Genomic DNA, 72089 nt, shown 5'->3' on the forward strand with positions numbered 1-72089 from the left:
TCTGAAGAATTTTAACAGTTTTCTTGTATCTACGAACGCCAGAATGCATAAAATTGACCTAAACGTCTCCTTTTCCTATTCTGAGTCGATTCTGCATGCTTTAAGTGTGTTTGGTGGCTCAGAACCATCAAAAAACGTTGAAATATAGTTCAAATTCAATAAAAATCGACAAAAATACAGTTTCTAGCTAAAATTTGATGGTTTCGTTGCACTTTCCGAGCCCGTAGGGTATCTGATTGGCTTAAAAGTACAAGAAAACACTTCAAAAGTGACGTTCCTGAAGAATTTTAACAGTTTTCTTGCATCTACGAACGCCAGAATGCATAAAATTGACCTAAACGTCTCCTTTTCCTATTCTGAGTCGATTCTGCATGCTTTAAGTGTGTTTGGTGGCTCAGAACCATCAAAAAACGTTGAAATATAGTTCAAATTCAATAAAAATCGACAAAAATACAGTTTCTAGCTAAAATTTGATGGTTTCGTTGCACTTTCCGAGCCCGTAGGGTATCTGATTGGCTTAAAAGTACAAGAAAACACTTCAAAAGTGACGTTTCTGAAGAATTTTAACAGTTTTCTTGTATCTACGAACGCCAGAATGCATAAAATTGACCTAAACGTCTCCTTTTCCTATTCTGAGTCGATTCTGCATGCTTTAAGTGTGTTTGGTGGCTCAGAACCATCAAAAAACGTTGAAATATAGTTCAAATTCAATAAAAATCGACAAAAATACAGTTTCTAGCTAAAATTTGATGGTTTCGTTGCACTTTCCGAGCCCGTAGGGTATCTGATTGGCTTAAAAGTACAAGAAAACACTTCAAAAGTAACGTTTCTGAAGAATTTTAACAGTTTTCTTGCATCTACGAACGCCAGAATGCATAAAATTGACCTAAACGTCTCCTTTTCCTATTCTGAGTCGATTCTGCATGCTTTAAGTGTGTTTGGTGGCTCAGAACCATCAAAAAACGTTGAAATATAGTTCAAATTCAATAAAAATCGACAAAAATACAGTTTCTAGCTAAAATTTGATGGTTTCGTTGCACTTTCCGAGCCCGTAGGGTATCTGATTGGCTTAAAAGTACAAGAAAACACTTCAAAAGTGACGTTTCTGAAGAATTTTAACAGTTTTCTTGTATCTACGAACGCCAGAATGCATAAAATTGACCTAAACGTCTCCTTTTCCTATTCTGAGTCGATTCTGCATGCTTTAAGTGTGTTTGGTGGCTCAGAACCATCAAAAAACTTTGAAATATAGTTCAAATTCAATAAAAATCGACAAAAATACAGTTTCTAGCTAAAATTTGATGGTTTTGTTGCACTTTCCGAGCCCGTAGGGTATCTGATTGGCTTAAAAGTACAAGAAAACACTTCAAAAGTGACGTTTCTGAAGAATTTTAACAGTTTTCTTGTATCTACGAACGCCAGAATGCATAAAATTGACCTAAACGTCTCCTTTTCCTATTCTGAGTCGATTCTGCATGCTTTAAGTGTGTTTGGTGGCTCAGAACCATCAAAAAACGTTGAAATATAGTTCAAATTCAATAAAAATCGACAAAAATACAGTTTCTAGCTAAAATTTGATGGTTTCGTTGCACTTTCCGAGCCCGTAGGGAATCTGATTGGCTTAAAAGTACAAGAAAACACTTCAAAAGTGACGTTTCTGAAGAATTTTAACAGTTTTCTTGTATCTACGAACGCCAGAATGCATAAAATTGACCTAAACGTCTCCTTTTCCTATTCTGAGTCGATTCTGCATGCTTTAAGTGTGTTTGGTGGCTCAGAACCATCAAAAAACGTTGAAATATAGTTCAAATTCAATAAAAATCGACAAAAATACAGTTTCTAGCTAAAATTTGATGGTTTCGTTGCACTTTCCGAGCCCGTTGGGTATCTGATTGGCTTAAAAGTACAAGAAAACACTTCAAAAGTGACGTTTCTGAAGAATTTTAACAGTTTTCTTGTATCTACGAACGCCAGAATGCATAAAATTGACCTAAACGTCTCCTTTTCCTATTCTGAGTCGATTCTGCATGCTTTAAGTGTGTTTGGTGGCTCAGAACCATCAAAAAACGTTGAAATATAGTTCAGATTCAATAAAAATCGACAAAAATACAGTTTCTAGCTAAAATTTGATGGTTTCGTTGCACTTTCCGAGCCCGTAGGGTATCTGATTGGCTTAAAAGTACAAGAAAACACTTCAAAAGTGACGTTTCTGAAGAATTTTAACAGTTTTCTTGTATCTACGAACGCCAGAATGCATAAAATTGACCTAAACGTCTCCTTTTCCTATTCTGAGTCGATTCTGCATGCTTTAAGTGTGTTTGGTGGCTCAGAACCATCAAAAAACGTTGAAATATAGTTCAAATTCAATAAAAATCGACAAAAATACAGTTTCTAGCTAAAATTTGATGGTTTCGTTGCACTTTCCGAGCCCGTAGGGTATCTGATTGGCTTAAAAGTACAAGAAAACACTTCAAAAGTGACGTTTCTGAAGAATTTTAACAGTTTTCTTGTATCTACGAACGCCAGAATGCATAAAATTGACCTAAACATCTCCTTTTCCTATTCTGAGTCGATTCTGCATGCTTTAAGTGTGTTTGGTGGCTCAGAACCATCAAAAAACGTTGAAATATAGTTCAAATTCAATAAAAATCGACAAAAATACAGTTTCTAGCTAAAATTTGATGGTTTCGTTGCACTTTCCGAGCCCGTAGGGTATCTGATTGGCTTAAAAGTATAAGAAAACACTTCAAAAGTGACGTTTCTGAAGAATTTTAACAGTTTTCTTGTATCTACGAACGCCAGAATGCATAAAATTGACCTAAACGTCTCCTTTTCCTATTCTGAGTCGATTCTGCATGCTTTAAGTGTGTTTGGTGGCTCAGAACCATCAAAAAACGTTGAAATATAGTTCAAATTCAATAAAAATCGACAAAAATACAGTTTCTAGCTAAAATTTGATGGTTTCGTTGCACTTTCCGAGCCCGTAGGGTATCTGATTGGCTTAAAAGTACAAGAAAACACTTCAAAAGTGACGTTTCTGAAGAATTTTAACAGTTTTCTGGTATCTACGAACGCCAGAATGCATAAAATTGACCTAAACGTCTCCTTTTCCTATTCTGAGTCGATTCTGCATGCTTTAAGTGTGTTTGGTGGCTCAGAACCATCAAAAAACGTTGAAATATAGTTCAAATTCAATAAAAATCGACAAAAATACAGTTTCTAGCTAAAATTTGATGGTTTCGTTACACTTTCCGAGCCCGTTGGGTATCTGATTGGCTTAAAAGTACAAGAAAACACTTCAAAAGTGACGTTTCTGAAGAATTTTAACAGTTTTCTTGTATCTACGAACGCCAGAATGCATAAAATTGACCTAAACGTCTCCTTTTCCTATTCTGAGTCGATTCTGCATGCTTTTAGTGTGTTTGGTGGCTCAGAACCATCAAAAAACGTTGAAATATAGTTCAAATTCAATAAAAATCGACAAAAATACAGTTTCTAGCTAAAATTTGATGGTTTCGTTGCACTTTCCGAGCCCGTAGGGTATCTGATTGGCTTAAAAGTACAAGAATACACTTCAAAAGTGACGTTTCTGAAAAATTTTAACAGTTTTCTTGTATCTACGAACGCCAGAATGCATAAAATTGACCTAAACGTCTCCTTTTCCTATTCTGAGTCGATTCTGCATGCTTTAAGTGTGTTTGGTGGCTCAGAACCATCAAAAAACGTTGAAATATAGTTCAAATTCAATAAAAATCGACAAAAATACAGTTTCTAGCTAAAATTTGATGGTTTCGTTGCACTTTCCGAGCCCGTAGGGTATCTGATTGGCTTAAAAGTACAAGAAAACACTTCAAAAGTGACGTTTCTGAAGAATTTTAACAGTTTTCTTGTATCTACGAACGCCAGAATGCATAAAATTGACCTAAACATCTCCTTTTCCTATTCTGAGTCGATTCTGCATGCTTTAAGTGTGTTTGGTGGCTCAGAACCATCAAAAAACGTTGAAATATAGTTCAAATTCAATAAAAATCGACAAAAATACAGTTTCTAGCTAAAATTTGATGGTTTCGTTGCACTTTCCGAGCCCGTAGGCTATCTGATTGGCTTAAAAGTACAAGAAAACACTTCAAAAGTGACGTTTCTGAAGAATTTTAACAGTTTTCTTGTATCTACGAACGCCAGAATGCATAAAATTGACCTAAACGTCTCCTTTTCCTATTCTGAGTCGATTCTGCATGCTTTAAGTGTGTTTGGTGGCTCAGAACCATCAAAAAACGTTGAAATATAGTTCAAATTCAATAAAAATCGACAAAAATACAGTTTCTAGCTAAAATTTGATGGTTTCGTTGCACTTTCCGAGCCCGTAGGGTATCTGATTGGCTTAAAAGTACAAGAAAACACTTCAAAAGTGACGTTTCTGAAGAATTTTAACAGTTTTCTTGTATCTACGAACGCCAGAATGCATAAAATTGACCTAAACGTCTCCTTTTCCTATTCTGAGTCGATTCTGCATGCTTTAAGTGTGTTTGGTGGCTCAGAACCATCAAAAAACGTTGAAATATAGTTCAAATTCAATAAAAATCGACAAAAATACAGTTTCTAGCTAAAATTTGATGGTTTCGTTGCACTTTCCGAGCCCGTAGGGTATCTGATTGGCTTAAAAGTACAAGAAAACACTTCAAAAGTGACGTTTCTGAAGAATTTTAACAGTTTTCTTGTATCTACGAACGCCAGAATGCATAAAATTGACCTAAACGTCTCCTTTTCCTATTCTGAGTCGATTCTGCATGCTTTAAGTGTTTGGTGGCTCAGAACCATCAAAAAACGTTGAAATATAGTTCAAATTCAATAAAAATCGACAAAAATACAGTTTCTAGCTAAAATTTGATGGTTTCGTTACACTTTCCGAGCCCGTTGGGTATCTGATTGGCTTAAAAGTACAAGAAAACACTTCAAAAGTGACGTTTCTGAAGAATTTTAACAGTTTTCTTGTATCTACGAACGCCAGAATGCATAAAATTGACCTAAACGTCTCCTTTTCCTATTCTGAGTCGATTCTGCATGCTTTTAGTGTGTTTGGTGGCTCAGAACCATCAAAAAACGTTGAAATATAGTTCAAATTCAATAAAAATCGACAAAAATACAGTTTCTAGCTAAAATTTGATGGTTTCGTTGCACTTTCCGAGCCCGTAGGGTATCTGATTGGCTTAAAAGTACAAGAATACACTTCAAAAGTGACGTTTCTGAAAAATTTTAACAGTTTTCTTGTATCTACGAACGCCAGAATGCATAAAATTGACCTAAACGTCTCCTTTTCCTATTCTGAGTCGATTCTGCATGCTTTAAGTGTGTTTGGTGGCTCAGAACCATCAAAAAACGTTGAAATATAGTTCAAATTCAATAAAAATCGACAAAAATACAGTTTCTAGCTAAAATTTGATGGTTTCGTTGCACTTTCCGAGCCCGTAGGGTATCTGATTGGCTTAAAAGTACAAGAAAACACTTCAAAAGTGACGTTTCTGAAGAATTTTAACAGTTTTCTTGTATCTACGAACGCCAGAATGCATAAAATTGACCTAAACATCTCCTTTTCCTATTCTGAGTCGATTCTGCATGCTTTAAGTGTGTTTGGTGGCTCAGAACCATCAAAAAACGTTGAAATATAGTTCAAATTCAATAAAAATCGACAAAAATACAGTTTCTAGCTAAAATTTGATGGTTTCGTTGCACTTTCCGAGCCCGTAGGCTATCTGATTGGCTTAAAAGTACAAGAAAACACTTCAAAAGTGACGTTTCTGAAGAATTTTAACAGTTTTCTTGTATCTACGAACGCCAGAATGCATAAAATTGACCTAAACGTCTCCTTTTCCTATTCTGAGTCGATTCTGCATGCTTTAAGTGTGTTTGGTGGCTCAGAACCATCAAAAAACGTTGAAATATAGTTCAAATTCAATAAAAATCGACAAAAATACAGTTTCTAGCTAAAATTTGATGGTTTCGTTGCACTTTCCGAGCCCGTAGGGTATCTGATTGGCTTAAAAGTACAAGAAAACACTTCAAAAGTGACGTTTCTGAAGAATTTTAACAGTTTTCTTGTATCTACGAACGCCAGAATGCATAAAATTGACCTAAACGTCTCCTTTTCCTATTCTGAGTCGATTCTGCATGCTTTAAGTGTGTTTGGTGGCTCAGAACCATCAAAAAACGTTGAAATATAGTTCAAATTCAATAAAAATCGACAAAAATACAGTTTCTAGCTAAAATTTGATGGTTTCGTTGCACTTTCCGAGCCCGTAGGGTATCTGATTGGCTTAAAAGTACAAGAAAACACTTCAAAAGTGACGTTTCTGAAGAATTTTAACAGTTTTCTTGTATCTACGAACGCCAGAATGCATAAAATTGACCTAAACGTCTCCTTTTCCTATTCTGAGTCGATTCTGCATGCTTTAAGTGTTTGGTGGCTCAGAACCATCAAAAAACGTTGAAATATAGTTCAAATTCAATAAAAATCGACAAAAATACAGTTTCTAGCTAAAATTTGATGGTTTCGTTGCACTTTCCGAGCCCGTAGGGTATCTGATTGGCTTAAAAGTACAAGAAAACACTTCAAAAGTGACGTTTCTGAAGAATTTTAACAGTTTTCTTGTATCTACGAACGCCAGAATGCATAAAATTGACCTAAACGTCTCCTTTTCCTATTCTGAGTCGATTCTGCATGCTTTAAGTGTGTTTGGTGGCTCAGAACCATCAAAAAACGTTGAAATATAGTTCAAATTCAATAAAAATCGACAAAAATACAGTTTCTAGCTAAAATTTGATGGTTTCGTTGCACTTTCCGAGCCCGTAGGGTATCTGATTGGCTTAAAAGTACAAGAAAACACTTCAAAAGTGACGTTTCTGAAGAATTTTAACAGTTTTCTTGTATCTACGAACGCCAGAATGCATAAAATTGACCTAAACGTCTCCTTTTCCTATTCTGAGTCGATTCTGCATGCTTTAAGTGTGTTTGGTGGCTCAGAACCATCAAAAAACGTTGAAATATAGTTCAAATTCAATAAAAATCGACAAAAATACAGTTTCTAGCTAAAATTTGATGGTTTCGTTGCACTTTCCGAGCCCGTTGGGTATCTGATTGGCTTAAAAGTACAAGAAAACACTTCAAAAGTGACGTTTCTGAAGAATTTTAACAGTTTTCTTGTATCTACGAAAGCCAGAATGCATAAAATTGACCTAAACGTCTCCTTTTCCTATTCTGAGTCGATTCTGCATGCTTTAAGTGTGTTTGGTGGCTCAGAACCATCAAAAAACGTTGAAATATAGTTCAAATTCAATAAAAATCGACAAAAATACAGTTTCTAGCTAAAATTTGATGGTTTCGTTGCACTTTCCGAGCCCGTAGGGTATCTGATTGGCTTAAAAGTACAAGAAAACACTTCAAAAGTGACGTTTCTGAAGAATTTTAACAGTTTTCTTGTATCTACGAACGCCAGAATGCATAAAATTGACCTAAACGTCTCCTTTTCCTATTCTGAGTCGATTCTGCATGCTTTAAGTGTGTTTGGTGGCTCAGAACCATCAAAAAACGTTGAAATATAGTTCAAATTCAATAAAAATCGACAAAAATACAGTTTCTAGCTAAAATTTGATGGTTTCGTTGCATTTTCCGAGCCCGTAGGGTATCTGATTGGCTTAAAAGTACAAGAAAACACTTCAAAAGTGACGTTTCTGAAGAATTTTAACAGTTTTCTTGTATCTACGAACGCCAGAATGCATAAAATTGACCTAAACGTCTCCTTTTCCTATTCTGAGTCGATTCTGCATGCTTTAAGTGTGTTTGGTGGCTCAGAACCATCAAAAAACGTTGAAATATAGTTCAAATTCAATAAAAATCGACAAAAATACAGTTTCTAGCTAAAATTTGATGGTTTCGTTGCACTTTCCGAGCCCGTAGGGTATCTGATTGGCTTAAAAGTACAAGAAAACACTTCAAAAGTGACGTTTCTGAAGAATTTTAACAGTTTTCTTGTATCTACGAACGCCAGAATGCATAAAATTGTCCTAAACGTCTCCTTTTCCTATTCTGAGTCGATTCTGCATGCTTTAAGTGTGTTTGGTGGCTCAGAACCATCAAAAAACGTTGAAATATAGTTCAAATTCAATAAAAATCGACAAAAATACAGTTTCTAGCTAAAATTTGATGGTTTCGTTGCACTTTCCGAGCCCGTTGGGTATCTGATTGGCTTAAAAGTACAAGAAAACACTTCAAAAGTGACGTTTCTGAAGAATTTTAACAGTTTTCTTGTATCTACGAAAGCCAGAATGCATAAAATTGACCTAAACGTCTCCTTTTCCTATTCTGAGTCGATTCTGCATGCTTTAAGTGTGTTTGGTGGCTCAGAACCATCAAAAAACGTTGAAATATAGTTCAAATTCAATAAAAATCGACAAAAATACAGTTTCTAGCTAAAATTTGATGGTTTCGTTGCACTTTCCGAGCGCCTTAGGGTATCTGATTGGCTTAAAAGTACAAGAAAACACTTCAAAAGTGACGTTTCTGAAGAATTTTAACAGTTTTCTTGTATCTACGAACGCCAGAATGCATAAAATTGACCTAAACGTCTCCTTTTCCTATTCTGAGTCGATTCTGCAGGCTTTAAGTGTGTTTGGTGGCTCAGAACCATCAAAAAACGTTGAAATATAGTTCAAATTCAATAAAAATCGACAAAAATACAGTTTCTAGCTAAAATTTGATGGTTTCGTTGCATTTTCCGAGCCCGTAGGGTATCTGATTGGCTTAAAAGTACAAGAAAACACTTCAAAAGTGACGTTTCTGAAGAATTTTAACAGTTTTCTTGTATCTACGAACGCCAGAATGCATAAAATTGACCTAAACGTCTCCTTTTCCTATTCTGAGTCGATTCTGCATGCTTTAAGTGTGTTTGGTGGCTCAGAACCATCAAAAAATGTTGAAATATAGTTCAAATTCAATAAAAATCGACAAAAATACAGTTTCTAGCTAAAATTTGATGGTTTCGTTGCACTTTCCGAGCCCGTAGGGTATCTGATTGGCTTAAAAGTACAAGAAAACACTTCAAAAGTGACGTTTCTGAAGAATTTTAACAGTTTTCTTGTATCTACGAACGCCAGAATGCATAAAATTGACCTAAACGTCTCCTTTTCCTATTCTGAGTCGATTCTGCATGCTTTAAGTGTGTTTGGTGGCTCAGAACCATCAAAAAACCTTGAAATATAGTTCAAATTCAATAAAAATCGACAAAAATACAGTTTCTAGCTAAAATTTGATGGTTTCGTTGCACTTTCCGAGCCCGTAGGGTATCTGATTGGCTTAAAAGTACAAGAAAACACATCAAAAGTGACGTTTCTGAAGAATTTTAACAGTTTTCTTGTATCTACGAACGCCAGAATGCATAAAATTGACCTAAACGTCTCCTTTTCCTATTCTGAGTCGATTCTGCATGCTTTAAGTGTGTTTGGTGGCTCAGAACCATCAAAAAACCTTGAAATATAGTTCAAATTCAATAAAAATCGACAAAAATACAGTTTCTAGCTAAAATTTGATGGTTTCGTTGCACTTTCCGAGCCCGTATGGGTATCTGATTGGCTTAAAAGTACAAGAAAACACTTCAAAAGTGACGTTTCTGAAGAATTTTAACAGTTTTCTTGTATCTACGAACGCCAGAATGCATAAAATTGACCTAAACGTCTCCTTTTCCTATTCTGAGTCGATTCTGCATGCTTTAAGTGTGTTTGGTGGCTCAGAACCATCAAAAAACGATGAAATATAGTTCAAATTCAATAAAAATCGACAAAAATACAGTTTCTAGCTAAAATTTGATGGTTTCGTTGCATTTTCCGAGCCCGTAGGGTATCTGATTGGCTTAAAAGTACAAGAAAACACTTCAAAAGTGACGTTTCTGAAGAATTTTAACAGTTTTCTTGTATCTACGAACGCCAGAATGCATAAAATTGACCTAAACGTCTCCTTTTCCTATTCTGAGTCGATTCTGCATGCTTTAAGTGTGTTTGGTGGCTCAGAACCATCAAAAAACCTTGAAATATAGTTCAAATTCAATAAAAATCGACAAAAATACAGTTTCTAGCTAAAATTTGATGGTTTCGTTGCACTTTCCGAGCCCGTAGGGTATCTGATTGGCTTAAAAGTACAAGAAAACACTTCAAAAGTGACGTTTCTGAAGAATTTTAACAGTTTTCTTGTATCTACGAACGCCAGAATGCATAAATTTGACCTAAACGTCTCCTTTTCCTATTCTGAGTCGATTCTGCATGCTTTAAGTGTGTTTGGTGGCTCAGAACCATCAAAAAACGTTGAAATATAGTTCAAATTCAATAAAAATCGACAAAAATACAGTTTCTAGCTAAAATTTGATGGTTTCGTTGCATTTTCCGAGCCCGTAGGGTATCTGATTGGCTTAAAAGTACAAGAAAACACTTCAAAAGTGACGTTTCTGAAGAATTTTAACAGTTTTCTTGTATCTACGAACGCCAGAATGCATAAAATTGACCTAAACGTCTCCTTTTCCTATTCTGAGTCGATTCTGCATGCTTTAAGTGTGTTTGGTGGCTCAGAACCATCAAAAAACATTGAAATATAGTTCAAATTCAATAAAAATCGACAAAAATACAGTTTCTAGCTAAAATTTGATGGTTTCGTTGCACTTTCCGAGTCCGTAGGGTATCTGATTGGCTTAAAAGTACAAGAAAACACTTCAAAAGTGACGTTTCTGAAGAATTTTAACAGTTTTCTTGTATCTACGAACGCCAGAATGCATAAAATTGACCTAAACGTCTCCTTTTCCTATTCTGAGTCGATTCTGCATGCTTTAAGTGTGTTTGGTGGCTCAGAACCATCAAAAAACGTTGAAATATAGTTCAAATTCAATAAAAATCGACAAAAATACAGTTTCTAGCTAAAATTTGATGGTTTCGTTGCACTTTCCGAGCCCGTAGGGTATCTGATTGGCTTAAAAGTACAAGAAAACACTTCAAAAGTGACGTTTCTGAAGAATTTTAACAGTTTTCTTGTATCTACGAACGCCAGAATGCATAAAATTGACCTAAACGTCTCCTTTTCCTATTCTGAGTCGATTCTGCATGCTTTAAGTGTGTTTGGTGGCTCAGAACCATCAAAAAAATTTGAAATATAGTTCAAATTCAATAAAAATCGACAAAAATACAGTTTCTAGCTAAAATTTGATGGTTTCGTTGCACTTTCCGAGCCCGTAGGGTATCTGATTGGCTTAAAAGTACAAGAAAACACTTCAAAAGTGACGTTTCTGAAGAATTTTAACAGTTTTCTTGTATCTACGAACGCCAGAATGCATAAAATTGACCTAAACGTCTCCTTTTCCTATTCTGAGTCGATTCTGCATGCTTTAAGTGTGTTTGGTGGCTCAGAACCATCAAAAAACGTTGAAATATAGTTCAAATTCAATAAAAATCGACAAAAATACAGTTTCTAGCTAAAATTTGATGGTTTCGTTGCACTCTCCGAGCCCGTAGGGTATCTGATTGGCTTAAAAGTACAAGAAAACACTTCAAAGGTGACGTTTCTGAAGAATTTTAACAGTTTTCTTGTATCTACGAACGCCAGAATGCATAAAATTGACCTAAACGTCTCCTTTTCCTATTCTGAGTCGATTCTGCATGCTTTAAGTGTGTTTGGTGGCTCAGAACCATCAAAAAACGTTGAAATATAGTTCAAATTCAATAAAAATCGACAAAAATACAGTTTCTAGCTAAAATTTGATGGTTTCGTTGCACTTTCCGAGCCCGTAGGGTATCTGATTGGCTTAAAAGTACAAGAAAACACTTCAAAAGTGACGTTTCTGAAGAATTTTAACAGTTTTCTTGTATCTACGAACGCCAGAATGCATAAAATTGACCTAAACGTCTCCTTTTCCTATTCTGAGTCGATTCTGCATGCTTTAAGTGTGTTTGGTGGCTCAGAACCATCAAAAAACGTTGAAATATAGTTCAAATTCAATAAAAATCGACAAAAATACAGTTTCTAGCTAAAATTTGATGGTTTCGTTGCACTTTCCGAGCCCGTAGGATATCTGATTGGCTTAAAAGTACAAGAAAACACTTCAAAAGTGACGTTTCTGAAGAATTTTAACAGTTTTCTTGTATCTACGAACGCCAGAATGCATAAAATTGACCTAAACGTCTCCTTTTCCTATTCTGAGTCGATTCTGCATGCTTTAAGTGTGTTTGGTGGCTCAGAACCATCAAAAAACGTTGAAATATAGTTCAAATTCAATAAAAATCGACAAAAATACAGTTTCTAGCTAAAATTTGATGGTTTCGTTGCACTTTCCGAGCCCGTAGGGTATCTGATTGGCTTAAAAGTACAAGAAAACACTTCAAAAGTGACGTTTCTGAAGAATTTTAACAGTTTTCTTGTATCTACGAACGCCAGAATGCATAAAATTGACCTAAACGTCTCCTTTTCCTATTCTGAGTCGATTCTGCATGCTTTAAGTGTGTTTGGTGGCTCAGAACCATCAAAAAACGTTGAAATATAGTTCAAATTCAATAAAAATCGACAAAAATACAGTTTCTAGCTAAAATTTGATGGTTTCGTTGCACTTTCCGAGCCCGTAGGGTATCTGATTGGCTTAAAAGTACAAGAAAACACTTCAAAAGTGACGTTTCTGAAGAATTTTAACAGTTTTCTTGTATCTACGAACGCCAGAATGCATAAAATTGACCTAAACGTCTCCATTTCCTATTCTGAGTCGATTCTGCATGCTTTAAGTGTTTTTGGTGGCTCAGAACCATCAAAAAACGTTGAAATATAGTTCAAATTCAATAAAAATCGACAAAAATACAGTTTCTAGCTAAAATTTGATGGTTTCGTTGCACTTTCCGAGCCCGTTGGGTATCTGATTGGCTTAAAAGTACAAGAAAACACTTCAAAAGTGACGTTTCTGAAGAATTTTAACAGTTTTCTTGTATCTACGAACGCCAGAATGCATAAAATTGACCTAAACGTCTCCTTTTCCTATTCTGAGTCGACTCTGCATGCTTTAAGTGTGTTTGGTGGCTCAGAACCATCAAAAAACTTTGAAATATAGTTCAAATTCAATAAAAATCGACAAAAATACAGTTTCTAGCTAAAATTTGATGGTTTCGTTGCACTTTCCGAGCCCGTTGGGTATCTGATTGGCTTAAAAATACAAGAAAACACTTCAAAAGTGACGTTTCTGAAGAATTTTAACAGTTTTCTTGTATCTACGAACGCCAGAATGCATAAAATTGACCTAAACGTCTCCTTTTCCTATTCTGAGTCGATTCTGCATGCTTTAAGTGTGTTTGGTGGCTCAGAACCATCAAAAAACGTTGAAATATAGTTCAAATTCAATAAAAATCGACAAAAATTCAGTTTCTAGCTAAAATTTGATGGTTTCGTTGCACTTTCCGAGCCCGTAGGGTATCTGATTGGCTTAAAAGTACAAGAAAACACTTCAAAAGTGACGTTTCTGAAGAATTTTAACAGTTTTCTTGTATCTACGAACGCCAGAATGCATAAAATTGACCTAAACGTCTCCTTTTCCTATTCTGAGTCGATTCTGCATGCTTTAAGTGTGTTTGGTGGCTCAGAACCATCAAAAAACGTTGAAATATAGTTCAAATTCAATAAAAATCGACAAAAATACAGTTTCTAGCTAAAATTTGATGGTTTCGTTGCACTTTCCGAGCCCGTAGGGTATCTGATTGGCTTAAAAGTACAAGAAAACACTTCAAAAGTGACGTTTCTGAAGAATTTTAACAGTTTTCTTGTATCTACGAACGCCAGAATGCATAAAATTGACCTAAACGTCTCCTTTTCCTATTCTGAGTCGATTCTGCATGCTTTAAGTGTGTTTGGTGGCTCAGAACCATCAAAAAACGTTGAAATATAGTTCAAATTCAATAAAAATCGACAAAAATACAGTTTCTAGCTAAAATTTGATGGTTTCGTTGCACTTTCCGAGCCCGTAGGGTATCTGATTGGCTTAAAAGTACAAGAAAACACTTCAAAAGTGACGTTTCTGAAGAATTTTAACAGTTTTCTTGTATCTACGAACGCCAGAATCCATAAAATTGACCTAAACGTCTCCTTTTCCTATTCTGAGTCGATTCTGCATGCTTTAAGTGTGTTTGGTGGCTCAGAACCATCAAAAAACGTTGAAATATAGTTCAAATTCAATAAAAATCGACAAAAATACAGTTTCTAGCTAAAATTTGATGGTTTCGTTGCACTTTCCGAGCCCGTAGGGTATCTGATTGGCTTAAAAGTACAAGAAAACACTTCAAAAGTGACGTTTCTGAAGAATTTTAACAGTTTTCTTGTATCTACGAACGCCAGAATGCATAAAATTGACCTAAACGTCTCCTTTTCCTATTCTGAGTCGACTCTGCATGCTTTAAGTGTGTTTGGTGGCTCAGAACCATCAAAAAACTTTGAAATATAGTTCAAATTCAATAAAAATCGACAAAAATACAGTTTCTAGCTAAAATTTGATGGTTTCGTTGCACTTTCCGAGCCCGTTGGGTATCTGATTGGCTTAAAAGTACAAGAAAACACTTCAAAAGTGACGTTTCTGAAGAATTTTAACAGTTTTCTTGTATCTACGAACGCCAGAATGCATAAAATTGACCTAAACGTCTCCTTTTCCTATTCTGAGTCGATTCTGCATGCTTTAAGTGTGTTTGGTGGCTCAGAACCATCAAAAAACGTTGAAATATAGTTCAAATTCAATAAAAATCGACAAAAATACAGTTTCTAGCTAAAATTTGATGGTTTCGTTGCACTTTCCGAGCCCATAGGATATCTGATTGGCTTAAAAGTACAAGAAAACACTTCAAAAGTGACGTTTCTGAAGAATTTTAACAGTTTTCTTGTATCTACGAACGCCAGAATGCATAAAATTGACCTAAACGTCTCCTTTTCCTATTCTGAGTCGATTCTGCATGCTTTAAGTGTGTTTGGTGGCTCAGAACCATCAAAAAACGTTGAAATATAGTTCAAATTCAATAAAAATCGACAAAAATACAGTTTCTAGCTAAAATTTGATGGTTTCGTTGCACTTTCCGAGCCCGTAGGGTATCTGATTGGCTTAAAAGTACAAGAAAACACTTCAAAAGTGACGTTTCTGAAGAATTTTAACAGTTTTCTTGTATCTACGAACGCCAGAATGCATAAAATTGACCTAAACGTCTCCTTTTCCTATTCTGAGTCGATTCTGCATGCTTTAAGTGTGTTTGGTGGCTCAGAACCATCAAAAAACGTTGAAATATAGTTCAAATTCAATAAAAATCGACAAAAATACAGTTTCTAGCTAAAATTTGATGGTTTCGTTGCACTTTCCGAGCCCGTAGGGTATCTGATTGGCTTAAAAGTACAAGAAAACACTTCAAAAGTGACGTTTCTGAAGAATTTTAACAGTTTTCTTGTATCTACGAACGCCAGAATGCATAAAATTGACCTAAACGTCTCCATTTCCTATTCTGAGTCGATTCTGCATGCTTTAAGTGTTTTTGGTGGCTCAGAACCATCAAAAAACGTTGAAATATAGTTCAAATTCAATAAAAATCGACAAAAATACAGTTTCTAGCTAAAATTTGATGGTTTCGTTGCACTTTCCGAGCCCGTTGGGTATCTGATTGGCTTAAAAGTACAAGAAAACACTTCAAAAGTGACGTTTCTGAAGAATTTTAACAGTTTTCTTGTATCTACGAACGCCAGAATGCATAAAATTGACCTAAACGTCTCCTTTTCCTATTCTGAGTCGACTCTGCATGCTTTAAGTGTGTTTGGTGGCTCAGAACCATCAAAAAACTTTGAAATATAGTTCAAATTCAATAAAAATCGACAAAAATACAGTTTCTAGCTAAAATTTGATGGTTTCGTTGCACTTTCCGAGCCCGTTGGGTATCTGATTGGCTTAAAAATACAAGAAACACTTCAAAAGTGACGTTTCTGAAGAATTTTAACAGTTTTCTTGTATCTACGAACGCCAGAATGCATAAAATTGACCTAAACGTCTCCTTTTCCTATTCTGAGTCGATTCTGCATGCTTTAAGTGTGTTTGGTGGCTCAGAACCATCAAAAAACGTTGAAATATAGTTCAAATTCAATAAAAATCGACAAAAATTCAGTTTCTAGCTAAAATTTGATGGTTTCGTTGCACTTTCCGAGCCCGTAGGGTATCTGATTGGCTTAAAAGTACAAGAAAACACTTCAAAAGTGACGTTTCTGAAGAATTTTAACAGTTTTCTTGTATCTACGAACGCCAGAATGCATAAAATTGACCTAAACGTCTCCTTTTCCTATTCTGAGTCGATTCTGCATGCTTTAAGTGTGTTTGGTGGCTCAGAACCATCAAAAAACGTTGAAATATAGTTCAAATTCAATAAAAATCGACAAAAATACAGTTTCTAGCTAAAATTTGATGGTTTCGTTGCACTTTCCGAGCCCGTAGGGTATCTGATTGGCTTAAAAGTACAAGAAAACACTTCAAAAGTGACGTTTCTGAAGAATTTTAACAGTTTTCTTGTATCTACGAACGCCAGAATGCATAAAATTGACCTAAACGTCTCCTTTTCCTATTCTGAGTCGATTCTGCATGCTTTAAGTGTGTTTGGTGGCTCAGAACCATCAAAAAACGTTGAAATATAGTTCAAATTCAATAAAAATCGACAAAAATACAGTTTCTAGCTAAAATTTGATGGTTTCGTTGCACTTTCCGAGCCCGTAGGGTATCTGATTGGCTTAAAAGTACAAGAAAACACTTCAAAAGTGACGTTTCTGAAGAATTTTAACAGTTTTCTTGTATCTACGAACGCCAGAATCCATAAAATTGACCTAAACGTCTCCTTTTCCTATTCTGAGTCGATTCTGCATGCTTTAAGTGTGTTTGGTGGCTCAGAACCATCAAAAAACGTTGAAATATAGTTCAAATTCAATAAAAATCGACAAAAATACAGTTTCTAGCTAAAATTTGATGGTTTCGTTGCACTTTCCGAGCCCGTAGGGTATCTGATTGGCTTAAAAGTACAAGAAAACACTTCAAAAGTGACGTTTCTGAAGAATTTTAACAGTTTTCTTGTATCTACGAACGCCAGAATGCATAAAATTGACCTAAACGTCTCCTTTTCCTATTCTGAGTCGACTCTGCATGCTTTAAGTGTGTTTGGTGGCTCAGAACCATCAAAAAACTTTGAAATATAGTTCAAATTCAATAAAAATCGACAAAAATACAGTTTCTAGCTAAAATTTGATGGTTTCGTTGCACTTTCCGAGCCCGTTGGGTATCTGATTGGCTTAAAAGTACAAGAAAACACTTCAAAAGTGACGTTTCTGAAGAATTTTAACAGTTTTCTTGTATCTACGAACGCCAGAATGCATAAAATTGACCTAAACGTCTCCTTTTCCTATTCTGAGTCGATTCTGCATGCTTTAAGTGTGTTTGGTGGCTCAGAACCATCAAAAAACGTTGAAATATAGTTCAAATTCAATAAAAATCGACAAAAATTCAGTTTCTAGCTAAAATTTGATGGTTTCGTTGCACTTTCCGAGCCCGTAGGGTATCTGATTGGCTTAAAAGTACAAGAAAACACTTCAAAAGTGACGTTTCTGAAGAATTTTAACAGTTTTCTTGTATCTACGAACGCCAGAATGCATAAAATTGACCTAAACGTCTCCTTTTCCTATTCTGAGTCGATTCTGCATGCTTTAAGTGTGTTTGGTGGCTCAGAACCATCAAAAAACGTTGAAATATAGTTCAAATTCAATAAAAATCGACAAAAATACAGTTTCTAGCTAAAATTTGATGGTTTCGTTGCACTTTCCGAGCCCGTAGGGTATCTGATTGGCTTAAAAGTACAAGAAAACACTTCAAAAGTGACGTTTCTGAAGAATTTTAACAGTTTTCTTGTATCTACGAACGCCAGAATGCATAAAATTGACCTAAACGTCTCCTTTTCCTATTCTGAGTCGATTCTGCATGCTTTAAGTGTGTTTGGTGGCTCAGAACCATCAAAAAACGTTGAAATATAGTTCAAATTCAATAAAAATCGACAAAAATACAGTTTCTAGCTAAAATTTGATGGTTTCGTTGCACTTTCCGAGCCCGTAGGGTATCTGATTGGCTTAAAAGTACAAGAAAACACTTCAAAAGTGACGTTTCTGAAGAATTTTAACAGTTTTCTTGTATCTACGAACGCCAGAATCCATAAAATTGACCTAAACGTCTCCTTTTCCTATTCTGAGTCGATTCTGCATGCTTTAAGTGTGTTTGGTGGCTCAGAACCATCAAAAAACGTTGAAATATAGTTCAAATTCAATAAAAATCGACAAAAATACAGTTTCTAGCTAAAATTTGATGGTTTCGTTGCACTTTCCGAGCCCGTAGGGTATCTGATTGGCTTAAAAGTACAAGAAAACACTTCAAAAGTGACGTTTCTGAAGAATTTTAACAGTTTTCTTGTATCTACGAACGCCAGAATGCATAAGATTGACCTAAACGTCTCCTTTTCCTATTCTGAGTCGATTCTGCATGCTTTAAGTGTGTTTGGTGGCTCAGAACCATCAAAAAACGTTGAAATATAGTTCAAATTCAATAAAAATCGACAAAAATACAGTTTCTAGCTAAAATTTGATGGTTTCGTTGCACTTTCCGAGCCCGTAGGGTATCTGATTGGCTTAAAAGTACAAGAAAACACTTCAAAAGTGACGTTTCTGAAGAATTTTAACAGTTTTCTTGTATCTACGAACGCCAGAATGCATAAAATTGACCTAAACGTCTCCTTTTCCTATTCTGAGTCGATTCTGCATGCTTTAAGTGTGTCTGGTGGCTCAGAACCATCAAAAAACGTTGAAATATAGTTCAAATTCAATAAAAATCGACAAAAATACAGTTTCTAGCTAAAATTTGATGGTTTCGTTGCACTTTCCGAGCCCGTAGGGTATCTGATTGGCTTAAAAGTACAAGAAAACACTTCAAAAGTGACGTTTCTGAAGAATTTTAACAGTTTTCTTGTATCTACGAACGCCAGAATGCATAAAATTGACCTAAACGTCTCCTTTTCCTATTCTGAGTCGATTCTGCATGCTTTAAGTGTGTTTGGTGGCTCAGAACCATCAAGAAACGTTGAAATATAGTTCAAATTCAATAAAAATCGACAAAAATACAGTTTCTAACTAAAATTTGATGGTTTCGTTGCACTTTCCGAGCCCGTAGGGTATCTGATTGGCTTAAAAGTACAAGAAAACACTTCAAAAGTGACGTTTCTGAAGAATTTTAACAGTTTTCTTGTATCTACGAACGCCAGAATGCATAAAATTGACCTAAACGTCTCCTTTTCCTATTCTGAGTCGATTCTGCATGCTTTAAGTGTTTGGTGGCTCAGAACCATCAAAAAACGTTGAAATATAGTTCAAATTCAATAAAAATCTACAAAAATACAGTTTCTAGCTAAAATTTGATGGTTTCGTTGCACTTTCCGAGACCGTAGGGTATCTGATTGGCTTAAAATTACAAGAAAACACTTCAAAAGTGACGTTTCTGAAGAATTTTAACAGTTTTCTTGTATCTACGAACGCCAGAATGCATAAAATTGACCTAAACGTCTCCTTTTCCTATTCTGAGTCGATTCTGCATGCTTTAAGTGTGTTTGGTGGCTCAGAACCATCAAAAAACGTTGAAATATAGTTCAAATTCAATAAAAATCCACAAAAATACAGTTTCTAGCTAAAATTTGATGGTTTCGTTGCACTTTCCGAGCCCGTTGGGTATCTGATTGGCTTAAAAGTACAAGAAAACACTTCAAAAGTGACGTTTCTGACGAATTTTAACAGTTTTCTTGTATCTACGAACGCCAGAATGCATAAAATTGACCTAAACGTCTCCTTTTCCTATTCTGAGTCGATTCTGCATGCTTTAAGTGTGTTTGGTGGCTCAGAACCATCAAAAAACGTTGAAATATAGTTCAAATTCAATAAAAATCGACAAAAATACAGTTTCTAACTAAAATTTGATGGTTTCGTTGCACTTTCCGAGCCCGTAGGGTATCTGATTGGCCTAAAAGTACAAGAAAACACTTCAAAAGCGACGTTTCTGAAGAATTTTAACAGTTTTCTTGTATCTACGAACGCCAGAATCCATAAAATTGACCTAAACGTCTCCTTTTCCTATTCTGAGTCGATTCTGCATGCTTTAAGTGTGTTTGGTGGCTCAGAACCATCAAAAAACGTTGAAATATAGTTCAAATTCAATAAAAATCGACAAAAATACAGTTTCTAGCTAAAATTTGATGGTTTCGTTGCACTTTCCGAGCCCGTAGGGTATCTGATTGGCTTAAAAGTACAAGAAAACACTTCAAAAGTGACGTTTCTGAAGAATTTTAACAGTTTTCTTGTATCTACGAACGCCAGAATGCATAAAATTGACCTAAACGTCTCCTTTTCCTATTCTGAGTCGATTCTGCATGCTTTAAGTGTGTTTGGTGGCTCAGAACCATCAAAAAACGTTGAAATATAGTTCAAATTCAATAAAAATCGACAAAAATACAGTTTCTAGCTAAAATTTGATGGTTTCGTTGCACTTTCCGAGCCCGTAGGGTATCTGATTGGCTTAAAAGTACAAGAAAACACTTCAAAAGTGACGTTTCTTAAGAATTTTAACAGTTTTCTTGTATCTACGAACGCCAGAATGCATAAAATTGACCTAAACGTCTCCTTTTCCTATTCTGAGTCGATTCTGCATGCTTTAGGTGTGTCTGGTGGCTCAGAACCATCAAAAAACGTTGAAATATAGTTCAAATTCAATAAAAATCGACAAAAATACAGTTTCTAGCTAAAATTTGATGGTTTCGTTGCACTTTCCGAGCCCGTAGGGTATCTGATTGGCTTAAGTACAAGAAAACACTTCAAAAGTGACGTTTCTGAAGAATTTTAACAGTTTTCTTGTATCTACGAACACCAGAATGCATAAAATTGACCTAAACGTCTCCTTTTCCTATTCTGAGTCGATTCTGCATGCTTTAAGTGTGTTTGGTGGCTCAGAACCACCAAAAAACGTTGAAATATAGTTCAAATTCAATAAAAATCGACAAAAATACAGTTTCTAGCTAAAATTTGATGGTTTCGTTGCACTTTCCGAGCCCGTTGGGTATCTGATTGGCTTAAAAGTACAAGAAAACACTTCAAAAGTGACGTTTCTGACGAATTTTAACAGTTTTCTTGTATCTACGAACGCCAGAATGCATAAAATTGACCTAAACGTCTCCTTTTCCTATTCTGAGTCGATTCTGCATGCTTTAAGTGTGTTTGGTGGCTCAGAACCATCAAAAAACGTTGAAATATAGTTCAAATTCAATAAAAATCGACAAAAATATAGTTTCTAACTAAAATTTGATGGTTTCGTTGCACTTTCCGAGCCCGTAGGGTATCTGATTGGGTTAAAAGTACAAGAAAACACTTCAAAAGTGACGTTTCTGACGAATTTTAACAGTTTTCTTGTATCTACGAACGCCAGAATGCATAAAATTGACCTAAACGTCTCCTTTTCCTATTCTGAGTCGATTCTGCATGCTTTAAGTGTGTTTGGTGGCTCAGAACCATCAAAAAACGTTGAAATATAGTTCAAATTCAATAAAAATCGACAAAAATACAGTTTCTAGCTAAAATTTGATGGTTTCGTTGCACTTTCCGAGCCCGTAGGGTATCTGATTGGCTTAAAAGTACAAGAAAACACTTCAAAAGTGACGTTTCTGAAGAATTTTAACAGTTTTCTTGTATCTACGAACGCCAGAATGCATAAAATTTACCTAAACGTCTCCTTTTCCTATTCTGAGTCGATTCTGCATGCTTTAAGTGTGTTTGGTGGCTCAGAACCATCAAAAAACGTTGAAATATAGTTCAAATTCAATAAAAATCGACAAAAATACAGTTTCTAGCTAAAATTTGATGGTTTCGTTGCACTTTCCGAGACCGTAGGGTATCTGATTGGCTTAAAAGTACAAGAAAACACTTCAAAAGTGACGTTTCTGAAGAATTTTAACAGTTTTCTTGTATCTACGAACGCCAGAATGCATAAAATTGACCTAAACGTCTCCTTTTCCTATTCTGAGTCGATTCTGCATGCTTTAAGTGTGTCTGGTGGCTCAGAACCATCAAAAAACGTTGAAATATAGTTCAAATTCAATAAAAATCGACAAAAATACAGTTTCTAGCTAAAATTTGATGGTTTCGTTGCACTTTCCGAGCCCGTAGGGTATCTGATTGGCTTAAAAGTACAAGAAAACACTTCAAAAGTGACGTTTCTGAAGAATTTTAACAGTTTTCTTGTATCTACGAACGCCAGAATGCATAAAATTGACCTAAACGTCTCCTTTTCCTATTCTGAGTCGATTCTGCATGCTTTAAGTGTGTTTGGTGGCTCAGAACCATCAAAAAACGTTGAAATATAGTTCAAATTCAATAAAAATCGACAAAAATACAGTTTCTAGCTAAAATTTGATGGTTTCGTTGCACTTTCCGAGCCCGTAGGGTATCTGATTGGCTTAAAAGTACAAGAAAACACTTCAAAAGTGACGTTTCTGACGAATTTTAACAGTTTTCTTGTATCTACGAACGCCAGAATGCATAAAATTGACCTAAACGTCTCCTTTTCCTATTCTGAGTCGATTCTGCATGCTTTAAGTGTGTTTGGTGGCTCAGAACCATCAAAAAACGTTGAAATATAGTTCAAATTCAATAAAAATCGACAAAAATACAGTTTCTAGCTAAAATTTGATGGTTTCGTTGCACTTTCCGAGCCCGTAGGGTATCTGATTGGCTTAAAAGTACAAGAAAACACTTCAAAAGTGACGTTTCTGAAGAATTTTAACAGTTTTCTTGTATCTACGAACGCCAGAATGCATAAAATTGACCTAAACTTCTCCTTTTCCTATTCTGAGTCGATTCTGCATGCTTTAAGTGTGTTTGGTGGCTCAGAACCATCAAAAAACGTTGAAATATAGTTCAAATTCAATAAAAATCGACAAAAATACAGTTTCTAGCTAAAATTTGATGGTTTCGTTGCACTTTCCGAGCCCGTAGGGTATCTGATTGGCTTAAAAGTACAAGAAAACACTTCAAAAGTGACGTTTCTGAAGAATTTTAACAGTTTTCTTGTATCTACGAACGCCAGAATGCATAAAATTGACCTAAACGTCTCCTTTTCCTATTCTGAGTCGATTCTGCATGCTTTAAGTGTGTTTGGTGGCTCAGAACCATCAAAAAACGTTGAAATATAGTTCAAATTCAATAAAAATCGACAAAAATACAGTTTCTAGCTAAAATTTGATGGTTTCGTTGCACTTTCCGAGCCCGTAGGGCATCTGATTGGCTTAAAAGTACAAGAAAACACTTCAAAAGTGACGTTTCTGAAGAATTTTAACAGTTTTCTTGTATCTACGAACGCCAGAATGCATAAAATTGACCTAAACGTCTCCTTTTCCTATTCTGAGTCGATTCTGCATGCTTTAAGTGTGTTTGGTGGCTCAGAACCATCAAAAAACGTTGAAATATAGTTCAAATTCAATAAAAATCGACAAAAATACAGTTTCTAGCTAAAATTTGATGGTTTAGTTGCACTTTCCGAGCCCGTAGGGTATCTGATTGGCTTAAAAGTACAAGAAAACACTTCAAAAGTGAAGTTTCTGAAGAATTTTAACAGTTTTCTTGTATCTACGAACGCCAGAATGCATAAAATTGACCTAAACGTCTCCTTTTCCTATTCTGAGTCGATTCTGCATGCTTTAAGTGTGTTTGGTGGCTCAGAACCATCAAAAAACGTTGAAATATAGTTCAAATTCAATAAAAATCGACAAAAATACAGTTTCTAGCTAAAATTTGATGGTTTCGTTGCACTTTCCGAGCCCGTAGGGTATCTGATTGGCTTAAAAGTACAAGAAAACACTTCAAAAGTGACGTTTCTGAAGAATTTTAACAGTTTTCTTGTATCTACGAACGCCAGAATGCATAAAATTGACCTAAACGTCTCCTTTTCCTATTCTGAGTCGATTCTGCATGCTTTAAGTGTGTTTGGTGGCTCAGAACCATCAAAAAACGTTGAAATATAGTTCAAATTCAATAAAAATCGACAAAAATACAGTTTCTAGCTAAAATTTGATGGTTTCGTTGCACTTTCCGAGCCCGTAGGGTATCTGATTGGCTTAAAAGTACAAGAAAACACTTCAAAAGTGACGTTTCTGAAGAATTTTAACAGTTTTCTTGTATCTACGAACGCCAGAATGCATAAAATTGACCTAAACGTCTCCTTTTCCTATTCTGAGTCGATTCTGCATGCTTTAAGTGTGTTTGGTGGCTCAGAACCATCAAAAAACGTTGAAATATAGTTCAAATTCAATAAAAATCGACAAAAATACAGTTTCTAGCTAAAATTTGATGGTTTCGTTGCACTTTCCGAGCCCGTAGGGTATCTGACTGGCTTAAAAGTACAAGAAAACACTTCAAAAGTGACGTTTCTGAAGAATTTTAACAGTTTTCTTGTATCTACGAACGCCAGAATGCATAAAATTGACCTAAACTTCTCCTTTTCCTATTCTGAGTCGATTCTGCATGCTTTAAGTGTGTTTGGTGGCTCAGAACCATCAAAAAACGTTGAAATATAGTTCAAATTCAATAAAAATCGACAAAAATACAGTTTCTAGCTAAAATTTGATGGTTTCGTTGCACTTTCCGAGCCCGTAGGGTATCTGATTGGCTTAAAAGTACAAGAAAACACTTCAAAAGTGACGTTTCTGAAGAATTTTAACAGTTTTCTTGTATCTACGAAGGCCAGAATGCATAAAATTGACCTAAACGTCTCCTTTTCCTATTCTGAGTCGATTCTGCATGCTTTAAGTGTGTTTGGTGGCTCAGAACCATCAAAAAACGTTGAAATATAGTTCAAATTCAATAAAAATCGACAAAAATACAGTTTCTAGCTAAAATTTGATGGTTTCGTTGCACTTTCCGAGCCCGTAGGGTATCTGATTGGCTTAAAAGTACAAGAAAACACTTCAAAAGTGACGTTTCTGAAGAATTTTAACAGTTTTCTTGTATCTACGAACGCCAGAATGCATAAAATTGACCTAAACATCTCCTTTTCCTATTCTGAGTCGATTCTGCATGCTTTAAGTGTGTTTGGTGGCTCAGAACCATCAAAAAACGTTGAAATATAGTTCAAATTCAATAAAAATCGACAAAAATACAGTTTCTAGCTAAAATTTGATGGTTTCGTTGCACTTTCCGAGCCCGTAGGGTATCTGATTGGCTTAAAAGTACAAGAAAACACTTCAAAAGTGACGTTTCTGAAGAATTTTAACAGTTTTCTTGTATCTACGAACGCCAGAATGCATAAAATTGACCTAAACGTCTCCTTTTCCTATTCTGAGTCGATTCTGCATGCTTTAAGTGTGTTTGGTGGCTCAGAACCATCAAAAAACGTTGAAATATAGTTCAAATTCAATAAAAATCGACAAAAATACAGTTTCTAGCTAAAATTTGATGGTTTCGTTGCACTTTCCGAGCCCGTAGGGTATCTGATTGGCTTAAAAGTACAAGAAAACACTTCAAAAGTGACGTTTCTGAAGAATTTTAACAGTTTTCTTGTATCTACGAACGCCAGAATGCATAAAGTTGACCTAAACGTCTCCTTTTCCTATTCTGAGTCGATTCTGCATGCTTTAAGTGTGTTTGGTGGCTCAGAACCATCAAAAAACGTTGAAATATAGTTCAAATTCAATAAAAATCGACAAAAATACAGTTTCTAGCTAAAATTTGATGGTTTCGTTGCACTTTCCGAGCCCGTAGGGTATCTGATTGGCTTAAAAGTACAAGAAAACACTTCAAAAGTGACGTTTCTGAAGAATTTTAACAGTTTTCTTGTATCTACGAACGCCAGAATGCATAAAATTGACCTAAACGTCTCCTTTTCCTATTCTGAGTCGATTCTGCATGCTTTAAGTGTGTTTGGTGGCTCAGAACCATCAAAAAACGTTGAAATATAGTTCAAATTCAATAAAAATCGACAAAAATACAGTTTCTAGCTAAAATTTGATGGTTTCGTTGCACTTTCCGAGCCCGTAGGGTATCTGATTGGCTTAAAAGTACAAGAAAACACTTCAAAAGTGACGTTTCTGAAGAATTTTAACAGTTTTCTTGTATCTACGAACGCCAGAATGCATAAAATTGACCTAAACGTCTCCTTTTCCTATTCTGAGTCGATTCTGCATGCTTTAAGTGTGTTTGGTGGCTCAGAACCATCAAAAAACGTTGAAATATAGTTCAAATTCAATAAAAATCGACAAAAATACAGTTTCTAGCTAAAATTTGATGGTTTCGTTGCACTTTCCGAGCCCGTAGGGTATCTGATTGGCTTAAAAGTACAAGAAAACACTTCAAAAGTGACGTTTCTGAAGAATTTTAACAGTTTTCTTGTATCTACGAACGCCAGAATGCATAAAATTGATCTAAACGTCTCCTTTTCCTATTCTGAGTCGATTCTGCATGCTTTAAGTGTGTTTGGTGGCTCAGAACCATCAAAAAACGTTGAAATATAGTTCAAATTCAATAAAAATCGACAAAAATACAGTTTCTAGCTAAAATTTGATGGTTTCGTTGCACTTTCCGAGCCCGTAGGGTATCTGATTGGCTTAAAAGTACAAGAAAACACTTCAAAAGTGACGTTTCTGAAGAATTTTAACAGTTTTCTTGTATCTACGAACGCCAGAATGCATAAAATTGACCTAAACGTCTCCTTTTCCTATTCTGAGTAGATTATGCATGCTTTAAGTGTGTTTGGTGGCTCAGAACCATCAAAAAACGTTGAAATATAGTTCAAATTCAATAAAAATCGACAAAAATACAGTTTCTAGCTAAAATTTGATGGTTTCGTTGCACTTTCCGAGCCCGTAGGGTATCTGATTGGCTTAAAAGTACAAGAAAACACTTCAAAAGTGACGTTTCTGAAGAATTTTAACAGTTTTCTTGTATCTACGAACGCCAGAATGCATAAAATTGACCTAAACGTCTCCTTTTCCTATTCTGAGTCGATTCTGCATGCTTTAAGTGTGTTTGGTGGCTCAGAACCATCAAAAAACGTTGAAATATAGTTCAAATTCAATAAAAATCGACAAAAATACAGTTTCTAGCTAAAATTTGATGGTTTCGTTGCACTTTCCGAGCCCGTAGGGTATCTGATTGGCTTAAAAGTACAAGAAAACACTTCAAAAGTGACGTTTCTGAAGAATTTTAACAGTTTTCTTGTATCTACGAACGCCAGAATGCATAAAATTGACCTAAACGTCTCCTTTTCCTATTCTGAGTCGATTCTGCATGCTTTAAGTGTGTTTGGTGGCTCAGAACCATCAAAAAACGTTGAAATATAGTTCAAATTCAATAAAAATCGACAAAAATACAGTTTCTAGCTAAAATTTGATGGTTTCGTTGCACTTTCCGAGCCCGTTGGGTATCTGATTGGCTTAAAAGTACAAGAAAACACTTCAAAAGTGACGTTTCTGAAGAATTTTAACAGTTTTCTTGTATCTACGAACGCCAGAATGCATAAAATTGACCTAAACGTCTCCTTTTCCTATTCTGAGTCGATTCTGCATGCTTAAAGTGTGTTTGGTGGCTCAGAACCATCAAAAAACGTTGAAATATAGTTCAAATTCAATAAAAATCGACAAAAATACAGTTTCTAGCTAAAATTTGATGGTTTCGTTGCACTTTCCGAGCCCGTAGGGTATCTGATTGGCTTAAAAGTACAAGAAAACACTTCAAAAGTGACGTTTCTGAAGAATTTTAACAGTTTTCTTGTATCTACGAACGCCAGAATGCATAAAATTGACCTAAACGTCTCCTTTTCCTATTCTGAGTCGATTCTGCATGCTTTAAGTGTGTTTGGTGGCTCAGAACCATCAAAAAACGTTGAAATATAGTTCAAATTCAATAAAAATCGACAAAAATACAGTTTCTAGCTAAAATTTGATGGTTTCGTTGCACTTTCCGAGCCCGTAGGGTATCTGATTGGCTTAAAAGTACAAGAAAACACTTCAAAAGTGACGTTTCTGAAGAATTTTAACAGTTTTCTTGTATCTACGAACGCCAGAATGCATAAAATTGACCTAAACGTCTCCTTTTCCTATTCTGAGTCGATTCTGCATGCTTTAAGTGTGTTTGGTGGCTCAGAACCATCAAAAAACGTTGAAATATAGTTCAAATTCAATAAAAATCGACAAAAATACAGTTTCTAGCTAAAATTTGATGGTTTCGTTGCACTTTCCGAGCCCGTAGGGTATCTGATTGGCTTAAAAGTACAAGAAAACACTTCAAAAGTGACGTTTCTGAAGAATTTTAACAGTTTTCTTGTATCTACGAACGCCAGAATGCATAAAATTGATCTAAACGTCTCCTTTTCCTATTCTGAGTCGATTCTGCATGCTTTAAGTGTGTTTGGTGGCTCAGAACCATCAAAAAACGTTGAAATATAGTTCAAATTCAATAAAAATCGACAAAAATACAGTTTCTAGCTAAAATTTGATGGTTTCGTTGCACTTTCCGAGCCCGTAGGGTATCTGATTGGCTTAAAAGTACAAGAAAACACTTCAAAAGTGACGTTTCTGAAGAATTTTAACAGTTTTCTTGTATCTACGAACGCCAGAATGCATAAAATTGACCTAAACGTCTCCTTTTCCTATTCTGAGTAGATTATGCATGCTTTAAGTGTGTTTGGTGGCTCAGAACCATCAAAAAACGTTGAAATATAGTTCAAATTCAATAAAAATCGACAAAAATACAGTTTCTAGCTAAAATTTGATGGTTTCGTTGCACTTTCCGAGCCCGTAGGGTATCTGATTGGCTTAAAAGTACAAGAAAACACTTCAAAAGTGACGTTTCTGAAGAATTTTAACAGTTTTCTTGTATCTACGAACGCCAGAATGCATAAAATTGACCTAAACGTCTCCTTTTCCTATTCTGAGTCGATTCTGCATGCTTTAAGTGTGTTTGGTGGCTCAGAACCATCAAAAAACGTTGAAATATAGTTCAAATTCAATAAAAATCGACAAAAATACAGTTTCTAGCTAAAATTTGATGGTTTCGTTGCACTTTCCGAGCCCGTAGGGTATCTGATTGGCTTAAAAGTACAAGAAAACACTTCAAAAGTGACGTTTCTGAAGAATTTTAACAGTTTTCTTGTATCTACGAACGCCAGAATGCATAAAATTGACCTAAACGTCTCCTTTTCCTATTCTGAGTCGATTCTGCATGCTTTAAGTGTGTTTGGTGGCTCAGAACCATCAAAAAACGTTGAAATATAGTTCAAATTCAATAAAAATCGACAAAAATACAGTTTCTAGCTAAAATTTGATGGTTTCGTTGCACTTTCCGAGCCCGTTGGGTATCTGATTGGCTTAAAAGTACAAGAAAACACTTCAAAAGTGACGTTTCTGAAGAATTTTAACAGTTTTCTTGTATCTACGAACGCCAGAATGCATAAAATTGACCTAAACGTCTCCTTTTCCTATTCTGAGTCGATTCTGCATGCTTAAAGTGTGTTTGGTGGCTCAGAACCATCAAAAAACGTTGAAATATAGTTCAAATTCAATAAAAATCGACAAAAATACAGTTTCTAGCTAAAATTTGATGGTTTCGTTGCACTTTCCGAGCCCGTAGGGTATCTGATTGGCTTAAAAGTACAAGAAAACACTTCAAAAGTGACGTTTCTGAAGAATTTTAACAGTTTTCTTGTATCTACGAACGCCAGAATGCATAAAATTGACCTAAACGTCTCCTTTTCCTATTCTGAGTCGATTCTGCATGCTTTAAGTGTGTTTGGTGGCTCAGAACCATCAAAAAACGTTGAAATATAGTTCAAATTCAATAAAAATCGACAAAAATACAGTTTCTAGCTAAAATTTGATGGTTTCGTTGCACTTTCCGAGCCCGTAGGGTATCTGATTGGCTTAAAAGTACAAGAAAACACTTCAAAAGTGACGTTTCTGAAGAATTTTAACAGTTTTCTTGTATCTACGAACGCCAGAATGCATAAAATTGACCTAAACGTCTCCTTTTCCTATTCTGAGTCGATTCTGCATGCTTTAAGTGTGTTTGGTGGCTCAGAACCATCAAAAAACGTTGAAATATAGTTCAAATTCAATAAAAATCGACAAAAATACAGTTTCTAGCTAAAATTTGATGGTTTCGTTGCACTTTCCGAGCCCGTAGGGTATCTGATTGGCTTAAAAGTACAAGAAAACACTTCAAAAGTGACGTTTCTGAAGAATTTTAACAGTTTTCTTGTATCTACGAACGCCAGAATGCATAAAATTGACCTAAACGTCTCCTTTTCCTATTCTGAGTCGATTCTGCATGCTTTAAGTGTGTTTGGTGGCTCAGAACCATCAAAAAACGTTGAAATATAGTTCAAATTCAATAAAAATCGACAAAAATACAGTTTCTAGCTAAAATTTGATGGTTTCGTTGCACTTTCCGAGCCCGTTGGGTATCTGATTGGCTTAAAAGTACAAGAAAACACTTCAAAAGTGACGTTTCTGAAGAATTTTAACAGTTTTCTTGTATCTACGAACGCCAGAATGCATAAAATTGACCTAAACGTCTCCTTTTCCTATTCTGAGTCGATTCTGCATGCTTTAAGTGTGTTTGGTGGCTCAGAACCATCAAAAAACGTTGAAATATAGTTCAAATTCAATAAAAATCGACAAAAATACAGTTTCTAGCTAAAATTTGATGGTTTCGTTGCACTTTCCGAGCCCGTAGGGTATCTGATTGGCTTAAAAGTACAAGAAAACACTTCAAAAGTGACGTTTCTGAAGAATTTTAACAGTTTTCTTGTATCTACGAACGCCAGAATGCATAAAATTGACCTAAACGTCTCCTTTTCCTATTCTGAGTCGATTCTGCATGCTTTAAGTGTGTTTGGTGGCTCAGAACCATCAAAAAACGTTGAAATATAGTTCAAATTCAATAAAAATCGACAAAAATACAGTTTCTAGCTAAAATTTGATGGTTTCGTTGCACTTTCCGAGCCCGTAGGGTATCTGATTGGATTAAAAGTACAAGAAAACACTTCAAAAGTGACGTTTCTGAAGAATTTTAACAGTTTTCTTGTATCTACGAACGCCAGAATGCATAAAATTGACCTAAACGTCTCCTTTTCCTATTCTGAGTCGATTCTGCATGCTTTAAGTGTGTTTGGTAGCTCAGAACCATCAAAAAACGTTGAAATATAGTTCAAATTCAATAAAAATCGACAAAAATACAGTTTCTAGCTAAAATTTGATGGTTTCGTTGCACTTTCCGAGCCCGTAGGGTATCTGATTGGCTTAAAAGTACAAGAAAACACTTCAAAAGTGACGTTTCTGAAGAATTTTAACAGTTTTCTTGTATCTACGAACGCCAGAATGCATAAAATTGACCTAAACGTCTCCTTTTCTTATTCTGAGTCGATTCTGCATGCTTTAAGTGTGTTTGGTGGCTCAGAACCATCAAAAAACGTTGAAATATAGTTCAAATTCAATAAAAATCGACAAAAATACAGTTTCTAGCTAAAATTTGATGGTTTCGTTGCACTTTCCGAGCCCGTAGGGTATCTGATTGGCTTAAAAGTACAAGAAAACACTTCAAAAGTGACGTTTCTGAAGAATTTAAACAGTTTTCTTGTATCTACGAACGCCAGAATGCATAAAATTGACCTAAACGTCTCCTTTTCCTATTCTGAGTCGATTCTGCATGCTTTAAGTGTGTTTGGTGGCTCAGAACCATCAAAAAACGTTGAAATATAGTTCAAATTCAATAAAAATCGACAAAAATACAGTTTCTAGCTAAAATTTGATGGTTTCGTTGCACTTTCCGAGCCCGTTGGGTATCTGATTGGCTTAAAAGTACAAGAAAACACTTCAAAAGTGACGTTTCTGAAGAATTTTAACAGTTTTCTTGTATCTACGAACACCAGAATGCATAAAATTGACCTAAACGTCTCCTTTTCCTATTCTGAGTCGATTCTGCATGCTTTAAGTGTGTTTGGTGGCTCAGAACCATCAAAAAACGTTGAAATATAGTTCAAATTCAATAAAAATCGACAAAAATACAGTTTCTAGCTAAAATTTGATGGTTTCGTTGCACTTTCCGAGCCCGTAGGGTATCTGATTGGCTTAAAAGGACAAGAAAACACTTCAAAAGTGACGTTTCTGAAGAATTTTAACAGTTTTCTTGTATCTACGAACGCCAGAATGCATAAAATTGACCTAAACGTCTCCTTTTCCTATTCTGAGTCGATTCTGCATGCTTTAAGTGTGTTTGGTGGCTCAGAACCATCAAAAAACGTTGAAATATAGTTCAAATTCAATAAAAATCGACAAAAATACAGTTTCTAGCTAAAATTTGATGGTTTCGTTGCACTTTCCGAGCCCATAGGGTATCTGATTGGCTTAAAAGTACAAGAAAACACTTCAAAAGTGACGTTTCTGAAGAATTTTAACAGTTTTCTTGTATCTACGAACGCCAGAATGCATAAAATTGACCTAAACGTCTCCTTTTCCTATTCTGAGTCGATTCTGCATGCTTTAAGTGTGTTTGGTGGCTCAGAACCATCAAAAAACGTTGAAATATAATTCAAATTCAATAAAAATCGACAAAAATACAGTTTCTAGCTAAAATTTGATGGTTTAGTTGCACTTTCCGAGCCCGTAGGGTATCTGATTGGCTTAAAAGTACAAGAAAACACTTCAAAAGTGACGTTTCTGAAGAATTTTAACAGTTTTCTTGTATCTACGAACGCCAGAATGCATAAAATTGACCTAAACGTCTCCTTTTCCTATTCTGAGTCGATTCTGCATGCTTTAAGTGTGTTTGGTGGCTCAGAACCGTCAAAAAACGTTGAAATATAGTTCAAATTCAATAAAAAACGACAAAAATACAGTTTCTAGCTAAAATTTGATGGTTTCGTTGCACTTTCCGAGCCCGTAGGGTATCTGATTGGCTTAAAAGTACAAGAAAACACTTCAAAAGTGACGTTTCTGAAGAATTTTAACAGTTTTCTTGTATCTACGAACGCCAGAATGCATAAAATTGACCTAAACGTCTCCTTTTCCTATTCTGAGTCGATTCTGCATGCTTTAAGTGTGTTTGGTGGTTCAGAACCATCAAAAAACGTTGAAATATAGTTCAAATTCAATAAAAATCGACAAAAATACAGTTTCTAGCTAAAATTTGATGGTTTCGTTGCACTTTCCGAGCCCGTAGGGTATCTGATTGGCTTAAAAGTACAAGAAAACACTTCAAAAGTGACGTTTCTGAAGAATTTTAACAGTTTTCTTGTATCTACGAACGCCAGAATGCATAAAATTGACCTAAACGTCTCCTTTTCCTATTCTGAGTCGATTCTGCATGCTTTAAGTGTGTTTGGTGGCTCAGAACCATCAAAAAACGTTGAAATATAGTTCAAATTCAATAAAAATCGACAAAAATACTGTTTCTAGCTAAAATTTGATGGTTTCGTTGCACTTTCCGAGCCCGTAGGGTATCTGATTGGCTTAAAAGTACAAGAAAACACTTCAAAAGTGACGTTTCTGAAGAATTTTAACAGTTTTCTTGTATCTACGAACGCCAGAATGCATAAAATTGACCTAAACGTCTCCTTTTCCTATTCTGAGTCGATTCTGCATGCTTTAAGTGTGTTTGGTGGCTCAGAACCATCAAAAAACGTTGAAATATAGTTCAAATTCAATAAAAATCGACAAAAATACAGTTTCTAGCTAAAATTTGATGGTTTCGTTGCACTTTCCGAGCCCGTTGGGTATCTGATTGGCTTAAAAGTACAAGAAAACACTTCAAAAGTGACGTTTCTGAAGAATTTTAACAGTTTTCTTGTATCTACGAACGCCAGAATGCATAAAATTGACCTAAACGTCTCCTTTTCCTATTCTGAGTCGATTCTGCATGCTTTAAGTGTGTTTGGTGGCTCAGAACCCTCAAAAAACGTTGAAATATAGTTCAAATTCAATAAAAATCGACAAAAATACAGTTTCTAGCTAAAATTTGATGGTTTCGTTGCACTTTCCGAGCCCGTTGGGTATCTGATTGGCTTAAAAGTACAAGAAAACACTTCAAAAGTGACGTTTCTGAAGAATTTTAACAGTTTTCTTGTATCTACGAACGCCAGAATGCATAAAATTGACCTAAACGTCTCCTTTTCCTATTCTGAGTCGATTCTGCATGCTTTAAGTGTGTTTGGTGGCTCAGAACCATCAAAAAACGTTGAAATATAGTTCAAATTCAATAAAAATCGACAAAAATACAGCTTCTAGCTAAAATTTGATGGTTTCGTTGCACTTTCCGAGCCCGTAGGGTATCTGATTGGCTTAAAAGGACAAGAAAACACTTCAAAAGTGACGTTTCTGAAGAATTTTAACAGTTTTCTTGTATCTACGAACGCCAGAATGCATAAAATTGACCTAAACGTCTCCTTTTCCTATTCTGAGTCGATTCTGCATGCTTTAAGTGTGTTTGGTGGCTCAGAACCATCAAAAAACGTTGAAATATAGTTCAAATTCAATAAAAATCGACAAAAATACAGTTTCTAGCTAAAATTTGATGGTTTCGTTGCACTTTCCGAGCCCGTAGGGTATCTGATTGGCTTAAAAGTACAAGAAAACACTTCAAAAGTGACGTTTCTGAAGAATTTTAACAGTTTTCTTGTATCTACGAACGCCAGAATGCATAAAATTGACCTAAACGTCTCCTTTTCCTATTCTGAGTCGATTCTGCATGCTTTAAGTGTGTTTGGTGGTTCAGAACCATCAAAAAACGTTGAAATATAGTTCAAATTCAATAAAAATCGACAAAAATACAGTTTCTAGCTAAAATTTGATGGTTTCGTTGCATTTTCCGAGCCCGTAGGGTATCTGATTGGCTTAAAAGTACAAGAAAACACTTCAAAAGTGACGTTTCTGAAGAATTTTAACAGTTTTCTTGTATCTACGAACGCCAGAATGCATAAAATTGACCTAAACGTCTCCTTTTCCTATTCTGAGTCGATTCTGCATGCTTTAAGTGTGTTTGGTGGCTCAGAACCATCAAAAAACGTTGAAATATAGTTCAAATTCAATAAAAATCGACAAAAATACAGTTTCTAGCTAAAATTTGATGGTTTCGTTGCACTTTCCGAGCCCGTTGGGTATCTGATTGGCTTAAAAGTACAAGAAAACACTTCAAAAGTGACGTTTCTGAAGAATTTTAACAGTTTTCTTGTATCTACGAACGCCAGAATGCATAAAATTGACCTAAACGTCTCCTTTTCCTATTCTGAGTCGATTCTGCATGCTTTAAGTGTGTTTGGTGGCTCAGAACCATCAAAAAACGTTGAAATATAGTTCAAATTCAATAAAAATCGACAAAAATACAGCTTCTAGCTAAAATTTGATGGTTTCGTTGCACTTTCCGAGCCCGTAGGGTATCTGATTGGCTTAAAAGTACAAGAAAACACTTCAAAAGTGACGTTTCTGAAGAATTTTAACAGTTTTCTTGTATCTACGAACGCCAGAATGCATAAAATTGACCTAAACGTCTCCTTTTCCTATTCTGAGTCGATTCTGCATGCTTTAAGTGTGTTTGGTGGCTCAGAACCATCAAAAAACGTTGAAATATAGTTCAAATTCAATAAAAATCGACAAAAATACAGTTTCTAGCTAAAATTTGATGGTTTCGTTGCACTTTCCGAGCCCGTAGGGTATCTGATTGGCTTAAAAGTACAAGAAAACACTTCAAAAGTGACGTTTCTGAAGAATTTTAACAGTTTTCTTGTATCTACGAACGCCAGAATGCATAAAATTGACCTAAACGTCTCCTTTTCCTATTCTGAGTCGATTCTGCATGCTTTAAGTGTGTTTGGTGGCTCAGAACCATCAAAAAACGTTGAAATATAGTTCAAATTCAATAAAAATCGACAAAAATACAGTTTCTAGCTAAAATTTGATGGTTTCGTTGCACTTTCCGAGCCCGTAGGGTATCTGATTGGCTTAAAAGTACAAGAAAACACTTCAAAAGTGACGTTTCTGAAGAATTTTAACAGTTTTCTTGTATCTACGAACGCCAGAATGCATAAAATTGACCTAAACGTCTCCTTTTCCTATTCTGAGTCGATTCTGCATGCTTTAAGTGTGTTTGGTGGCTCAGAACCATCAAAAAACGTTGAAATATAGTTCAAATTCAATAAAAATCGACAAAAATACAGTTTCTAGCTAAAATTTGATGGTTTCGTTGCACTTTCCGAGCCCGTAGGGTATCTGATTGGCTTAAAAGTACAAGAAAACACTTCAAAAGTGACGTTTCTGAAGAATTTTAACAGTTTTCTTGTATCTACGAACGCCAGAATGCATAAAATTGACCTAAACGTCTCCTTTTCCTATTCTGAGTCGATTCTGCATGCTTTAAGTGTGTTTGGTGGCTCAGAACCATCAAAAAACGTTGAAATATAGTTCAAATTCAATAAAAATCGACAAAAATACAGTTTCTAGCTAAAATTTGATGGTTTCGTTGCACTTTCCGAGCCCGTAGGGTATCTGATTGGCTTAAAAGTACAAGAAAACACTTCAAAAGTGACGTTTCTGAAGAATTTTAACAGTTTTCTTGTATCTACGAACGCCAGAATGCATAAAATTGACCTAAACGTCTCCTTTTCCTATTCTGAGTCGATTCTGCATGCTTTAAGTGTGTTTGGTGGCTCAGAACCATCAAAAAACGTTGAAATATAGTTCAAATTCAATAAAAATCGACAAAAATACAGTTTCTAGCTAAAATTTGATGGTTTCGTTGCACTTTCCGAGCCCGTTGGGTATCTGATTGGCTTAAAAGTACAAGAAAACACTTCAAAAGTGACGTTTCTGAAGAATTTTAACAGTTTTCTTGTATCTACGAACGCCAGAATGCATAAAATTGACCTAAACGTCTTCTTTTCCTATTCTGAGTCGATTCTGCATGCTTTAAGTGTGTTTGGTGGCTCAGAACCATCAAAAAACGTTGAAATATAGTTCAAATTCAATAAAAATCGACAAAAATACAGTTTCTAGCTAAAATTTGATGGTTTCGTTGCACTTTCCGAGCCCGTAGGGTATCTGATTGGCTTAAAAGTACAAGAAAACACTTCAAAAGTGACGTTTCTGAAGAATTTTAAGTTTTCTTGTATCTACGAACGCCAGAATGCATAAAATTGACCTAAACGTCTCCTTTTCCTATTCTGAGTCGATTCTGCATGCTTTAAGTGTGTTTGGTGGCTCAGAACCATCAAAAAACGTTAAAGTATAGTTCAAATTCAATAAAAATCGACAAAAATACAGTTTCTAGCTAAAATTTGATGGTTTCGTTGCACTTTCCGAGCCCGTAGGGTATCTGATTGGCTTAAAAGTACAAGAAAACACTTCAAAAGTGACGTTTCTGAAGAATTTTAACAGTTTTCTTGTATCTACGAACGCCAGAATGCATAAAATTGACCTAAACGTCTCCTTTTCCTATTCTGAGTCGATTCTGCATGCTTTAAGTGTGTTTGGTGGCTCAGAACCATCAAAAAACGTTGAAATATAGTTCAAATTCAATAAAAATCGACAAAAAACAGTTTCTAGCTAAAATTTGATGGTTTCGTTGCACTTTCCGAGCCCGTAGGGTATCTGATTGGCTTAAAAGTACAAGAAAACACTTCAAAAGTGACGTTTCTGAAGAATTTTAACAGTTTTCTTGTATCTACGAACGCCAGAATGCATAAAATTGACCTAAACGTCTCCTTTTCCTATTCTGAGTCGATTCTGCATGCTTTAAGTGTGTTTGGTGGCTCAGAACCATCAAAAAACGTTGAAATATAGTTCAAATTCAATAAAAATCGACAAAAATACAGTTTCTAGCTAAAATTTGATGGTTTCGTTGCACTTTCCGAGCCCGTAGGGTATCTGATTGGCTTAAAAGTACAAGAAAACACTTCAAAAGTGACGTTTCTGAAGAATTTTAACAGTTTTCTTGTATCTACGAACGCCAGAATGCATAAAATTGACCTAAACGTCTCCTTTTCCTATTCTGAGTCGATTCTGCATGCTTTAAGTGTGTTTGGTGGCTCAGAACCATCAAAAAACGTTGAAATATAGTTCAAATTCAATAAAAATCGACAAAAAACAGTTTCTAGCTAAAATTTGATGGTTTCGTTGCACTTTCCGAGCCCGTAGGGTATCTGATTGGCTTAAAAGTACAAGAAAACACTTCAAAAGTGACGTTTCTGAAGAATTTTAACAGTTTTCTTGTATCTACGAACGCCAGAATGCATAAAATTGACCTAAACGTCTCCTTTTCCTATTCTGAGTCGATTCTGCATGCTTTAAGTGTGTTTGGTGGCTCAGAACCATCAAAAAACGTTGAAATATAGTTCAAATTCAATAAAAATCGACAAAAATACAGTTTCTAGCTAAAATTTGATGGTTTCGTTGCACTTTCCGAGCCCGTAGGGTATCTGATTGGCTTAAAAGTACAAGAAAACACTTCAAAAGTGACGTTTCTGAAGAATTTTAACAGTTTTCTTGTATCTACGAACGCCAGAATGCATAAAATTGACCTAAACGTCTCCTTTTCCTATTCTGAGTCGATTCTGCATGCTTTAAGTGTGTTTGGTGGCTCAGAACCATCAAAAAACGTTGAAATATAGTTCAAATTCAATAAAAATCGACAAAAATACAGTTTCTAGCTAAAATTTGATGGTTTCGTTGCACTTTCCGAGCCCGTTGGGTATCTGATTGGCTTAAAAGTACAAGAAAACACTTCAAAAGTGACGTTTCTGAAGAATTTTAACAGTTTTCTTGTATCTACGAACGCCAGAATGCATAAAATTGACCTAAACGTCTTCTTTTCCTATTCTGAGTCGATTCTGCATGCTTTAAGTGTGTTTGGTGGCTCAGAACCATCAAAAAACGTTGAAATATAGTTCAAATTCAATAAAAATCGACAAAAATACAGTTTCTAGCTAAAATTTGATGGTTTCGTTGCACTTTCCGAGCCCGTAGGGTATCTGATTGGCTTAAAAGTACAAGAAAACACTTCAAAAGTGACGTTTCTGAAGAATTTTAAGTTTTCTTGTATCTACGAACGCCAGAATGCATAAAATTGACCTAAACGTCTCCTTTTCCTATTCTGAGTCGATTCTGCATGCTTTAAGTGTGTTTGGTGGCTCAGAACCATCAAAAAACGTTGAAATATAGTTCAAATTCAATAAAAATCGACAAAGATACAGTTTCTAGCTAAAATTTGATGGTTTCGTTGCACTTTCCGAGCCCGTAGGGTATCTGATTGGCTTAAAAGTACAAGAAAACACTTCAAAAGTGACGTTTCTGAAGAATTTTAACAGTTTTCTTGTATCTACGAACGCCAGAATGCATAAAATTGACCTAAACGTCTCCTTTTCCTATTCTGAGTCGATTCTGCATGCTTTAAGTGTGTTTGGTGGCTCAGAACCATCAAAAAACGTTGAAATATAGTTCAAATTCAATAAAAATCGACAAAAATACAGTTTCTAGCTAAAATTTGATGGTTTCGTTGCACTTTCCGAGCCCGTTGGGTATCTGATTGGCTTAAAAGTACAAGAAAACACTTCAAAAGTGACGTTTCTGAAGAATTTTAACAGTTTTCTTGTATCTACGAACGCCAGAATGCATAAAATTGACCTAAACGTCTCCTTTTCCTATTCTGAGTCGATTCTGCATGCTTTAAGTGTGTTTGGTGGCTCAGAACCATCAAAAAACGTTGAAATATAGTTCAAATTCAATAAAAATCGACAAAAATACAGTTTCTAGCTAAAATTTGATGGTTTCGTTGCACTTTCCGAGCCCGTAGGGTATCTGATTGGCTTAAAAGTACAAGAAAACACTTCAAAAGTGACGTTTCTGAAGAATTTTAACAGTTTTCTTGTATCTACGAACGCCAGAATGCATAAAATTGACCTAAACGTCTCCTTTTCCTATTCTGAGTCGATTCTGCATGCTTTAAGTGTGTTTGGTGGCTCAGAACCATCAAAAAACGTTGAAATATAGTTCAAATTCAATAAAAATCGACAAAAATACAGTTTCTAGCTAAAATTTGATGGTTTCGTTGCACTTTCCGAGCCCGTAGGGTATCTGATTGGCTTAAAAGTACAAGAAAACACTTCAAAAGTGACGTTTCTGAAGAATTTTAACAGTTTTCTTGTATCTACGAACGCCAGAATGCATAAAATTGACCTAAACGTTTCCTTTTCCTATTCTGAGTCGATTCTGCATGCTTTAAGTGTGTTTGGTGGCTCAGAACCATCAAAAAACGTTGAAATATAGTTCAAATTCAATAAAAATCGACAAAAATACAGTTTCTAGATAAAATTTGATGGTTTCGTTGCACTTTCCGAGCCCGTAGGGTATCTGATTGGCTTAAAAGTACAAGAAAACACTTCAAAAGTGACGTTTCTGAAGAATTTTAACAGTTTTCTTGTATCTACGAACGCCAGAATGCATAAAATTGACCTAAACGTCTCCTTTTCCTATTCTGAGTCGATTCTGCATGCTTTAAGTGTGTTTGGTGGCTCAGAACCATCAAAAAACGTTGAAATATAGTTCAAATTCAATAAAAATCGACAAAAATACAGTTTCTAGCTAAAATTTGATGGTTTCGTTGCACTTTCCGAGCCCGTTGGGTATCTGATTGGCTTAAAAGTACAAGAAAACATTTCAAAAGTGACGTTTCTGAAGAATTTTAACAGTTTTCTTGTATCTACGAACGCCAGAATGCATAAAATTGACCTAAACGTCTCCTTTTCCTATTCTGAGTCGATTCTGCATGCTTTAAGTGTGTTTGGTGGCTCAGAACCATCAAAAAACGTTGAAATATAGTTCAAATTCAATAAAAATCGACAAAAATACCGTTTCTAGCTAAAATTTGATGGTTTCGTTGCACTTTCCAAGCCCGTAGGGTATCTGATTGGCTTAAAAGTACAAGAAAACACTTCAAAAGTGACGTTTCTGAAGAATTTTAACAGTTTTCTTGTATCTACGAACGCCAGAATGCATAAAATTGACCTAAACGTCTCCTTTTCCTATTCTGAATCGATTCTGCATGCTTTAAGTGTGTTTGGTGGCTCAGAACCATCAAAAAACGTTGAAATATAGTTCAAATTCAATAAAAATCGACAAAAATACAGTTTCTAGCTAAAATTTGATGGTTTCGTTGCACTTTCCGAGCCCGTAGGGTATCTGATTGGCTTAAAAGTACAAGAAAACACTTCAAAAGTGACGTTTCTGAAGAATTTTAACAGTTTTCTTGTATCTACGAACGCCAGAATGCATAAAATTGACCTAAACGTCTCCTTTTCCTATTCTGAGTCGATTCTGCATGCTTTAAGTGTGTTTGGTGGCTCAGAACCATCAAAAAACGTTGAAATATAGTTCAAATTCAATAAAAATCGACAAAAATACAGTTTCTAGCTAAAATTTGATGGTTTCGTTGCACTTTCCGAGCCCGTAGGGTATCTGATTGGCTTAAAAGTACAAGAAAACACTTCAAAAGTGACGTTTCTGAAGAATTTTAACAGTTTTCTTGTATCTACGAACGCCAGAATGCATAAAATTGACCTAAACGTCTCCTTTTCCTATTCTGAATCGATTCTGCATGCTTTAAGTGTGTTTGGTGGCTCAGAACCATCAAAAAACGTTGAAATATAGTTCAAATTCAATAAAAATCGACAAAAATACAGTTTCTAGCTAAAATTTGATGGTTTCGTTGCACTTTCCGAGCCCGTAGGGTATCTGATTGGCTTAAAAGTACAAGAAAACACTTCAAAAGTGACGTTTCTGAAGAATTTTAACAGTTTTCTTGTATCTACGAACGCCAGAATGCATAAAATTGACCTAAACGTCTCCTTTTCCTATTCTGAGTCGATTCTGCATGCTTTAAGTGTGTTTGGTGGCTCAGAGCCATCAAAAAACGTTGAAATATAGTTCAAATTCAATAAAAATCGACAAAAATACAGTTTCTAGCTAAAATTTGATGGTTTCGTTGCACTTTCCGAGCCCGTAGGGTATCTGATTGGCTTAAAAGTACAAGAAAACACTTCAAAAGTGACGTTTCTGAAGAATTTTAACAGTTTTCTTGTATCTACGAACGCCAGAATGCATAAAATTGACCTAAACGTCTCCTTTTCCTATTCTGAGTCGATTCTGCATGCTTTAAGTGTGTTTGGTGGCTCAGAACCATCAAAAAACGTTGAAATATAGTTCAAATTCAATAAAAATCGACAAAAATACAGTTTCTAGCTAAAATTTGATGGTTTCGTTGCACTTTCCGAGCCCGTAGGGTATCTGATTGGCTTAAAAGTACAAGAAAACACTTCAAAAGTGACGTTTCTGAAGAATTTTAACAGTTTTCTTGTATCTACGAACGCCAGAATGCATAAAATTGACCTAAACGTCTCCTTTTCCTATTCTGAGTCGATTCTGCATGCTTTAAGTGTGTTTGGTGGCTCAGAACCATCAAAAAACGTTGAAATATAGTTCAAATTCAATAAAAATCGACAAAAATACAGTTTCTAGCTAAAATTTGATGGTTTCGTTGCACTTTCCGAGCCCGTAGGGTATCTGATTGGCTTAAAAGTACAAGAAAACACTTCAAAAGTGACGTTTCTGAAGAATTTTAACAGTTTTTTTGTATCTACGAACGCCAGAATGCATAAAATTGACCTAAACGTCTCCTTTTCCTATTCTGAGTCGATTCTGCATGCTTTAAGTGTGTTTGGTGGCTCAGAACCATCAAAAAACGTCGAAATATAGTTCAAATTCAATAAAAATCGACAAAAATACAGTTTCTAGCTAAAATTTGATGGTTTCGTTGCACTTTCCGAGCCCGTAGGGTATCTGATTGGCTTAAAAGTACAAGAAAACACTTCAAAAGTGACGTTTCTGAAGAATTTTAACAGTTTTCTTGTATCTACGAACGCCAGAATGCATAAAATTGACCTAAACGTCTCCTTTTCCTATTCTGAGTCGATTCTGCATGCTTTAAGTGTGTTTGGTGGCTCAGAACCATCAAAAAACGTTGAAATATAGTTCAAATTCAATAAAAATCGACAAAAATACAGTTTCTAGCTAAAATTTGATGGTTTCGTTGCACTTTCCGAGCCCGGAGGGTATCTGATTGGCTTAAAAGTACAAGAAAACACTTCAAAAGTGACGTTTATGAAGAATTTTAACAGTTTTCTTGTATCTACGAACGCCAGAATGCATAAAATTGACCTAAACGTCTCCTTTTCCTATTCTGAGTCGATTCTGCATGCTTTAAGTGTGTTTGGTGGCTCAGAACCATCAAAAAACGTTGAAAGATAGTTCAAATTCAATAAAAATCGACAAAAATACAGTTTCTAGCTAAAATTTGATGGTTTCGTTGCACTTTCCGAGCCCGTAGGGTATCTGATTGGCTTAAAAGTACAAGAAAACACTTCAAAAGTGACGTTTCTGAAGAATTTTAACAGTTTTCTTGTATCTACAAACGCCAGAATGCATAAAATTGACCTAAACGTCTCCTTTTCCTATTCTGAGTCGATTCTGCATGCTTTAAGTGTGTTTGGTGGCTCAGAACCATCAAAAAACGTTGAAATATAGTTCAAATTCAATAAAAATCGACAAAAATACAGTTTCTAGCTAAAATTTGATGGTTTCGTTGCACTTTCCGAGCCCGTAGGGTATCTGATTGGCTTAAAAGTACAAGAAAACACTTCAAAAGTGACGTTTCTGAAGAATTTTAACAGTTTTCTTATATCTACGAACGCCAGAATGCATAAAATTGACCTAAACGTCTCCTTTTCCTATTCTGAGTCGATTCTGCATGCTTTAAGTGTGTTTGGTGGCTCAGAACCATCAAAAAACGTTGAAATATAGTTCAAATTCAATAAAAATCGACAAAAATACAGTTTCTAGCTAAAATTTGATGGTTTCGTTGCACTTTCCGAGCCCGTTGTGTATCTGATTGGCTTAAAAGTACAAGAAAACACTTCAAAAGTGACGTTTCTGAAGAATTTTAACAGTTTTCTTGTATCTACGAACGCCAGTATGCATAAAATTGACCTAAACGTCTCCTTTTCCTATTCTGAGTCGATTCTGCATGCTTTAAGTGTGTTTGGTGGCTCAGAACCATCAAAAAACGTTGAAATATAGTTCAAATTCAATAAAAATCGACAAAAATACAGTTTCTAGCTAAAATTTGATGGTTTCGTTGCACTTTCCGAGCCCGTAGGGTATCTGATTGGCTTAAAAGTACAAGAAAACACTTCAAAAGTGACGTTTCTGAAGAATTTTAACAGTTTTCTTGTATCTACGAACGCCAGAATGCATAAAATTGACCTAAACGTCTCCTTTTCCTATTCTGAGTCGATTCTGCATGCTTTAAGTGTGTTTGGTGGCTCAGAACCATCAAAAAACGTTGAAATATAGTTCAAATTCAATAAAAATCGACAAAAATACAGTTTCTAGCTAAAATTTGATGGTTTCGTTGCACTTTCCGAGCCCGTAGGGTATCTGATTGGCTTAAAAGTACAAGAAAACACTTCAAAAGTGACGTTTCTGAAGAATTTTAACAGTTTTCTTGTATCTACGAACGCCAGAATGCATAAAATTGACCTAAACGTCTCCTTTTCCTATTCTGAATCGATTCTGCATGCTTTAAGTGTGTTTGGTGGCTCAGAACCATCAAAAAACGTTGAAATATAGTTCAAATTCAATAAAAATCGACAAAAATACAGTTTCTAGCTAAAATTTGATGGTTTCGTTGCACTTTCCGAGCCCGTAGGGTATCTGATTGGCTTAAAAGTACAAGAAAACACTTCAAAAGTGACGTTTCTGAAGAATTTTAACAGTTTTCTTGTATCTACGAACGCCAGAATGCATAAAATTGACCTAAACGTCTCCTTTTCCTATTCTGAGTCGATTCTGCATGCTTTAAGTGTGTTTGGTGGCTCAGAACCATCAAAAAACGTTGAAATATAGTTCAAATTCAATAAAAATCGACAAAAATACAGTTTCTAGCTAAAATTTGATGGTTTCGTTGCACTTTCCGAGCCCGTAGGGTATCTGATTGGCTTAAAAGTACAAGAAAACACTACAAAAGTGACGTTTCTGAAGAATTTTAACAGTTTTCTTGTATCTACGAACGCCAGAATGCATAAAATTGACCTAAACGTCTCCTTTTCCTATTCTGAGTCGATTCTGCATGCTTTAAGTGTGTTTGGTGGCTCAGAACCATCAAAAAACGTTGAAATATAGTTCAAATTCAATAAAAATCGACAAAAATACAGTTTCTAGCTAAAATTTGATGGTTTCGTTGCACTTTCCGAGCCCGTAGGGTATCTGATTGGCTTAAAAGTACAAGAAAACACTTCAAAAGTGACGTTTCTGAAGAATTTTAACAGTTTTCTTGTATCTACGAACGCCAGAATGCATAAAATTGACCTAAACGTCTCCTTTTCCTATTCTGAGTCGATTCTGCATGCTTTAAGTGTGTTTGGTGGCTCAGAACCATCAAAAAACGTTGAAATATAGCTCAAATTCAATAAAAATCGACAAAAATACAGTTTCTAGCTAAAATTTGATGGTTTCGTTGCACTTTCCGAGCCCGTAGGGTATCTGATTGGCTTAAAAGTACAAGAAAACACTTCAAAAGTGACGTTTCTGAAGAATTTTAACAGTTTTCTTGTATCTACGAACGCCAGAATGCATAAAATTGACCTAAACGTCTCCTTTTCCTATTCTGAGTCGATTCTGCATGCTTTAAGTGTGTTTGGTGGCTCAGAACCATCAAAAAACGTTGAAATATAGTTCAAATTCAATAAAAATCGACAAAAATACAGTTTCTAGCTAAAATTTGATGGTTTCGTTGCACTTTCCGAGCCCGGAGGGTATCTGATTGGCTTAAAAGTACAAGAAAACACTTCAAAAGTGACGTTTATGAAGAATTTTAACAGTTTTCTTGTATCTACGAACGCCAGAATGCATAAAATTGACCTAAACGTCTCCTTTTCCTATTCTGAGTCGATTCTGCATGCTTTAAGTGTGTTTGGTGGCTCAGAACCATCAAAAAACGTTGAAAGATAGTTCAAATTCAATAAAAATCGACAAAAATACAGTTTCTAGCTAAAATTTGATGGTTTCGTTGCACTTTCCGAGCCCGTAGGGTATCTGATTGGCTTAAAAGTACAAGAAAACACTTCAAAAGTGACGTTTCTGAAGAATTTTAACAGTTTTCTTGTATCTACAAACGCCAGAATGCATAAAATTGACCTAAACGTCTCCTTTTCCTATTCTGAGTCGATTCTGCATGCTTTAAGTGTGTTTGGTGGCTCAGAACCATCAAAAAACGTTGAAATATAGTTCAAATTCAATAAAAATCGACAAAAATACAGTTTCTAGCTAAAATTTGATGGTTTCGTTGCACTTTCCGAGCCCGTAGGGTATCTGATTGGCTTAAAAGTACAAGAAAACACTTCAAAAGTGACGTTTCTGAAGAATTTTAACAGTTTTCTTATATCTACGAACGCCAGAATGCATAAAATTGACCTAAACGTCTCCTTTTCCTATTCTGAGTCGATTCTGCATGCTTTAAGTGTGTTTGGTGGCTCAGAACCATCAAAAAACGTTGAAATATAGTTCAAATTCAATAAAAATCGACAAAAATACAGTTTCTAGCTAAAATTTGATGGTTTCGTTGCACTTTCCGAGCCCGTAGGGTATCTGATTGGCTTAAAAGTACAAGAAAACACTTCAAAAGTGACGTTTCTGAAGAATTTTAACAGTTTTCTTGTATCTACGAACGCCAGAATGCATAAAATTGACCTAAACGTCTCCTTTTCCTATTCTGAGTCGATTCTGCATGCTTTAAGTGTGTTTGGTGGCTCAGAACCATCAAAAAACGTTGAAATATAGTTCAAATTCAATAAAAATCGACAAAAATACAGTTTCTAGCTAAAATTTGATGGTTTCGTTGCACTTTCCGAGCCCGCAGGGTATCTGATTGGCTTAAAAGTACAAGAAAACACTTCAAAAGTGACGTTTCTGAAGAATTTTAACAGTTTTCTTGTATCTACCAACGCCAGAATGCATAAAATTGACCTAAACGTCTCCTTTTCCTATTCTGAGTCGATTCTGCATGCTTTAAGTGTGTTTGGTGGCTCAGAACCATCAAAAAACGTTGAAATATAGTTCAAATTCAATAAAAATCGACAAAAATACAGTTTCTAGCTAAAATTTGATGGTTTCGTTGCACTTTCCGAGCCCGTAGGGTATCTGATTGGCTTAACAGTACAAGAAAACACTTCAAAAGTGACGTTTCTGAAGAATTTTAACAGTTTTCTTGTATCTACGAACGCCAGAATGCATAAAATTGACCTAAACATCTCCTTTTCCTATTCTGAGTCGATTCTGCATGCTTTAAGTGTGTTTGGTGGCTCAGAACCATCAAAAAACGTTGAAATATAGTTCAAATTCAATAAAAATCGACAAAAATACAGTTTCTAGCTAAAATTTGATGGTTTCGTTGCACTTTCCGAGCCCGTAGGGTATCTGATTGGCTTAAAAGTACAAGAAAACACTTCAAAAGTGACGTTTCTGAAGAATTTTAACAGTTTTCTTGTATCTACGAACGCCAGAATGCATAAAATTGACCTAAACGTCTCCTTTTCCTATTCTGAGTCGATTCTGCATGCTTTAAGTGTGTTTGGTGGCTCAGAACCATCAAAAAACTTTGAAATATAGTTCAAATTCAATAAAAATCGACAAAAATACAGTTTCTAGCTAAAATTTGATGGTTTCGTTGCACTTTCCGAGCCCGTAGGGTATCTGATTGGCTTAAAAGTACAAGAAAACACTTCAAAAGTGACGTTTCTGAAGAATTTTAACAGTTTTCTTGTATCTACGAACGCCAGAATGCATAAAATTGACCTAAACGTCTCCTTTTCCTATTCTGAGTCGATTCTGCATGCTTTAAGTGTGTTTGGTGGCTCAGAACCATCGAAAAACGTTGAAATATAGTTCAAATTCAATAAAAATCGACAAAAATACAGTTTCTAGCTAAAATTTGATGGTTTCGTTGCACTTTCCGAGCCCGTAGGGTATCTGATTGGCTTAAAAGTCCAAGAAAACACTTCAAAAGTGACGTTTCTGAAGAATTTTAACAGTTTTCTTGTATCTACGAACGCCAGAATGCATAAAATTGACCTAAACGTCTCCTTTTCCTATTCTGAGTCGATTCTGCATGCTTTAAGTGTGTTTGGTGGCTCAGAACCATCAAAAAACGTTGAAATATAGTTCAAATTCAATAAAAATCGACAAAAATACAGTTTCTAGCTAAAATTTGATGGTTTCGTTGCACTTTCCGAGCCCGCAGGGTATCTGATTGGCTTAAAAGTACAAGAAAACACTTCAAAAGTGACGTTTCTGAAGAATTTTAACAGTTTTCTTGTATCTACGAACGCCAGAATGCATAAAATTGACCTAAAATTCTCCTTTTCCTATTCTGAGTCGATTCTGCATGCTTTAAGTGTGTTTGGTGGCTCAGAACCATCAAAAAACGTTGAAATATAGTTCAAATTCAATAAAAATCGACAAAAATACAGTTTCTAGCTAAAATTTGATGGTTTCGTTGCACTTTCCGAGCCCGTAGGGTATCTGATTGGCTTAACAGTACAAGAAAACACTTCAAAAGTGACGTTTCTGAAGAATTTTAACAGTTTTCTTGTATCTACGAACGCCAGAATGCATAAAATTGACCTAAACATCTCCTTTTCCTATTCTGAGTCGATTCTGCATGCTTTAAGTGTGTTTGGTGGCTCAGAACCATCAAAAAACGTTGAAATATAGTTCAAATTCAATAAAAATCGACAAAAATACAGTTTCTAGCTAAAATTTGATGGTTTCGTTGCACTTTCCGAGCCCGTAGGGTATCTGATTGGCTTAAAAGTACAAGAAAACACTTCAAAAGTGACGTTTCTGAAGAATTTTAACAGTTTTCTTGTATCTACGAACGCCAGAATGCATAAAATTGACCTAAACGTCTCCTTTTCCTATTCTGAGTCGATTCTGCATGCTTTAAGTGTGTTTGGTGGCTCAGAACCATCAAAAAACTTTGAAATATAGTTCAAATTCAATAAAAATCGACAAAAATACAGTTTCTAGCTAAAATTTGATGGTTTCGTTGCACTTTCCGAGCCCGTAGGGTATCTGATTGGCTTAAAAGTACAAGAAAACACTTCAAAAGTGACGTTTCTGAAGAATTTTAACAGTTTTCTTGTATCTACGAACGCCAGAATGCATAAAATTGACCTAAACGTCTCCTTTTCCTATTCTGAGTCGATTCTGCATGCTTTAAGTGTGTTTGGTGGCTCAGAACCATCAAAAAACGTTGAAATATAGTTCAAATTCAATAAAAATCGACAAAAATACAGTTTCTAGCTAAAATTTGATGGTTTCGTTGCACTTTCCGAGCCCGTAGGGTATCTGATTGGCTTAAAAGTACAAGAAAACACTTCAAAAGTGACGTTTCTGAAGAATTTTAACAGTTTTCTTGTATCTACGAACGCCAGAATGCATAAAATTGACCTAAACGTCTCCTTTTCCTATTCTGAGTCGATTCTGCATGCTTTAAGTGTGTTTGGTGGCTCAGAACCATCAAAAAACGTTGAAATATAGTTCAAATTCAATAAAAATCGACAAAAATACAGTTTCTAGCTAAAATTTGATGGTTTCGTTGCACTTTCCGAGCCCGTAGGGTATCTGATTGGCTTAAAAGTACAAGAAAACACTTCAAAAGTGACGTTTCTGAAGAATTTTAACAGTTTTCTTGTATCTACGAACGCCAGAATGCATAAAATTGACCTAAACGTCTCCTTTTCCTATTCTGAGTCGATTCTGCATGCTTTAAGTGTGTTTGGTGGCTCAGAACCATCAAAAAACGTTGAAATATAGTTCAAATTCAATAAAAATCGACAAAAATACAGTTTCTAGCTAAAATTTGATGGTTTCGTTGCACTTTCCGAGCCCGTAGGGTATCTGATTGGCTTAAAAGTACAAGAAAACACTTCAAAAGTGACGTTTTTGAAGAATTTTAACAGTTTTCTTGTATCTACGAACGCCAGAATGCATAAAATTGACCTAAACGTCTCCTTTTCCTATTCTGAGTCGATTCTGCATGCTTTAAGTGTGTTTGGTGGCTCAGAACCATCAAAAAACGTTGAAATATAGTTCAAATTCAATAAAAATCGACAAAAATACAGTTTCTAGCTAAAATTTGATGGTTTCGTTGCACTTTCCGAGCCCGTAGGGTATCTGATTGGCTTAAAAGTACAAGAAAACACTTCAGAAGTGACGTTTCTGAAGAATTTTAACAGTTTTCTTGTATCTACGAACGCCAGAATGCATAAAATTGACCTAAACGTCTCCTTTTGCTATTCTGAGTCGATTCTGCATGCTTTAAGTGTGTTTGGTGGCTCAGAACCATCAAAAAACGTTGAAATATAGTTCAAATTCAATAAAAATCGACAAAAATACAGTTTCTAGCTAAAATTTGATGGTTTGGTTGCACTTTCCGAGCCCGTAGGGTATCTGATTGGCTTAAAAGTACAAGAAAACACTTCAAAAGTGACGTTTCTGAAGAATTTTAACAGTTTTCTTGTATCTACGAACGCCAGAATGCATAAAATTGACCTAAACGTCTCCTTTTCCTATTCTGAGTCGATTCTGCATGCTTTAAGTGTGTTTGGTGGCTCAGAACCATCAAAAAACGTTGAAATATAGTTCAAATTCAATAAAAATCGACAAAAATACAGTTTCTAGCTAAAATTTGATGGTTTCGTTGCACTTTCCGAGCCCGTAGGGTATCTGATTGGCTTAAAAGTACATGAAAACACTTCAAAAGTGACGTTTCTGAAGAATTTTAACAGTTTTCTTGTATCTACGAACGCCAGAATGCATAAAATTGACCTAAACGTCTCCTTTTCCTATTCTGAGTCGATTCTGCATGCTTTAAGTGTGTTTGGTGGCTCAGAACCATCAAAAAACGTTGAAATATAGTTCAAATTCAATAAAAATCGACAAAAATACAGTTTCTAGCTAAAATTTGATGGTTTCGTTGCACTTTCCGAGCCCGTAGGGTATCTGATTGGCTTAAAAGTACAAGAAAACACTTCAAAAGTGACGTTTCTGAAGAATTTTAACAGTTTTCTTGTATCTACGAACGCCAGAATGCATAAAATTGACCTAAACGTCTCCTTTTCCTATTCTGAGTCGATTCTGCATGCTTTAAGTGTGTTTGGTGGCTCAGAACCATCAAAAAACGTTGAAATATAGTTCAAATTCAATAAAAATCGACAAAAATACAGTTTCTAGCTAAAATTTGATGGTTTCGTTGCACTTTCCGAGCCCGTAGGGTATCTGATTGGCTTAAAAGTACAAGAAAACACTTCAAAAGTGACGTTTCTGAAGAATTTTAACAGTTTTCTTGTATCTACGAACGCCAGAATGCATAAATTTGACCTAAACGTCTCCTTTTCCTATTCTGAGTCGATTCTGCATGCTTTAAGTGTGTTTGGTGGCTCAGAACCATCAAAAAACGTTGAAATATAGCTCAAATTCAATAAAAATCGACAAAAATACAGTTTCTAGCTAAAATTTGATGGTTTCGTTGCACTTTCCGAGCCCGTAGGGTATCTGATTGGCTTAAAAGTACAAGAAAACACTTCAAAAGTGACGTTTCTGAAGAATTTTAACAGTTTTCTTGTGTCTACGAACGCCAGAATGCATAAAATTGACCTAAACGTCTCCTTTTCCTATTCTGAGTCGATTCTGCATGCTTTAAGTGTGTTTGGTGGCTCAGAACCATCAAAAAACGTTGAAATATAGTTCAAATTCAATAAAAATCGACAAAAATACAGTTTCTAGCTAAAATTTGATGGTTTCGTTGCACTTTCCGAGCCCGTAGGGTATCTGATTGGCTTAAAAGTACAAGAAAACACTTCAAAAGTGACGTTTCTGAAGAATTTTAACAGTTTTCTTGTATCTACGAACGCCAGAATGCATAAAATTGACCTAAACGTCTCCTTTTCCTATTCTGAGTCGATTCTGCATGCTTTAAGTGTGTTTGGTGGCTCAGAACCATCAAAAAACGTTGAAATATAGTTCAAATTCAATAAAAATCGACAAAAATACAGTTTCTAGCTAAAATTTGATGGTTTCGTTGCACTTTCCGAGCCCGTAGGGTATCTGAAACTGTATTTTTGTCGATTTTTATTGAATTTGAACTATATTTCAACGTTTTTTGATGGTTCTGAGCCACCAAACACACTTAAAGCATGCAGAATCGACTCAGAATAGGAAAAGGAGACGTTTAGGTCAATTTTATGCATTCTGGCGTTCGTAGATACAAGAAAACTGTTAAAATTCTTCAGAAACGTCACTTTTGAAGTGTTTTCTTGTACTTTTAAGCCAATCAGATACCCTCCGGGCTCGGAAAGTGCAACGAAACCATCAAATTTTAGCTAGAAACTGTATTTTTGTCGATTTTTATTGAATTTGAACTATATTTCAACGTTTTTTGATGGTTCTGAGCCACCAAACACACTTAAAGCATGCAGAATCGACTCAGAATAGGAAAAGGAGACGTTTAGGTCAATTTTATGCATTCTGGCGTTCGTAGATACAAGAAAACTGTTAAAATTCTTCAGAAACGTCACTTTTGAAGTGTTTTCTTGTACTTTTAAGCCAATCAGATACCCTACGGGCTCGGAAAGTGCAACGAAACCATCAAATTTTAGCTAGAAACTGTATTATTGTCGATTTTTATTGAATTTGAACTATATTTCAACGTTTTTTGATGGTTCTGAGCCACCAAACACACTTAAAGCATGCAGAATCGACTCAGAATAGGAAAAGGAGACGTTTAGGTCAATTTTATGCATTCTGGCGTTCGTAGATACAAGAAAACTGTTAAAATTCTTCAGAAACGTCACTTTTGAAGTGTTTTCTTGTACTTTTAAGCCAATCAGATACCCTACGGGCTCGGAAAGTGCAACGAAACCATCAAATTTTAGCTAGAAACTGTATTTTTGTCGATTTCTATTGAATTTGAACTATATTTCAACGTTTTTTGATGGTTCTGAGCCACCAAACACACTTAAAGCATGCAGAATCGACTCAGAATAGGAAAAGGAGACGTTTAGGTCAATTTTATGCATTCTGGCGTTCGTAGATACAAGAAAACTGTTAAAATTCTTCAGAAACGTCACTTTTGAAGTGTTTTCTTGTACTTTTAAGCCAATCAGATACCCTACGGGCTCGGAAAGTGCAACGAAACCATCAAATTTTAGCTAGAAACTGTATTTTTGTCGATTTTTATTGAATTTGAACTATATTTCAACGTTTTTTGATGGTTCTGAGCCACCAAACACTCTTAAAGCATGCAGAATCGACATCGACTCAGAATAGGAAAAGGAGACGTTTAGGTCAATTTTATGCATTCTGGCGTTCGTAGATACAAGAAAACTGTTAAAATTCTTCAGAAACGTCACTTTTGAAGTGTTTTCTTGTACTTTTAAGCCAATCAGATACCCTACGGGCTCGGAAAGTGCAACGAAACCATCAAATTTTAGCTAGAAACTGTATTTTTGTCGATTTTTATTGAATTTGAACTATATTTCAACGTTTTTTGATGGTTCTGAGCCACCAAACACACTTAAAGCATGCAGAATCGACTCAGAATAGGAAAAGGAGACGTTTAGGTCAATTTTATGCATTCTGGCGTTCGTAGATACAAGAAAACTGTTAAAATTCTTCAGAAACGTCACTTTTGAAGTGTTTTCTTGTACTTTTAAGCCAATCAGATTCCCAACGGGCTCGGAAAGTGCAACGAAACCATCAAATTTTAGCTAGAAACTGTATTTTTGTCGATTTTTATTGAATTTGAACTATATTTCAACGTTTTTTGATGGTTCTGAGCCACCAAACACACTTAAAGCATGCAGAATCGATTCAGAATAGGAAAAGGAGACGTTTAGGTCAATTTTATGCATTCTGGCGTTCGTAGATACAAGAAAACTGTTAAAATTCTTCAGAAACGTCACTTTTGAAGTGTTTTCTTGTACTTTTAAGCCAATCAGATACCCTACGGGCTCGGAAAGTGCAACGAAACCATCAAATTTTAGCTAGAAACTGTATTTTTGTCGATTTTTATTGAATTTGAACTATATTTCAACGTTTTTTGATGGTTCTGAGCCACCAAACACACTTAAAGCATGCAGAATCGACTCAGAATAGGAAAAGGAGACGTTTAGGTCAATTTTATGCATTCTGGCGTTCGTAGATACAAGAAAACTGTTAAAATTCTTCAGAAACGTCACTTTTGAGTGTTTTCTTGTACTTTTAAGCCAATCAGATACCCTACGGGCTCGGAAAGTGCAACGAAACCATCAAATTTTAGCTAGAAACTGTATTTTTGTCGATTTTTATTGAATTTGAACTATATTTCAACGTTTTTTGATGGTTCTGAGCCACCAAACACACTTAAAGCATGCAGAATCGACTCAGAATAGGAAAAGGAGACGTTTAGGTCAATTTTATGCATTCTGGCGTTCGTAGATACAAGAAAACTGTTAAAATTCTTCAGAAACGTCACTTTTGAAGTGTTTTCTTGTACTTTTAAGCCAATCAGATACCCAACGGGCTCGGAAAGTGCAACGAAACCATCAAATTTTAGCTAGAAACTGTATTTTTGTCGATTTTTATTGAATTTGAACTATATTTCAACGTTTTTTGATGGTTCTGAGCCACCAAACACACTTAAAGCATGCAGAATCGACTCAGAATAGGAAAAGGAGACGTTTAGGTCAATTTTATGCATTCTGGCGTTCGTAGATACAAGAAAACTGTTAAAATTCTTCAGAAACGTCACTTTTGAAGTGTTTTCTTGTACTTTTAAGCCAATCAGATACCCTACGGGCTCGGAAAGTGCAACGAAACCATCAAATTTTAGCTAGAAACTGTATTTTTGTCGATTTTTATTGAATTTGAACTATATTTCAACGTTTTTTGATGGTTCTGAGCCACCAAACACACTTAAAGCATGCAGAATCGACTCAGAATAGGAAAAGGAGATGTTTAGGTCAATTTTATGCATTCTGGCGTTCGTAGATACAAGAAAACTGTTAAAATTCTTCAGAAACGTCACTTTTGAAGTGTTTTCTTGTACTTTTAAGCCAATCAGATACCCTACGGGCTCGGAAAGTGCAACGAAACCATCAAATTTTAGCTAGAAACTGTATTTTTGTCGATTTTTATTGAATTTGAACTATATTTCAACGTTTTTTGATGGTTCTGAGCCACCAAACACACTTAAAGCATGCAGAATCGACTCAGAATAGGAAAAGGAGACGTTTAGGTCAATTTTATGCATTCTGGCGTTCGTAGATACAAGAAAACTGTTAAAATTCTTCAGAAACGTCACTTTTGAAGTGTTTTCTTGTACTTTTAAGCCAATCAGATACCCTACGGGCTCGGAAAGTGCAACGAAACCATCAAATTTTAGCTAGAAACTGTATTTTTGTCGATTTTTATTGAATTTGAACTATATTTCAACGTTTTTTGATGGTTCTGAGCCACCAAACACACTTAAAGCATGCAGAATCGACTCAGAATAGGAAAAGGAGACGTTTAGGTCAATTTTATGCATTCTGGCGTTCGTAGATACAAGAAAACTGTTAAAATTCTTCAGAAACGTCACTTTTGAAGTGTTTTCTTGTACTTTTAAGCCAATCAGATACCCTACGGGCTCGGAAAGTGCAACGAAACCATCAAATTTTAGCTAGAAACTGTATTTTTGTCGATTTTTATTGAATTTGAACTATATTTCAACGTTTTTTGATGGTTCTGAGCCACCAAACACACTTAAAGCATGCAGAATCGACTCAGAATAGGAAAAGGAGACGTTTAGGTCAATTTTATGCATTCTGGCGTTCGTAGATACAAGAAAACTGTTAAAATTCTTCAGAAACGTCACTTTTGAAGTGTTTTCTTGTACTTTTAAGCCAATCAGATACCCTACGGGCTCGGAAAGTGCAACGAAACCATCAAATTTTAGCTAGAAACTGTATTTTTGTCGATTTTTATTGAATTTGAACTATATTTCAACGTTTTTTGATGGTTCTGAGCCACCAAACACACTTAAAGCATGCAGAATCGACTCAGAATAGGAAAAGGAGACGTTTAGGTCAATTTTATGCATTCTGGCGTTCGTAGATACAAGAAAACTGTTAAAATTCTTCAGAAACGTCACTTTTGAAGTGTTTTCTTATACTTTTAAGCCAATCAGATACCCTACGGGCTCGGAAAGTGCAACGAAACCATCAAATTTTAGCTAGAAACTGTATTTTTGTCGATTTTTATTGAATTTGAACTATATTTCAACGTTTTTTGATGGTTCTGAGCCACCAAACACACTTAAAGCATGCAGAATCGACTCAGAATAGGAAAAGGAGATGTTTAGGTCAATTTTATGCATTCTGGCGTTCGTAGATACAAGAAAACTGTTAAAATTCTTCAGAAACGTCACTTTTGAAGTGTTTTCTTGTACTTTTAAGCCAATCAGATACCCTATGGGCTCGGAAAGTGCAACGAAACCATCAAATTTTAGCTAGAAACTGTATTTTTGTCGATTTTTATTGAATTTGAACTATATTTCAACGTTTTTTGATGGTTCTGAGCCACCAAACACACTTAAAGCATGCAGAATCGACTCAGAATAGGAAAAGGAGACGTTTAGGTCAATTTTATGCATTCTGGCGTTCGTAGATACAAGAAAACTGTTAAAATTCTTCAGAAACGTCACTTTTGAAGTGTTTTCTTGTACTTTTAAGCCAATCAGATACCCTACGGGCTCGGAAAGTGCAACGAAACCATCAAATTTTAGCTAGAAACTGTATTTTTGTCGATTTTTATTGAATTTGAACTATATTTCAACGTTTTTTGATGGTTCTGAGCCACCAAACACACTTAAAGCATGCAGAATCGACTCAGAATAGGAAAAGGAGACGTTTAGGTCAAATTTATGCATTCTGGCGTTCGTAGATACAAGAAAACTGTTAAAATTCTTCAGAAACGTCACTTTTGAAGTGTTTTCTTGTACTTTTAAGCCAATCAGATACCCTACGGGCTCGGAAAGTGCAACGAAACCATCAAATTTTAGCTAGAAACTGTATTTTTGTCGATTTTTATTGAATTTGAACTATATTTCAACGTTTTTTGATGGTTCTGAGCCACCAAACACACTTAAAGCATGCAGAATCGACTCAGAATAGGAAAAGGAGACGTTTAGGTCAATTTTATGCATTCTGGCGTTCGTAGATACAAGAAAACTGTTAAAATTCTTCAGAAACGTCACTTTTGAAGTGTTTTCTTGTACTTTTAAGCCAATCAGATTCCCTACGGGCTCGGAAAGTGCAACGAAACCATCAAATTTTAGCTAGAAACTGTATTTTTGTCGATTTTTATTGAATTTGAACTATATTTCAACGTTTTTTGATGGTTCTGAGCCACCAAACACACTTAAAGCATGCAGAATCGACTCAGAATAGGAAAAGGAGACGTTTAGGTCAATTTTATGCATTCTGGCGTTCGTAGATACAAGAAAACTGTTAAAATTCTTCAGAAACGTCACTTTTGAAGTGTTTTCTTGTACTTTTAAGCCAATCAGATACCCAACGGGCTCGGAAAGTGCAACGAAACCATCAAATTTTAGCTAGAAACTGTATTTTTGTCGATTTTTATTGAATTTGAACTATATTTCAACGTTTTTTGATGGTTCTGAGCCACCAAACACACTTAAAGCATGCAGAATCGACTCAGAATAGGAAAAGGAGACGTTTAGGTCAATTTTATGCATTCTGGCGTTCGTAGATACAAGAAAACTGTTAAAATTCTTCAGAAACGTCACTTTTGAAGTGTTTTCTTGTACTTTTAAGCCAATCAGATACCCTACGAGCTCGGAAAGTGCAACGAAACCATCAAATTTTGGCTAGAAACTGTATTTTTGTCGATTTTTATTGAATTTGAACTATATTTCAACGTTTTTTGATGGTTCTGAGCCACCAAACACACTTAAAGCATGCAGAATCGACTCAGAATAGGAAAAGGAGACGTTTAGGTCAATTTTATGCATTCTGGCGTTCGTAGATACAAGAAAACTGTTAAAATTCTTCAGAAACGTCACTTTTGAAGTGTTTTCTTGTACTTTTAAGCCAATCAGATACCCTACGGGCTCGGAAAGTGCAACGAAACCATCAAATTTTAGCTAGAAACTGTATTTTTGTCGATTTTTATTGAATTTGAACTATATTTCAACGTTTTTTGATGGTTCTGAGCCACGAAACACACTTAAAGCATGCAGAATCGACTCAGAATAGGAAAAGGAGACGTTTAGGTCAATTTTATGCATTCTGGCGTTCGTAGATACAAGAAAACTGTTAAAATTCTTCAGAAACGTCACTTTTGAAGTGTTTTCTTGTACTTTTAAGCCAATCAGATACCCTACGGGCTCGGAAAGTGCAACGAAACCATCAAGTTTTAGCTAGAAACTGTATTTTTGTCGATTTTTATTGAATTTGAACTATATTTCAACGTTTTTTTGATGGTTCTGAGCCACCAAACACACTTAAAGCATGCAGAATCGACTCAGAATAGGAAAAGGAGACGTTTAGGTCAATTTTATGCATTCTGGCGTTCGTAGATACAAGAAAACTGTTAAAATTCTTCAGAAACGTCACTTTTGAAGTGTTTTCTTGTACTTTTAAGCCAATCAGATACCCTACGGGCTCGGAAAGTGCAACGAAACCATCAAATTTTAGCTAGAAACTGTATTTTTGTCGATTTTTATTGAATTTGAACTATAATTCAACGTTTTTTGATGGTTCCGAGCCACCAAACACACTTAAAGCATGCAGAATCGACTCAGAATAGGAAAAGGAGAAGTTTAGGTCAATTTTATGCATTCTGGCGTTCGTAGATACAAGAAAACTGTTAAAATTCTTCAGAAACGTCACTTTTGAAGTGTTTTCTTGTACTTTTAAGCCAATCAGATACCCTACGGGCTCGGAAAGTGCAACGAAACCATCAAATTTTAGCTAGAAACTGTATTTTTGTCGATTTTTATTGAATTTGAACTATATTTCAACGTTTTTTGATGATTCTGAGCCACCAAACACACTTAAAGCATGCAGAATCGACTCAGAATAGGAAAAGGAGACGTTTAGGTCAATTTTATGCATTCTGGCGTTCGTAGATACAAGAAAACTGTTAAAATTCTTCAGAAACGTCACTTTTGAAGTGTTTTCTTGTACTTTTAAGCCAATCAGATACCCTACGGGCTCGGAAAGTGCAACGAAACCATCAAATTTTAGCTAGAAACTGTATTTTTGTCGATTTTTATTGAATTTGAACTATATTTCAACGTTTTTTGATGGTTCTGAGTCACCAAACACACTTAAAGCATGCAGAATCGACTCAGAATAGGAAAAGGAGACGTTTAGGTCAATTTTATGCATTCTGGCGTTCGTAGATACAAGAAAACTGTTAAAATTCTTCAGAAACGTCACTTTTGAAGTGTTTTCTTGTACTTTTAAGCCAATCAGATACCCTACGGGCTCGGAAAGTGCAACGAAACCATCAAATTTTAGCTAGAAACTGTATTTTTGTCGATTTTTATTGAATTTGAACTATATTTCAACGTTTTTTGATGGTTCTGAGCCACCAAACACACTTAAAGCATGCAGAATCGACTCAGAATAGGAAAAGGAGACGTTTAGGTCAATTTTATGCATTCTGGCGTTCGTAGATACAAGAAAACTGTTAAAATTCTTCAGAAACGTCACTTTTGAAGTGTTTTCTTGTACTTTTAAGCCAATCAGATACCCTACGGGCTCGGAAAGTGCAACGAAACCATCAAATTTTAGCTAGAAACTGTATTTTTGTCGATTTTTATTGAATTTGAACTATATTTCAACGTTTTTTGATGGTTCTGAGTCACCAAACACACTTAAAGCATGCAGAATCGACTCAGAATAGGAAAAGGAGACGTTTAGGTCAATTTTATGCATTCTGGCGTTCGTAGATACAAGAAAACTGTTAAAATTCTTCAGAAACGTCACTTTTGAAGTGTTTTCTTGTACTTTTAAGCCAATCAGATATCCTACGGGCTCGGAAAGTGCAACGAAACCATCAAATTTTAGCTAGAAACTGTATTTTTGTCGATTTTTATTGAATTTGAACTATATTTCAACGTTTTTTGATGGTTCTGAGCCACCAAACACACTTAAAGCATGCAGAATCGACTCAGAATAGGAAAAGGAGACGTTTAGGTCAATTTTATGCATTCTGGCGTTCGTAGATACAAGAAAACTGTTAAAATTCTTCAGAAACGTCACTTTTGAAGTGTTTTCTTGTACTTTTAAGCCAATCAGATACCCTACGGGCTCGGAAAGTGCAACGAAACCATCAAATTTTAGCTAGAAACTGTATTTTTGTCGATTTTTATTGAATTTGAACTATATTTCAACGTTTTTTGATGGTTCTGAGCCACCAAACACACTTAAAGCATGCAGAATCGACTCAGAATAGGAAAAGGAGACGTTTAGGTCAATTTTATGCATTCTGGCGTTCGTAGATACAAGAAAACTGTTAAAATTCTTCAGAAACGTCACTTTTGAAGTGTTTTCTTGTACTTTTAAGCCAATCAGATACCCAACGGGCTCGGAAAGTGCAACGAAACCATCAAATTTTAGCTAGAAACTGTATTTTTGTCGATTTTTATTGAATTTGAACTATATTTCAACGTTTTTTGATGGTTCTGAGCCACCAAACACACTTAAAGCATGCAGAATCGACTCAGAATAGGAAAAGGAGACGTTTAGGTCAATTTTATGCATTCTGGCGTTCGTAGATACAAGAAAACTGTTAAAATTCTTCAGAAACGTCACTTTTGAAGTGTTTTCTTGTACTTTTAAGCCAATCAGATACCCTACGGGCTCGGAAAGTGCAACGAAACCATCAAATTTTAGCTAGAAACAGTATTTTTGTCGATTTTTATTGAATTTGAACTATATTTCAACGTTTTTTGATGGTTCTGAGCCACCAAACACACTTAAAGCATGCAGAATCGACTCAGAATAGGAAAAGGAGACGTTTAGGTCAATTTTATGCATTCTGGCGTTCGTAGATACAAGAAAACTGTTAAAATTCTTCAGAAACGTCACTTTTGAAGTGTTTTCTTGTACTTTTAAGCCAATCAGATACCCTACGGGCTCGGAAAGTGCAACGAAACCATCAAATTTTAGCTAGAAACTGTATTTTTGTCGATTTTTATTGAATTTGAACTATATTTCAACGTTTTTTGATGGTTCTGAGCCACCAAACACACTTAAAGCATGCAGAATCGACTCAGAATAGGAAAAGGAGACGTTTAGGTCAATTTTATGCATTCTGGCGTTCGTAGATACAAGAAAACTGTTAAAATTCTTCAGAAACGTCACTTTTGAAGTGTTTTCTTGTACTTTTAAGCCAATCAGATACCCTACGGGCTCGGAAAGTGCAACGAAACCATCAAATTTTAGCTAGAAACTGTATTTTTGTCGATTTTTATTGAATTTGAACTATATTTCAACATTTTTTGATGGTTCTGAGCCACCAAACACACTTAAAGCATGCAGAATCGACTCAGAATAGGAAAAGGAGACGTTTAGGTCAATTTTATGCATTCTGGCGTTCGTAGATACAAGAAAACTGTTAAAATTCTTCAGAAACGTCACTTTTGAAGTGTTTTCTTGTACTTTTAAGCCAATCAGATACCCTACGGGCTCGGAAAGTGCAACGAAACCATCAAGTTTTAGCTAGAAACTGTATTTTTGTCGATTTTTATTGAATTTGAACTATATTTCAACGTTTTTTGATGGTTCTGAGCCACCAAACACACTTAAAGCATGCAGAATCGACTCAGAATAGGAAAAGGAGACGTTTAGGTCAATTTTATGCATTCTGGCGTTCGTAGATACAAGAAAACTGTTAAAATTCTTCAGAAACGTCACTTTTGAAGTGTTTTCTTGTACTTTTAAGCCAATCAGATACCCTACGGGCTCGGAAAGTGCAACGAAACCATCAAATTTTAGCTAGAAACTGTATTTTTGTCGATTTTTATTGAATTTGAACTATATTTCAACGTTTTTTGATGGTTCTGAGCCACCAAACACACTTAAAGCATGCAGAATCGACTCAGAATAGGAAAAGGAGACGTTTAGGTCAATTTTATGCATTCTGGCGTTCGTAGATACAAGAAAACTGTTAAAATTCTTCAGAAACGTCACTTTTGAAGTGTTTTCTTGTACTTTTAAGCCAATCAGATACCCTACAGGCTCGGAAAGTGCAACGAAACCATCAAATTTTAGCTAGAAACTGTATTTTTGTCGATTTTTATTGAATTTGAACTATATTTCAACGTTTTTTGATGGTTCTGAGCCACCAAACACACTTAAAGCATGCAGAAAAGACTCAGAATAGGAAAAGGAGACGTTTAGGTCAATTTTATGCATTCTGGCGTTCGTAGATACAAGAAAACTGTTAAAATTCTTCAGAAACGTCACTTTTGAAGTGTTTTCTTGTACTTTTAAGCCAATCAGATACCCTACGGGCTCGGAAAGTGCAACGAAACCATCAAATTTTAGCTAGAAACAGTATTTTTGTCGATTTTTATAGAATTTGAGCTATATTTCAACGTTTTTTGATGGTTCTGAGCCACCAAACACACTTAAAGCATGCAGAATCGACTCAGAATAGGAAAAGGAGACGTTTAGGTCAATTTTATGCATTCTGGCGTTCGTAGATACAAGAAAACTGTTAAAATTCTTCAGAAACGTCACTTTTGAAGTGTTTTCTTGTACTTTTAAGCCAATCAGATACCCTACGGGCTCGGAAAGTGCAACGAAACCATCAAATTTTAGCTAGAAACAGTATTTTTGTCGATTTTTATTGAATTTGAACTATATTTCAACGTTTTTTGATGGTTCTGAGCCACCAAACACACTTAAAGCATGCAGAATCGACTCAGAATAGGAAAAGGAGACGTTTAGGTCAATTTTATGCATTCTGGCGTTCGTAGATACAAGAAAACTGTTAAAATTCTTCAGAAACGTCACTTTTGAAGTGTTTTCTTGTACTTTTAAGCCAATCAGATACCCTACGGGCTCGGAAAGTGCAACGAAACCATCAAATTTTAGCTAGAAACTGTATTTTTGTCGATTTTTATTGAATTTGAACTATATTTCAACGTTTTTTGATGGTACTGAGCCACCAAACACACTTAAAGCATGCAGAATCGACTCAGAATAGGAAAAGGAGACGTTTAGGTCAATTTTATGCATTCTGGCGTTCGTAGATACAAGAAAACTGTTAAAATTCTTCAGAAACGTCACTTTTGAAGTGTTTTCTTGTACTTTTAAGCCAATCAGATACCCTACGGGCTCGGAAAGTGCAACGAAACCATCAAATTTTAGCTAGAAACAGTATTTTTGTCGATTTTTATTGAATTTGAACTATATTTCAACGTTTTTTGATGGTTCTGAGGCACCAAACATACTTAAAGCATGCAGAATCGACTCAGAATAGGAAAAGGAGACGTTTAGGTCAATTTTATGCATTCTGGCGTTCGTAGATACAAGAAAACTGTTAAAATTCTTCAGAAACGTCACTTTTGAAGTGTTTTCTTGTACTTTTAAGCCAATCAGATACCCTACGGGCTCGGAAAGTGCAACGAAACCATCAAATTTTAGCTAGAAACTGTATTTTTGTCGATTTTTATTGAATTTGAACTATATTTCAACGTTTTTTGATGGTTCTGAGCCACCAAACACACTTAAAGCATGCAGAATCGACTCAGAATAGGAAAAGGAGACGTTTAGGTCAATTTTATGCATTCTGGCGTTCGTAGATACAAGAAAACTGTTAAAATTCTTCAGAAACGTCACTTTTGAAGTGTTTTCTTGTACTTTTAAGCCAATCAGATACCCTACGGGCTCGGAAAGTGCAACGAAACCATCAAATTTTAGCTTGAAACTGTATTTTTGTCGATTTTTATTGAATTTGAACTATATTTCAAAGTTTTTTGTTGGTTCTGAGCCACCAAACACACTTAAAGCATGCAGAATCGACTCAGAATAGGAAAAGGAGACGTTTAGGTCAATTTTATGCATTCTGGCGTTCGTAGATACAAGAAAACTGTTAAAATTCTTCAGAAACGTCACTTTTGAAGTGTTTTCTTGTACTTTTAAGCCAATCAGATACCCTACGGGCTCGGAAAGTGCAACGAAACCATCAAATTTTAGCTAGAAACTGTATTTTTGTCGATTTTTATTGAATTTGAACTATATTTCAACGTTTTTTGATGGTTCTGAGCCACCAAACACACTTAAAGCATGCAGAATCGACTCAGAATAGGAAAAGGAGACGTTTAGGTCAATTTTATGCATTCTGGCGTTCGTAGATACAAGAAAACTGTTAAAATTCTTCAGAAACGTCACTTTTGAAGTGTTTTCTTGTACTTTTAAGCCAATCAGATACCCTACGGGCTCGGAAAGTGCAACGAAACCATCAAATTTTAGCTAGAAACTGTATTTTTGTCGATTTTTATTGAATTTGAACTATATTTCAACGTTTTTTGATGGTTCTGAGCCACCAAACACACTTAAAGCATGCAGAATCGACTCAGAATAGCAAAAGGAGACGTTTAGGTCAATTTTATGCATTCTGGCGTTCGTAGATACAAGAAAACTGTTAAAATTCTTCAGAAACGTCACTTTTGAAGTGTTTTCTTGTACTTTTAAGCCAATCAGATACCCGACGGGCTCGGAAAGTGCAACGAAACCATCAAATTTTAGCTAGAAACTGTATTTTTGTCGATTTTTATTGAATTTGAACTATATTTCAACGTTTTTTGATGGTTCTGAGCCACCAAACACACTTAAAGCATGCAGAATCGACTCAGAATAGGAAAAGGAGACGTTTAGGTCAATTTTATGCATTCTGGCGTTCGTAGATACAAGAAAACTGTTAAAATTCTTCAGAAACGTCACTTTTGAAGTGTTTTCTTGTACTTTTAAGCCAATCAGATACCCTACGGGCTCGGAAAGTGCAACGAAACCATCAAATTTTAGCTAGAAACTGTATTTTTGTCGATTTTTATTGAATTTGAACTATATTTCAACGTTTTTTGATGGTTCTGAGCCACCAAACACACTTAAAGCATGCAGAATCGACTCAGAATAGGAAAAGGAGACGTTTAGGTCAATTTTATGCATTCTGGCGTTCGTAGATACAAGAAAACTGTTAAAATTCTTCAGAAACGTCACTTTTGAAGTGTTTTCTTGTACTTTTAAGCCAATCAGATACCCTACGGGCTCGGAAAGTGCAACGAAACCATCAAATTTTAGCTAGAAACTGTATTTTTGTCGATTTTTATTGAATTTGAACTATATTTCAACGTTTTTTGATGGTTCTGAGCCACCAAACACACTTAAAGCATGCAGAATCGACTCAGAATAGGAAAAGGAGACGTTCAGGTCAATTTTATGCATTCTGGCGTTCGTAGATACAAGAAAACTGATAAAATTCTTCAGAAACGTCACTTTTGAAGTGTTTTCTTGTACTTTTAAGCCAATCAGATACCCTACGGGCTCGGAAAGTGCAACGAAACCATCAAATTTTAGCTAGAAACTGTATTTTTGTCGATTTTTATTGAATTTGAACTATATTTCAACGTTTTTTGATGGTTCTGAGCCACCAAACACACTTAAAGCATGCAGAATCGACTCAGAATAGGAAAAGGAGACGTTTAGGTCAATTTTATGCATTCTGGCGTTCGTAGATACAAGAAAACTGTTAAAATTCTTCAGAAACGTCACTTTTGAAGTGTTTTCTTGTACTTTTAAGCCAATCAGATACCCTACGGGCTCGGAAAGTGCAACGAAACCATCAAATTTTAGCTAGAAACTGTATTTTTGTCGATTTTTATTGAATTTGAACTATATTTCAACGTTTTTTGATGGTTCTGAGCCACCAAACACACTTAAAGCATGCAGAATCGACTCAGAATAGGAAAAGGAGACGTTTAGGTCAATTTTATGCATTCTGGCGTTCGTAGATACAAGAAAACTGTTAAAATTCTTCAGAAACGTCACTTTTGAAGTGTTTTCTTGTACTTTTAAGCCAATCAGATACCCTACGGGCTCGGAAAGTGCAACGAAACCATCAAATGTTAGCTAGAAACTGTATTTTTGTCGATTTTTATTGAATTTGAATTTGAATTTTAACAGTTTTCTTGTATCTACGAACGCCAGAATGCATAAAATTGACCTAAACGTCTCCTTTTCCTATTCTGAGTCGATTCTGCATGCTTTAAGTGTGTTTGGTGGCTCAGAACCATCAAAAAACGTTGAAATATAGTTCAAATTCAATAAAAATCGACAAAAATACAGTTTCTAGCTAAAATTTGATGGTTTCGTTGCACTTTCCGAGCCCGTAGGGTATCTGATTGGCTTAAAAGTACAAGAAAACACTTCAAAAGTGACGTTTCTGAAGAATTTTGACAGTTTTCTTGTATCTACGAACGCCAGAATGCATAAAATTGACCTAAACGTCTCCTTTTCCTATTCTGAGTCGATTCTGCATGCTTTAAGTGTGTTTGGTGGCTCAGAACCATCAAAAAACGTTGAAATATAGTTCAAATTCAATAAAAATCGACAAAAATACAGTTTCTAGCTAAAATTTGATGGTTTCGTTGCACTTTCCGAGCCCGTAGGGTATCTGATTGGCTTAAAAGTACAAGAAAACACTTCAAAAGTGACGTTTCTGAAGAATTTTAACAGTTTTCTTGTATCTACGAACGCCAGAATGCATAAAATTGACCTAAACGTCTCCTTTTCCTATTCTGAGTCGATTCTGCATGCTTTAAGTGTGTTTGGTGGCTCAGAACCATCAAAAAACGTTGAAATATAGTTCAAATTCAATAAAAATCGACAAAAATACAGTTTCCAGCTAAAATTTGATGGTTTCGTTGCACTTTCCGAGCCCGTAGGGTATCTGATTGGCTTAAAAGTACAAGAAAACACTTCAAAAGTGACGTTTCTGAAGAATTTTAACAGTTTTCTTGTATCTACGAACGCCAGAATGCATAAAATTGACCTAAACGTCTCCTTTTCCTATTCTGAGTCGATTCTGCATGCTTTAAGTGTGTTTGGTGGCTCAGAACCATCAAAAAACTTTGAAATATAGTTCAAATTCAATAAAAATCGACAAAAATACAGTTTCTAGCTAAAATTTGATGGTTTCGTTTCACTTTCCGAGCCCGTAGGGTATCTGATTGGCTTAAAAGTACAAGAAAACACTTCAAAAGTGACGTTTCTGAAGAATTTTAACAGTTTTCTTGTATCTACGAACGCCAGAATGCATAAAATTGACCTAAACGTCTCCTTTTCCTATTCTGAGTCGATTCTGCATGCTTTAAGTGTGTTTGGTGGCTCAGAACCATCAAAAAACTTTGAAATTTAGTTCAAATTCAATAAAAATCGACAAAAATACAGTTTCTAGCTAAAATTTGATGGTTTCGTTGCACTTTCCGAGCCCGTAGGGTATCTGATTGGCTTAAAAGTACAAGAAAACACTTCAAAAGTGACGTTTCTGAAGAATTTTAACAGTTTTCTTGTATCTACGAACGCCAGAATGCATAAAATTGACCTAAACGTCTCCTTTTCCTATTCTGAGTCGATTCTGCATGCTTTAAGTGTGTTTGGTGGCTCAGAACCATCAAAAAACGTTGAAATATAGTTCAAATTCAATAAAAATCGACAAAAATACAGTTTCTAGCTAAAATTTGATGGTTTCGTTGCACTTTCCGAGCCCGTAGGGTATCTGATTGGCTTAAAAGTACAAGAAAACACTTCAAAAGTGACGTTTCTGAAGAATTTTAACAGTTTTCTTGTATCTACGAACGCCAGAATGCATAAAATTGACCTAAACGTCTCCTTTTCCTATTCTGAGTCGATTCTGCATGCTTTAAGTGTGTTTGGTGGCTCAGAACCATCAAAAAACGTTGAAATATAGTTCAAATTCAATAAAAATCGACAAAAATACAGTTTCTAGCTAAAATTTGATGGTTTCGTTGCGCTTTCCGAGCCCGTAGGGTATCTGATTGGCTTAAAAGTACAAGAAAACACTTCAAAAGTGACGTTTCTGAAGAATTTTAACAGTTTTCTTGTATCTACGAACGCCAGAATGCATAAAATTGACCTAAACGTCTCCTTTTCCTATTCTGAGTCGATTCTGCATGCTTTAAGTGTGTTTGGTGGCTCAGAACCATCAAAAAACGTTGAAATATAGTTCAAATTCAATAAAAATCGACAAAAATACAGTTTCTAGCTAAAATTTGATGGTTTCGTTGCACTTTCCGAGCCCGTAGGTTATCTGATTGGCTTAAAAGTACAAGAAAACACTTCAAAAGTGACGTTTCTGAAGAATTTTAACAGTTTTCTTGTATCTACGAACGCCAGAATGCATAAAATTGACCTAAACGTCTCCTTTTCCTATTCTGAGTCGATTCTGCATGCTTTAAGTGTGTTTGGTGGCTCAGAACCATCAAAAAACGTTGAAATATAGTTCAAATTCAATAAAAATCTACAAAAATTCAGTTTCTAGCTAAAATTTGATGGTTTCGTTGCACTTTCCGAGCCCGTAGGGTATCTGATTGGGTTAAAAGTACAAGAAAACACTTCAAAAGTGACGTTTCTGAAGAATTTTAACAGTTTTCTTGTATCTACGAACGCCAGAATGCATAAAATTGACCTAAACGTCTCCTTTTCCTATTCTGAGTCGATTCTGCATGCTTTAAGTGTGTTTGGTGGCTCAGAACCATCAAAAAACGTTGAAATATAGTTCAAATTCAATAAAAATCGACAAAAATACAGTTTCTAGCTAAAATTTGATGGTTTCGTTGCACTTTCCGAGCCCGTAGGGTATCTGATTGGCTTAAAAGTACAAGAAAACACTTCAAAAGTGACGTTTCTGAAGAATTTTAACAGTTTTCTTGTATCTACGAACGCCAGAATGCATAAAATTGACCTAAACGTCTCCTTTTCCTATTCTGAGTCGATTCTGCATGCTTTAAGTGTGTTTGGGGGCTCAGAACCATCAAAAAACGTTGAAATATAGTTCAAATTCAATAAAAATCGACAAAAATACAGTTTCTAGATAAAATTTGATGGTTTCGTTGCGCTTTCCGAGCCCGTAGGGTATCTGATTGGCTTAAAAGTACAAGAAAACACTTCAAAAGTGACGTTTCTGAAGAATTTTAACAGTTTTCTTGTATCTACGAACGCCAGAATGCATAAAATTGACCTAAACGTCTCCTTTTCCTATTCTGAGTCGATTCTGCATGCTTTAAGTGTGTTTGGTGGCTCAGAACCATCAAAAAACGTTGAAATATAGTTCAAATTCAATAAAAATCGACAAAAATACAGTTTCTAGCTAAAATTTGATGGTTTCGTTGCACTTTCCGAGCCCGCAGGGTATCTGATTGGCTTAAAAGTACAAGAAAACACTTCAAAAGTGACGTTTCTGAAGAATTTTAACAGTTTTCTTGTATCTACGAACGCCAGAATGCATAAAATTGACCTAAACGTCTCCTTTTCCTATTCTGAGTCGATTCTGCATGCTTTAAGTGTGTTTGGTGGCTCAGAACCATCAAAAAACGTTGAAATATAGTTCAAATTCAATAAAAATCTACAAAAATTCAGTTTCTAGCTAAAATTTGATGGTTTCGTTGCACTTTCCGAGCCCGTAGGGTATCTGATTGGGTTAAAAGTACAAGAAAACACTTCAAAAGTGACGTTTCTGAAGAATTTTAACAGTTTTCTTGTATCTACGAACGCCAGAATGCATAAAATTGACCTAAACGTCTCCTTTTCCTATTCTGAGTCGATTCTGCATGCTTTAAGTGTGTTTGGTGGCTCAGAACCATCAAAAAACGTTGAAATATAGTTCAAATTCAATAAAAATCGACAAAAATACAGTTTCTAGCTAAAATTTGATGGTTTCGTTGCACTTTCCGAGCCCGTAGGGTATCTGATTGGCTTAAAAGTACAAGAAAACACTTCAAAAGTGACGTTTCTGAAGAATTTTAACAGTTTTCTTGTATCTACGAACGCCAGAATGCATAAAATTGACCTAAACGTCTCCTTTTCCTATTCTGAGTCGATTCTGCATGCTTCAAGTGTGTTTGGTGGCTCAGAACCATCAAAAAACGTTGAAATATAGTTCAAATTCAATAAAAATCGACAAAAATACAGTTTCTAGCTAAAATTTGATGGTTTCGTTGCACTTTCCGAGCCCGTAGGGTATCTGATTGGCTTAAAAGTACAAGAAAACACTTCAAAAGTGACGTTTCTGAAGAATTTTAACAGTTTTCTTGTATCTACGAACGCCAGAATGCATAAAATTGACCTAAACGTCTCCTTTTCCTATTCTGAGTCGATTCTGCATGCTTTAAGTGTGTTTGGTGGCTCAGAACCATCAAAAAACGTTGAAATATAGTTCAAATTCAATAAAAATCGACAAAAATACAGTTTCTAGCTAAAATTTGATGGTTTCGTTGCACTTTCCGAGCCCGTAGGGTATCTGATTGGCTTAAAAGTACAAGAAAACACTTCAAAAGTGACGTTTCTGAAGAATTTTAACAGTTTTCTTGTATCTACGAACGCCAGAATGCATAAAATTGACCTAAACGTCTCCTTTTCCTATTCTGAGTCGATTCTGCATGCTTTAAGTGTGTTTGGTGGCTCAGAACCATCAAAAAACGTTGAAATATAGTTCAAATTCAATAAAAATCGACAAAAATACAGTTTCTAGCTAAAATTTGATGGTTTCGTTGCACTTTCCGAGCCCGTAGGGTATCTGATTGGCTTAAAAGTACAAGAAAACACTTCAAAAGTGACGTTTCTGAAGAATTTTAACAGTTTTCTTGTATCTACGAACGCCAGAATGCATAAAATTGACCTAAACGTCTCCTTTTCCTATTCTGAGTCGATTCTGCATGCTTTAAGTGTGTTTGGTGGCTCAGAACCATCAAAAAACGTTGAAATATAGTTCAAATTCAATAAAAATCGACAAAAATACAGTTTCTAGCTAAAATTTGATGGTTTCGTTGCACTTTCCGAGCCCGTAGGGTATCTGATTGGCTTAAAAGTACAAGAAAACACTTCAAAAGTGACGTTTCTGAAGAATTTTAACAGTTTTCTTGTATCTACGAACGCCAGAATGCATAAAATTGACCTAAACGTCTCCTTTTCCTATTCTGAGTCGATTCTGCATGCTTTAAGTGTGTTTGGTGGCTCAGAACCATCAAAAAACTTTGAAATATAGTTCAAATTCAATAAAAATCGACAAAAATACAGTTTCTAGCTAAAATTTGATGGTTTCGTTGCACTTTCCGAGCCCGTTGGGTATCTGATTGGCTTAAAAGTACAAGAAAACACTTCAAAAGTGACGTTTCTGAAGAATTTTAACAGTTTTCTTGTATCTACGAACGCCAGAATGCATAAAATTGACCTAAACGTCTCCTTTTCCTATTCTGAGTCGATTCTGCATGCTTTAAGTGTGTTTGGTGGCTCAGAACCATCAAAAAACTTTGAAATATAGTTCAAATTCAATAAAAATCGACAAAAATACAGTTTCTAGCTAAAATTTGATGGTTTCGTTGCACTTTCCGAGCCCGTAGGGTATCTGATTGGCTTAAAAGTACAAGAAAACACTTCAAAAGTGACGTTTCTGAAGAATTTTAACAGTTTTCTTGTATCTACGAACGCCAGAATGCATAAAATTGACCTAAACGTCTC

This window comes from Zophobas morio, unplaced genomic scaffold, assembly GCF_036711695.1.
Source record: "Zophobas morio isolate AGI-343-1 ecotype UQ-CSIRO unplaced genomic scaffold, CSIRO_AGI_Zmor_V1 ptg000198l, whole genome shotgun sequence".
Classification (NCBI taxonomy): domain Eukaryota; kingdom Metazoa; phylum Arthropoda; class Insecta; order Coleoptera; family Tenebrionidae; genus Zophobas; species Zophobas morio.